At 35.2% G+C, this 72089-nt stretch overlaps 3 protein-coding genes across 3 annotated transcripts; 1 reads left to right on the plus strand and 2 right to left on the minus strand.

The window, feature by feature from the left end:
* Window positions 1-21996: 21996 nt before the first annotated feature.
* On the minus strand, window positions 21997-30206 carry LOC114188378 (G-type lectin S-receptor-like serine/threonine-protein kinase SD1-1). Its single transcript, XM_028076967.1, has 6 exons — window positions 30110-30206; window positions 29760-29997; window positions 23823-23847; window positions 22616-22744; window positions 22157-22324; window positions 21997-22059 (listed from the first exon to the last, which is right to left on the minus strand). The coding sequence occupies exons 1-6, from the start codon at window positions 30204-30206 to the stop codon at window positions 21997-21999; spliced, it is 720 nt and encodes a 239-aa protein (XP_027932768.1).
* An 857-nt stretch (window positions 30207-31063) lies between these two features.
* On the minus strand, window positions 31064-32407 carry LOC114188379 (G-type lectin S-receptor-like serine/threonine-protein kinase At4g27290). Its single transcript, XM_028076968.1, has one exon. The coding sequence runs from the start codon at window positions 32405-32407 to the stop codon at window positions 31064-31066; it is 1344 nt and encodes a 447-aa protein (XP_027932769.1).
* A 9465-nt stretch (window positions 32408-41872) lies between these two features.
* On the plus strand, window positions 41873-47184 carry LOC114188380. Its single transcript, XM_028076970.1, is given in 8 exon segments — window positions 41873-42290; window positions 42549-42990; window positions 43065-43975; window positions 44044-44646; window positions 44649-45263; window positions 45356-45574; window positions 45658-46522; window positions 46614-47184. Coding segments are annotated over 8 exon segments (4644 nt in total).
* The last annotated feature ends 24905 nt before the right edge of the window (window positions 47185-72089 follow it).

The following is a 72089-nucleotide window of genomic DNA, read 5'->3' on the forward strand; positions in this document are numbered from 1 at the left end:
TACAAGAAGAACTTGAAGATGGACATTTACAATTCAAAGGACCTATGACAAGAGCAAGGCGCAAGATATTGGAAAATCAAATCTATTCAAGGCTCTTGATACTACAAGCAATTGCATGTGGGAATTCAAAGAATATTGGAGCACTTTTGAAGGATAGTTATTAGGAAATTAGTTTATATTTTTGGACTTTGGGTTTTCTTTTAGAAATTAGTTATGTTTCTATGTTTTTAGGCTTTGGGCTTTCTTTTATAAATTAGTTTATGTTTTTATGATTTGGGCTTGGGCCTTCTTGTAGGGTTCTCATGTTTTCTTAAACTTATGTGCCTATATATAGAGGTACCAAAAACTAATGTAGACACTTTTAGTCATATATTGAATTTGATTTCATTAAAGAGAAGATTCTCTTTGTTCTTGGCTTAGGCCTCTGATTCTTATCAAAGATTAACATCTTTGTGGCGAATCTTCACTTGACTTATCAATCTGCTAGATTGTGGCGTCCTCCATCTATGTCTTATTCCACGTTCTTCTCTGATTTATTTGTGTCGTGCTTCTTAAGGATTCAAATTCAGAAACGATCGTATACTTTCCTGGATAGGATCATATCATTTGGTATCAGAGCAAGGTTCTGGTTTGAATTTCCTCTTCTATCTTATTTTTCCATCATATAAAAACAAACTAAAATTTTTAAGTGTCTTTGTGTTCTATGCCTTTTTTGAAATTTTGTTTGTTTCATTATTCTTATAATGTTGTAAGGAGTAAAACCCTTAAGGGTTTTTTTTCCCAACTTGGTTGAATTTTTAATTTGTCGTATTTTTTTTTCTTTTTTGTTCTCCGTTTAAATTGTGTATTTCTACATTTGATTCGTGGAAATTATTTATTTTTTGGTTTAATCGCACGATAGGTCCCCGTTTTCGTTACAAAATCTCAATTGGGTTCTGAACTTCTAAGTTGTCTCAATTGGGTTCTATCTTTTGTAAATTTGTTCCAATTTGGTTCATTCCGTTAGGGTATCATTGACGACGTTAACTCTGTGCCACATGTTAGCTCGTGGGTTTTTTAATTTTTTTAATTTTTTTCTTACTTTTTTTCTTGAAAAACTAGCTAACACGTGTCAAATTAGGATTTTGCCACGTGTCAGCTTGTGATTTTTTAAATTTTTTTAATGTTTTGATTTTTTTTTTAAAAAAGAACTACCGTGCATATGGTGTTGCCACAAAAAATCTTGATTTGGTCCCTAGGGCTGACTTGATCAACTTGACCCCAAACTGACTTAGCCCATCCTAGGCTTGAACCAATTTGTCTCAACCTTTGGTTAGATCATCTCAACTCAACCTTCAGCATAACTCGTCTCAATTTGACCTTAGGTTTAAGTTGATTCGACTCAACCTTCAACCAGAGCAGACCTAGTTCAACTTAGTCCTAGTCCGACTCAGTTCAATCTAGATCAACTCGTCCGACACGAGCCCGAGTCGACACGGCTCAACTTGGACTTAGTCTGACACAACTTACTCTTTTACTTTGGTGGCCTCGTGTCAACTCAGACTCCGACTAACTTAATTCGACTTGATTTTGAATTTTCAAAATAAAAAAAAAATATTTATCTAAATTCAATCCAAACTCAATGAAATGGATTAAACTAACTTAGTCAGGACTATAGCAGTGTCTTCGGACCACCAAAAGCACATAATGATATGGTTTTGATGAGTATTTCAAATAGTTGAATCTGACTATCAAATGGTGAACTTCTTATTCGTAAGACAGGCCATAGAAAACAAAGAAAGCATCATGAATTTGTTTTACTAGTAGCATTCAAAAACTATGACGAATGAAAAGTAAGCGGAAGAAGCATTCGATCAGGATAAAATTATATATCTTCTAAATCATCGATTTAGTCTGGATATTCTCTTTCATATTTAGTTTTAAAAATATTAAACATTATTAAGACATTTTAGTGTTGTGACATTTGTTTTCAAAATTTTAAATCTGTCTCACGTTAATCGTACCGTCCAAAAGTAGGATAAATGAATGTTCATAACAAATGTTAATAACTTCTGAATCCTAAAATAAGATAAATATATATATATATATATATATATATATATATATATATATATACATTTTTTTATTTTAATACGTCTTTTAAAAGTAAAATCATAATAAAATTTTGAATTATAAAAGGAATAATATTTCGAATAAGTTAATTGATCTAATAATATTATATCAATGAAGACAAAACACTTGCTAATTTCTATAAAATAAAGAGTAATATTAATTATAAAAACTTTTATGTAAATAAAATTAAAATTAATTAATATTATCAAATCATTTTTGTTATTACAGTTAAAAACATTGAAGTTATATTTATTGTAATTATATATATATACTAGCCAAAAACACAGTTCTTATAGTGTTTGTGTGTTCGTATTTTTTAATTTTCATAGAAATTTTATTTAAGATCAATAAAAAATATATAAACAATTTTTAAAATAGTTTTTATATGTAAAATTAGAAAAATAAAACAGGTACACAAAGTATCTAAAATAACCGGACAAAAGAGGTTTTTAAAATAACATTTAAATAAATTATTTTAAATAAATAATTTTTAAAATATTAATTAAGGATAAAACTGAAATAATGAAACGTGGACACAAAAGAAAGTATCTTTTTAAATAATTATAGTTAAGATTTAAATAAAAATATATAGATATAAATTATTTTGTATTTTATTTTTACTTTTAATTAAATAATATAAAATTATGAAATAAATAAAACAAGTTCAAATCAATATACCAAATTGTCAAAAAATAATATTAAAAAATGGAACAATAAGAATAATTTCAACAGCTTAATTAAATATTAAATACAATTAAAGTATTATCATATGAAAATTACGAGAATTATATATTTGTATACATGAATAATTTGTTTAACGTACTCTCCAAAGCTTCTATACTTCAAACATCTATTTTATATGCACTTTATTGTTGGAGGGAGATCTCACATTTGAATTCATAATATTTAATTAAGTGTAAGGTTAAGTTAAATTTAAAGTTTTTAAGATAGCATTTATCGTCAAAAACCTTTTTTAATGAGATTTGTTGTTTATTAGACATATAATCACACTTGCTATGTATATATCTCAGTATGGAGAGATTGTGTTAAAGATCTCATACGAATTATAATTAGAGAGGACGAATAAACCGTATATAAGAATTACAAACCGAGTTGGTGAGACCGAAATAAACTTAAATATTAATTAAACGTGTTGTAAAATAAAATAAAATAAAATAAAACAAGGAGATAGAGAAAAAAATAAGGATATGAGACAATGAGTGATGCATGTGTTATTAATAAAAAGAAGAAAGAAAAAGAGATGTTCTACTCTTTGCAACAACAATTGTTATTAATACAAGAGCCACCACCGGGAAAGGGAACACTCAAACAGAATTTGTTGCATGCATTGTTATCTGGGCAATGCCCCTCGGTGTTGGAGCAAATCAACCGCGATTCTCCATCGCTTTTTTCATTCTTTTCAATTGATGAACACACAACCAAACCAATACATATCAATCCCAGTAAAACTATGTTAATCTTTACATCCATCATCTTCAAACCCATTCTGCTATTGTCTTCTCTCTTTTTTTCTTCTCTACTTCTCAAAACAAAGAACAATCATGGATTTCTTACCACCGCTTTTCCACCCTATTTAAACACCACATAGCCTATTCATCCAAATTTTACTTTTCACTTTCCCATTCTGCTCTTTTAATTATTCTACTTAATGCTAATATTATGAGAATCAATTCTACTTAATGCTAGTTTATGAGAATCAATTCTACTTATTGTTAATTTATGATAATTAAATCTTTTACGTTAAAAAAAGTTTAATATTGTTATTTATTTAAAGAAAAAATCAATAAAAATTTTAATTATTTATTCCTCGTATAAAGTAAATGATCCCTTCCTATATTACTTTATTTTTGTAGTATATATATTTTAATTTAATTAAATATAAAATTTTTGACTAAGTGTATAATAAAAGAATAATGAGGTTGACGTACTCTCAAAATTATGTACCTTTATAAAGGGAAGGGACTCCCTCTCTTACAAAAATTGATGGTAGTGTTATTTTATCCAATATATATTTAATAAAAATAAGAAAAGTTATTTATCCTCTTCCATTAATCGCATTATTATTTTATATTAATAACGCAACTTCACATTTTTAACATTATTATTTTATATTAATAACACAACTTCACATTTTTAACATTCAAAGACAAATAAGCAATAGTAAAATGAGAGAACACATCACACTTTTAATGGAAAAATTAAACGACAAATACTCCATTCAAATTTATGATGAAGTTAAAATGTAGTTAAACCTACTTTTGGCCAATGCTATTTCATTGGATTCTTTTAGTGAATTACCAATTTTGAATTAGGGTGACAATGTGGGTTTAGCCTAGTGGGTTGGCCCATGAACCCGATAAAAAACGCGGGGTGTGTCGAGATATTGAGTCTGCTAGCCCACAAAAGTCTAGCATGCATAACCTGTAGTCCACGCAGGCTGGCCCACAGCCTGTGGGGGTTGGCCTGCGACCTGCATAAAAAAAAAACATTGTGTATACAGGTTATTTTCTTTCTGAACTTCTACATGAATGTTCCTAAGTCTTGTATAAGTGGAAAAGATAATTTTTATGTATTTTTGAATGTGTTAAAATTTGAAAAATACATCGTGTATGTCAAAGTACGAATATGAATATCATGATAATGTTGAATTATCAATTTATTATTCAACTCTCCAAAGTTTTTGCTTAATTGGATTCTTTTTAGTGAATTAGCAATTTTGAATTGGGGTGACAATGTGGGTTTAGCCTAGTAGGCTGGCCCATGGACCCGATAAAAAACGCGGGGAGTGCCAAGATATTGAGTCCGCTAGCCCACAAAAGTCTAGCATGCATAACCTGTAGTCCACGTAGGCTGGCCCATGGCCTGTGGGGGTTGGCCTGCAATCTGCATAAAAAAAAAAACCTTGTGTATATGGGTTATTTTCTTTCTGAACTTCTACATGAATGTTACTAAGTCTTATATAAGTGGAAAATATAATTTTTATGTATTTTTGAATGTGTTAAAATTTGAAAATACATCGTGTATGTCAAAGTACGAATATGAATATCATGATAATGTTGAATTATCAATTTATTATTCAACTCTCCAAAGTTTTTGCTTAATTTTGTGAACTTGTTAAAGTTTCCCAATTTGTTAGTTATTAAAAGTTTTTTATCATAAGATTTTAAAAAAAAAAACAAATGGGCAAAAACTTATATGGGGTGGGCCAGAATTTTCAGCCCGCATTTTCAACGTGGGACGAACTAGCCCGGCCTGCATTTTGCGAGCCAAGTGCAGGGCGAGCCTAAACGAGCCGAATCAGCCTACATTGCGACCCCTAATTTTGAATTTGGATAACAATTAGCATTATTACAAAATCAGATATGAGTTTTCATATATTAGGTCTTTGGTGTGACACGTAGCATTATCACACTTTCTTTAATTTTTTCATATAATGTATAAAAGTATAAATAAATAAAATTATAAAAAGGTTAGTACAAAAAATATTAAAGAAATATCTAAAGAAAAATTAAAAATTAAATTAATATATATTTTATTCTTTTGTTTAATTTTCTTAATTTAGTTTTTGTAAATATATTAAGGAGAAAAAACACCAACATTCAAAAATTTTAAAAAACCATACAAAAAAACTTAAAAACAAAATAAAAAAAATGTATGCATATATATTTTAATGCTTTTTCTTTGTTTTTTTTTAAATTTTTTTATGTTATTTTTTTTAAATTTATTTACTTTAAAATTTTATTTATTTATTTTTTTCTTAATACATTATATATATATATATATATATATATATATATATATATATATATATATATATATATATATATAAATCGATAGCTATATAAACTAGATTTCAGAATTTGATAATTTTTTTAATCAGATTTCGAAATCCAATAATTTCCTTAACTGAATTTTAAAATTCGGTACTTACCTAAACCAGACTTCGAAATTTTGTACTTTCCTAAACAAGTTTTCTTCTCTAAATTGTGAGGAAAGTTTGATGGGGTAAGTGCTAGTGGACGGGTAAATATAAGGAGAGGAAAAAATTATTTTTTACCACCCTGAAAAAAGTCAAGATTCATTTAAGAGATTTTGGAAAAATTGGGGTGCAAAAGAAAAGTTGGAGGTGCAGGAAGAAACCTCAATAGGAGATGCAAGAAGAAAACCGAAATGGCGAAACCCAGTTCAACACCTTCTCTATCTTCACTCGTGACTCACCATCCTCTCTTCTTCAAACCATCACATTGTGCATATTTTTTTGTAGAAGAAATGATAGTGGATGATGAAAATCATGCATGGAAGGAGAAAGGATCGAAGAAAAGGAGAGGAATTCTTAGATGAGGAGGTTCAGAGAAAATTGATGGTTCATGGTCTCTTTCTCGTTTTCTTTTTCTCTGTGTTATGATGCAATAGTGAGTGTTTTGGTGGTGACAATGAACATATGTTTCAATGAAGAGAAGTATATGTTAGGTAAACTTAAATTTTGGCAGGTGCCTTTAATAGTGTTGGTATAATTAAGTGTCTAATGACAATAAAAATTATAAATAATCATTTCAACCAAAATGTATTGAGAAAAAAAAATAAACTAATATTAATTGGAATTTAGATATAAATATTGCATATTTTGAACATTAATACATGAGATTGTTGATAAACAAGAGTTATAACATTAAATTATTATACTATAGTAAAATTAAAAGCATGTGAATGAAATCAAAAATTAAAATATTTATATCAAAATTTATTGAAACAATATTTTACACAATGAAAATAAGCAATAAATAAAAATATTAAATATATATCTTAAAAACAATTTGATACATCATTGAACCAAATCATGGAAAGGAAAAATTTTGTAATCATTATTGTGATAAGAGAGAAAGTATCTTAGGAATCTGAGTGAACTTTATGGATATAAAATATGCCAAACTATTAAGAGAGATGACGAAAAAATGCGCAGCAAAAAGAAACAAAAAGAAATATATGAAACTAAAGAATAATACAAAGAGAAATTGAGTATTTTAATAATTTAAATGAGGACAAGGTGAATATATACATACCACTCTCGGTCATACCAAATTTAAAAAATTGGGTATTATCCATGTCTATACCTGTTTCAGTACAACCAATAGTCTCACATTTTTTTGGAGTCGAAGCCAAGGGAAGTTTAAATACTCATTCTTTCTTCAATCATTTGAGGTACATTTTAAGAACAAAACCGTGACATAACTCCAGACTTCAAAATGGATAATACCTCAAATTATAGTGATTGACCCTGACGTTGTTATCTTAGCGGACTTTAGATCGGAACATTGGTCTCGTCTATGGAGAATAAAAATGATTTCCCTTAGCCTTCCATTAAGGGAGGAATTGTCTGTGGGGAATGAAAATGATTTCCCTTAGCACTCCATTAAGGGATGAACCTTCGTTCCCGTTAGACCCCGATTTAGAGCTTATGTTTTGTTACACTCAATAGTCTCACATCACTTAGGAGTCGAGGCTAAGGAAAGTTTAAATATTTGCTTCCTCCTGTAACCATTCGAGGTGAATTTTAAAGATAAAATCGTGACAGAACTCTAAGATGAATTTAGACAATATATGCAAGGTCAAGTTCGTTTGTCATCTTTAATCTCTAATTATACAATGAGATACGGTATTTTGGTGTTGTCTTTTAATTATACAACTTTATGCCTTAAATTTTAAGGCCAACTTATTTTCTGCCCTAAAAGTTTAAGGACCTAGCCTCATTTGTTGGGTCTAAGGGCCAGCCTATAGGGTGCCCCAAAGACTCCCTTTTAGTTTCTTAGTTTTTCTTCCTGTCCACTTTGCAAAAACAACCCCTTTTCTCATTTCTCTTTTCCCCCAACAGAGCTCTACTAGGGTTTGGATCTCATTCATCGTCAAGCTAGAAAAAATCCATTTCCATCCCACGTAAGTTGGTCCTCGACTCACACTTTCTCTTCTCTAGCCTGATTTTCGTGGTTCTAGCTAGGGTTCCTCGGGGTAACCTAGTTTTTGTTCTGGTGTTACTATTTTCAGCTCGCTAAACTGTTCCTGGAGCTGTGGTGCTCCCTTGTAGGGTGCTTGTGTTGTTAGCTATCATTTATCCAAGTAAGGGAAGTTAGGGTTTGTCGTATTTTTTGTATATCTACCTATTTTTAGCTTTGCTTCGTGTTTATATGGCTTGTGTGCTACTGTGGTTGCATGGAACATCTTGATATGTTGTTTGGTATTGAGTGTCTTGCTGATGCAAGAATGATGGACGTATGTAATGGACATAATTCCATGAACCTCTTAGTAAGGTTTCGTGGTGGTGCCTCACTGTATATAATTAGGTAAGGATTCAAGTAAGGATTGCATCCTAAAACTCTAAAGAGTCAGTTAGTCTCACGTAGAGCGAACTAACTCAAATGGTGAGAGTAGTAAGAGGCCTTAGTCTTTGGCAGGATAATGGTCTTAGATGTTTGAAGGCTAACCTTGTGCGTGGTAGGGTGAAACCCATTGGCAATGGCTTTGCATAGCAGTAGAGGCCACCACAAGTGCAAGCATCCAGTGAATCCGACCGATTATATGTATCCAGATAATTGAGTCTTAGAGTCTTGTTGTTTGCTATCACATGTTTGGTTGATTGATGTGTTCCTTGTAAGACCCGAGAAAAATTAAATAGTTATTTAAATAATTATTTAATTATGGCGGGTAATAGAAACATTTAAAGTAATTAATGTGTGGAACTATGATGTGGAAAAGTACTAGCTCAATTGGTTGAGGGTACTTTATTGTGTGTGAGGACTTGGGTTCGAGTCCTATGTGTGCCACTTGAATGTTATTTAAATTATGCATTTTTGTTTAGTTATATATTGAAGGCTTGACGTGATGATAAATTTCTAAAGATGTAGGAGTTATCACAAAAGATGATTTGGTTGAATTGGTTATGCTCTTAACTTGGTGTTTGATTGGTGGTGGGTTCAAGTCTTGCTAAGAACCAAATTAAACTCTCTTTTTGGCCTAATTTTATTTTTGCATGGGATTGAAGAGGCATGAAAACCCTATCTGCCAAGAGGGGCAGTTTAAGGGGCTGGAAACATTGAATTGGGACCATGATTAACCATTAAACAGGAAACTTAAATAGCACTTTTCGTTTTGGGTGTTAAGTGCACATAATTAGGGTAGTAAGTGAGAGAGAAGGTCATAAGAGGAGAAAAAGAGTACTGTGAATTCGTGCTCATCATAGGCAAGGGTTTTCCAAAGTATTGGGGCTGATTGAGAGGAGTGGTGAGAGTGAAATCACGTAGGTTGGAGTGGAAAGCAAAGGAGAGGAAGTTTTTGTGAAGGGATACACATACCAATTGGAGTTTAGCAAGGAATCCAGGTAAGGGAAGTTGTTCTTACGTGTTTTTGATCGAAATCGTTATTACTGTGCCTGGTATGATCATGATTGCATGAGCCTTTCGTCTGTTGCATTGTTTCTGTGAAATTCTAGATTCTGCCCAGAAATCGCCTGGCGGGCATGCATGTGCCGCCAAGCGGCACATTAGTGTTGGCCCAGTTCTGGGTGTTTTTGTTTGAGTTGCTTGGCGGTGGGTGGTATTTCGCCAGGCGGTTCTAATGGCTGTTGCTGTTTTACGTGTTTTCTTGAATTTCTTCGTGTGTTGGGGGTTCCAATAGGAAAATTATTATATGGGAATGTTATATATGTGTGATTGCTTCACTTGACATGGTTATATTTCGGGGTGGGATTTTAACCTATAAAGGTTCAATTACGTGATGGTAGGGCTTCAAATTCTTGAAATTTGACGTTAGTGATGTTTTACCTAAATTGATATCATGTTCTGGTGTGGGTTGGTATCACGAAATTATGTTAATTCTGTAGTATGACAGTGTGATGAGCGACTGGAAAGAAGAAGGGTAGAATTGGATTCATGGAGAATGCAGGAATGAGGGCAGTTTGGCCAGGTTCTGGTGTGCCGCCTGGCGGCTCCTTGCTAGCCGCTAGGCGATGGCGTGACCCAATTGGGGGCTGTGTTGCAGTTGGTTTCGTGGAAGGGAGAAAGAGAGTTTTGGTAAATTAAAAGGGAACGGTGCAATTGTTGATTTAAGGGGGGAAGACAGGGGTACATGTGTGTTAAAGTATGATTTTAGATGAAGTGTGGATGATGGATGGATGATGGACGTACATAAATAGCTTATCGCTGTGAGGGATAGTTGTAGGGAGAGATGTGTTAGGTTGGAGTATTTTCAATGAAGTATAATGTAGATGCAATGTTGGCTAAGTAAGGGTCTTGTTAAGTGGAAGCTTAGACGTAGACTCAATTGGAAAGGATTTGAAGTGAGATTATGGTAAAGTTGCAATAAAAAAATAACAGTCACATATTTAGAGGTATCTGGACTGTGTGATATTGTCATTCACTAGAAACTGATACGGGGATAATACGAGAGTGGGTTCTGCTATAACTTAATAAGTTATATTGTTCTTCTTGATGGTGGGTAATTCATCTAGTTTGATAGGGTAGAAATATGAGTATGTGTGGTAAGGAATAGATTTGGGTGATGTGATGATTAGGCTTGAGGTCCATTAAGTGAAGGTGCTATAATGATCTAGAACACTTTGGAGTCTAAGCTGGATAGTATGGAGTGCATATAACATCAGGTTTTCGCTATTGTCATGGCGCCTGATGGCTCGAGTAAGTGCGTCAGGCGGTAGGAACTGCAGGAAAGGTCCCTACACCGCGTGGTGCCTGACGGCAAGGTACGCTTCGCTAGGTGACCCTGTGAAACAGTGAGTCTGGAGACGCTGGCGCCTGGCGGGGGGAAGGTACCGCCAGGCGGTCTGGACCTTTATCGCCTAGCGATGCTGGGTATTGCGCCAAGCGATTGTGCTGCAGGATATGACTTGTGTGTGTTGCTTTTAATTGACAATGATGTTATGCTTGGATCGAGTGATGCTGTGCCATGAGCGGGTATGTTCATGGATGGTGGTTAACATGTGAGGATATGAGCGGGGAGGTTCACATCCAGATACTTTCATGTGGGGATACGAGCGAGGTAGGTTCGTATGTTCCGTGCTCACGTTTGAGAGATGCCACGTGCGGGGAGGTACGGGGCTGGTGGATCACATGTGTTGGACTACGGGCAGTCAGGTCCGTAAAGCAGGACTACGAGCGGGGAGGTTCGTAGAACAGGACTACGAGCGGGGAGGTTCGTAGAACATGACTACGAGCGGGGAGGTTCATAGAACAAGACTACGAGCGGGGAGGTTCGTAGAGGCAGGACCACGAGCGGGCAAGTTCGTGTGAGCATCATATTCCCGAGTCCAAGGCTAACCAGTTGTGTGATTTGAAGGCTGTAAAGCCTTGGGGTTAAGGTCTTGGCCAAGAACTATGTAGAATGAATAAGATGGGTGTATGGTTTATCTTTCGTATTGTATATCTGTTATTTTATTTTTCTTAGCTCACCTTTTCTGTTTGTGTATGGCGATAATTGTGTGATTCGTTACACGGGAGCAGATGTTAATACAAGTGGTGCTGAGGATGTCCAGGCGACGGAGTGAGGGATAGCTTGGGATTAAAGCTAGGATTTTTCTCACGTGTATTTTATTATGTTTTCATTTATGAACACGAATATTGGGAACTTGTAACACTTAATTATTTATGTTATAAGTTTTGGCGCGTGTTTTTCATAAGTTTAAATTTTCTCGCGTTGGGAGTATTATGAAAGCGACTTTTGATACAATTTATTTCTTTTATTATTTATTTTAAGTAATATATTCCTTAGGGATGTTACATTCCTGACTTTTAAATTGCATGATTAATTGTATGATAAAAACTTTTTTACTCTAGCTTACCCTTTCTGTTTGCTTGTGTGTTTTGGGTGTGGTTTTTCCTTTTGCAATGATCATCAATTTATTGATGTAAGCAGATGTGGAAACCCTTAGTGGTCACCAGGGTGATGGAAACTCTGCAATGTAGCCAGGCTTGGGTCGGATCTCACTCCTTCGAGTACTCCCTGTAGGCACTATGGCCTATTACTATCTTGCTCTATGAGCAAGTGTTTTTGATAACTGTCAAACTTTTATTCTTGTTCTGTTCATGGCATCATGGTATGCCTTAGTTCCTCTTTGAGTATATTTTGGATGACTGTAATGGTTGACACAGATATACTACACTGTGTGGCTCTTTATATTATATAGTATGTGATATTTCCTTTAATTAAGTTTATTTATTAAATGAGATGTTACATAAATAATGAAAACTAGTTTATTTATTAAATAATATACATCCTTTTTCAGTAAGCTTAATTACATTTTTGTCCTATAATTTGTTTGAAAAATTGAAAACACTTGTACTTTCTATTTGGTGCAATAAAAAGTTTGAAAAATTATTTTATACATTTTTAATTCAAATAAAAAAATCTCTATTTTAAACTAATAATTTTCTTAAAATGTTAAAAATGTAAATATAAAATGACACTTGTAATTTTTAAATTTTAATTTTTGAAATAATATAAAAAATAATAATTTTCCTTTATTAACTTATTTATAAATTTAATGAGAGATATATTTACATGTTTTAACTTAATACATAATAAGTTTAAAATAGGTTTTTTTTGAGTGAAATTAAAAATGTATAAAATATCATTAATTTTAATATTCAGGAGAACTGATTTGATGTATAAATTTTAAAAAAATAACATCTATATATAAGTTGTAATTAAGCTTAATTACTAATTTAGTCTTATTTTAGAGAGACACAACATTGTTCATTATTTAAAAAAAGTTGGGAATAAATTGAGTCAAAATTTAAAGTATAGAGACTAGATTAAATACAAACACTAACTAACACTAACATGTGACATTGTAAAAACACATGACACTATCAGTGCCATGTTGCATCAAGTGACAAATAAAATAAAAAACTGAAAAAAATAATAAAAATAAAATTGAAAATTCTACTAGGTAACACATAACATGTACTCACAATGTTAACATACATCTAAAGGAAAAGATATAATTAGAAAACTTAATTACACCAAATAAAAATTACGAATCTTTTTAAATTTATAACATAATCTTTTAATTGGATAATTTTACCGTTCAAAAAAAAGCAATTTATTCATTTATTTAATAAAATAAATAAGTGAATAATTTTTCTTTATTTCAAAATAACTTAATAACTACTTTTTAAAAAATAATAATAACTATATAATACTTTAATATTATTTGTACAAAATTATATATATATATATATATATATATATATATATTAATGTAACAAAAATTTAAATATATGAGTGAAGTATCGATTAATAATAATAATAATAATTATTATTATTATTATTATTATTATTAATATAATAATAATAATAATTATTATTATAATAATGATAAGTTATTATTGTAATAATATTGTTATTTTGTTAGTCATAATTGCAGATTTCGAAAACAAAAGTAGAAGAATACATTATACAATGTTGTAGTAAAAAGACGTTATTTACATTAAATTTATAAAACATAATGGAACATCCCATTTAATTAATAGGCGAAATTAAAGGAAACGTTACACAATATTAGTGCAGTAGTGTAGTCCTGGGGTCCTTAATACAACCCCAACAAAACCCTGGCACACCACGATGCCAAAGGAAAACTGAATACGAAAACCACATAGAGTGTAGAGTAGAATTACATAAAGAGATACATGGGCCATAGCCCTAAAGAAAACATGAAGATAACTCCAGCCCAGATGGCTAAGCAACGGAATCACCATTCCCTTGTTGACCACGAGAACTTCGCCCATCTGCTCCCATCAACCAAGTCGATGATCATCGCAAGAAAGAACAGCCACATACATCACAACCATGCAACGAAACGGGTAAGCTAGAGCCAATCAACATATTCAACATGCAATCAAATATATTTTCATCATCTCATCCACATAGCAACCAAACATGTTATGACTCTTCATTCAATACACTACGACTCGACTCGACTCATCCGGATACGTATATCTCGGTCGGATTCAGCGGATGCTTGCACTTGTGGTGGATACCCCTGCTCGACCCTGAGCTGCTCGATCTTGAGCTATGTGATACCAGTGTTACAATGAATCAAAATCTCTCCCACCACAAGGTTAGCCCTTAGTGAGTTTCAGGCCTCCTGCTACTCCCACCACAAGAGTCAGTCCGCTCTAAGTGAGACTAACTGGCCCTTCGGAGCGTCAGGATGCAACCTTACCTTGAATCCTTACCTAGTTATACAGATGGGGCACCACCATGAACACCCACTAGCAGGGGCCATGGAATTACGTCCCGACCACTGAAGCGCGACTCCGGAGGTCTCACCTAGAGACCCCAAGGAATTACACGCTGACACGGACCAACGTTCATAAATCAGCAATAAGAGAATATTGAATTATATTCTTCAATTCCATATCAACCCTTGAAGTTTAATCCTCATATAAATCACATCTCAAATCCATACCTCTGATCATCACCACCCCAATGAGTCTGGGGCCTAGTCTCATGTCAATATCATGTTCCTTTAATTTCAAACCACACATTCATTTCTCATGCTAAGCCTCATACCAACCCATTCATCCACAATTCATGAATCATGCCAAAAATATACTTCATGCTCCATTACATACATGTTCATCATCATACAATCATACTCAACCAACATGGATCACTCGGGAAACATCAAACATCCAAATCACAGCACTGTCTCGCCCAGCATCTCGCTCAGGCTGAGGGGTCTCGCTCAGGCGAGACGTGCTCGCTCAGGCGAGCCTCCCCCTCGCCTAGGCGAGAGCGCCAAAAACAAGAGCATGGGCAACACGGGATCTCGCTTAAGCGAGATCCCTCTCGCTTGGGCGAGTTGCCTGCTCGCTCAAAAGTTGAGCGAGCCGCCTGGGCGACTTTTCGCGCAATAAACCTAGACGAGCTCCCTGTTTCATCTCGCCTAGGCGAGATGGACTCGCTTGGGCGAGATTAACAGGTCTCGCCACTGTTCTTCACTGTCACAGCCATGTAAATCGACCCAGACCAACATGCAAAGCATTCTCATACCCAGATCGAAGGATTTAAAGCATACAAACAGAAACCAACGCAGTCACAGACCAAACTACTGGAAAACAAGAGCTCTAACTTCCCGTACCTGGAAAAGGGCTAAGAGCGGGTGCGTCTCCAATAGCGGAACGCGAAGCTCCAGCGGCAGATTAAAGTGATGAGGCTAGGAACGCAACTGGGCTCACTGGTTCGGGGTCAGGGGTAAACCCTAGCGGAGCTCTAGTGCGGAAGGTCGAAGTGACGGCTGCGGAGGTTCTGCAAGAGTGAGAGTGAGTGTGGAATTAGGGCAACCTAATGGCTTTTATACTATGGGCCGGCCTTTAGGCCCAATACTGTAGGGCAACCCACTAACTTTTAGGGCAGGAAAAATGGGGCCTTACATTCTCCCCAACAAGAAAATTTTCGTCCTCGAAAATTCGTCGATGAGATAGGAAGGAGCTATGTTCTCCTTATCTCCTCTGGGAACCACTACTCAAACACGACACATACAACGACTCCCACACCTATAGTCATTGGAAACTTTGCCTCTGTGCTAAGCGATATGTGTCCAACTATGTAGATTAAATTAGTCATTACTCTCGAAGCACTCCAAATCCTCCAACCTTGAAATCCGAATGCTCCTCCATGCATGCCCCACTAACTTGCATCTAACATACTGACTCACTTTCTATGGGTTCTCCGCTACCTCTTGTAGGTTTTTATCAACTTCTTAGAAGACCTTAAGTCCCCAACCAAGGCACGCTCGTTGTCACTTCACATCACCTTGTTCACTCCTTTATGCATCACTCCGCTGACTTGATCACTCTTGAGTGTTGGCCTACTGCCACACCATCAACACTTTTGATCACTTTTATGTATATTGAGACTCCTGCATCTTCTTCTCATTTAAACCTTCAACTGCTTTCTTCACCATGTCGCATCAGCATCCTATCTTCATCTTTAATCCCCCTCTAACTTATAGGCAACATTCCACAAAACCTCAGAACCATAGCTTCCATTGACTTCAAATCTCTAGTCTGGTTCGTACCACGCAACTCCACGATACACCTCAAACTAAGATATTCTGATTTGGTGTTTCTCAACCTTGTTGAGAGGTTCACTAGTGCTAATAAGATGACGAGACGAATGAAATCCCTCACACATTCTCTTCCCAACCCAAACACTTATGGTTCTCAACCAACTCTCACTCTCACTTCATCAAATCAAGGATCTTCAATTCCCTTCTATGGCTAAACATCTACTCTCACTTCCTCACTTCCAAGTTGGCATCCTAACTTGAAATCATAACTCAAACCATCCCCTACTTCTCTTGCACAACTTTCTTTGAGCAACTTCATAATTCCAACTTTAACTGGTAACTGGACATCTTTAACTGATACTCATAAGAACGACACATTTGTTGTTCATAAGTAAGATAGTTCTTTCCATACACCTTTTACCCCTCATAAGTATCACTTGCCATCATCTCGCTGCGCTACTCTGATCACCACAAAAAGCCATTCATTTGTTTACTCGAAATGATGCCCCTTTCATGTCTGCCGTGACAAGGAATCAATCATCACCGAGAAACCTTCTTTCAAAACTTCTATGCAACTTGTAAAATCCTTTGGACTCACCTTTTTATGGTCTTGGCGTCTCATTTTCGCAACATTGCATCCACCCTTCCTAACTATGCGTTCTGTTAGGCACTTCATCCTTTGTCAATACCCTTTCTTGCACATTTTAAGGACTCTGTTTGCACTTGGATACTCGCCGTTAAACCTTGATGACACAGCTAACATGTTTGAGATTGCCTTACCTTCATCATGTTTTCCACTCTATACAGCCATAGGTCCGAAAAGTCAATCCGCCCTTATCTAACGTTTTCCCTTGAACAATCTATTCCACCACTACCTTTCCTCTGGTGTTCACCGACTTTGTTGTCATCCTTGTGGTCATACTCAGCATAAGCCACTACTCCTCCGACATCTCCTCCACCTCCGTATTTATTTTAGACTCACTGTAGAAACCATTCCATTAGGGACTATTGTCTCAAGTTTCCTCTTCAGGCACCAATGCTAAGGGAAATTTTATTACACCAAGGTCAAAACTATGGTACTTGTCCCACAGTACGTCTATAACTCCTTTTTCCACTGAGATCCTCTTCGTCTATCATCCACTTTCCCTCGTTAGATGTCTTTGATTCACGTGAAGCTTTGTCCCCACTATCTAGCTTGGTCCATACCTCACACGCCACCATTGAATCATCTCTTTTTAATCCAAGAACACCACCTTGTGGGTTGTCCAGCTCATCAGGATGAGATTGAGAAAACAACTGATTCACCCTTGAGACTACGTCCCAACATCGCATAATCCAGATCGGATTTAAATTTAAATACTTTGATCACCCCGAAGGCACCATACCCTCGAGCGGGTCTCCACTTGGTCGCAATTTTGGCGAAACCATCGTCTCAACTTCAGTCCTTTCTGAAAGACAACCATCACTCATCTACCATACCGACGACATCAAGGAGTACACGATTCCAAGAAAATCGGCCCTTAGTCCAAGCATCTCTTCGTAAGACACATCTCTGTATGAGATTTATTCGTGCTAACCACTTTAGCATCAACCATCGTAGACACCATGCCAACCACTCAGAACTTCCCTCCCTATTTCCCCCATCATTGTGTGATGACATCAGTTGGGTTGTCCTTCCATACGAGAATAACCCTTTAAAGGCTTGCCCCTTCTTCTAGTACGTGAAACCTTTCACTTTATACCCAGGGTCAGATGTCCTACTCATGGGAATTATTTTCCCCTTGAAGCATCCCACTCACAAATTTGAAAATACCCATCATTACCTGCTGACTATTAATCCTGGTATGAATCCCTTATGCCATTTCTTCCCTATCCATCAATTGTTCCTTTCCCTACTTAGGAACGTCATCTTTCCTGACTGATCGGTAACCCTTATCCATCTCAGCCTCTCACTAGAGGTTTGCCATCTTTTTGCACTTCCCAGTCTCCTCCCCTCTTACCTTTCTTGTCGCTAAGAAATTCCTCCACTGTTAGCAACCTTAGATTTGCCAATTGTTCCTCTTACACCACTCCAAGAAGCACTAGATGTGACCATATGACCATATTCAATGACACTCCATCTAACATCGTATGCATTTTCATAACTCGGAACCTCACCACCGTCGGGGTGTAGAATCAGCTTGATTTTCCTCAAACGATATGGCACTTGCATGCACTGATACCCCTTAGTGTTATTACCCTTTTGATTCACTCCCTTTAGAAAACTTGTAGTATCTTTATTTTGGGAACTCTAGCCTATTCTCCAGTTTATTAGTCCAAGACGTTAAATCTCAATTCCCTTATCTCCGTAAACACTAGACACAAAGCACAGAGGCGCAGCAAGACAAACTAGATCATACCAAGCAACAATCTATCACTTACAGACAACGAACCCCTTTTTGTCTATCGCCCCTATTTCCCCAAACCATCAGAATTAAGAAAGGAAAACAACCTTTAATCTAGTCATGAGTGTGCACCCTCATTACTCTATCAAGGCGTTTTCTGTTCCTAAACTTTTGGTTTTACTGACAAACTCGACTAGACATGACTACTTACGCCTACGAGGAACGACAAACCCACAACCTCAGGTCATCCTAAGGACGAACTGCTCTGATACCATAAATGTAACATCCCATTTAATTAATAGGCGAAATTAAAGGAAACGTTACACAATATTAGTGCAGTAGCGTAGTCCTGGGGTCCTTAATACAACCCCAACAAAACCCGGGCACACCACGATGCCAAAGAAAAACTGAATACGAAAACCACATAGAGTGTAGAGTAGAATTACATAAAGAGATACATGGGCCATAGCCCTAAAGAAAACATGAAGATAACTCCAGCCCAGATGGCTAAGCAACGGAATCACCATTCCCTTGTTGACCACGAGAACTTCGCCCATCTGCTCCCATCAACCAAGTCGATGATCATCGCAAGAAAGAACAGCCAGATACATCACAACCATGCAACGAAATGGGTAAGCTAGAGCCAATCAACATATTCAACATGCAATCAAATATATTTTCATCATCTCATCCACATAGCAACCAAACATGTTATGACTCTTAATTCAATACACTACGACTCGACTCGACTCATCCGGATACGTATATCTCGGTCGGATTCAGCGGATGCTTGCACTTGTGGTGGATACCCCTGCTCGACCCTGAGCTGCTCGATCTTGAGCTATGTGATACCAGTGTTACAATGAATCAAAATCTCTCCCACCACAAGGTTAGCCCTTAGTGAGTTTCAGGCCTCCTGCTACTCCCACCACAAGAGTCAGTCCGCTCTAAGTGAGACTAACTGGCCCTTCGGAGCGTCAGGATGCAACCTTACCTTGAATCCTTACCTAGTTATACAGATGGGGCACCACCATGAACACCCACTAGCAGGGGCCATGGAATTACGTCCCGACCACTGAAGCGCGACTCCGGAGGTCTCACCTAGAGACCCCAAGGAATTGCACGCTGACACGGACCAACGTTCATAAATCAGCAATAAGAGAATATTGAATTATATTCTTCAATTCCATATCAACCCTTGAAGTTTAATCCTCATATAAATCACATCTCAAATCCATACCTCTGATCATTACCACCCCAATGAGTCTGGGGCCTAGTCTCATGTCAATATCATGTTCCTTTAATTTCAAACCACACATTCATTTCTCATGCTAAGCCTCATACCAACCCATTCATCCACAATTCATGAATCATGCCAAAAATATACTTCATGCTCCATTACATACATGTTCATCATCATACAATCATACTCAACCAACATGGATCACTCGAGAAACATCAAACATCCAAATCACAGCACTGTCTCGCCCAGCATCTCGCTCAGGCTGAGGGGTCTCGCTCAGGCGAGACGTGCTCGCTCAGGCGAGCCTCCCCCTCGCCTAGGCGAGAGCGCCAAAAACAAGAGCATGGGCAACACGGGATCTCGCTTAAGCGAGATCCCTCTCGCTTGGGCGAGTTGCCTGCTCGCTCAAAAGTTGAGCGAGCCGCCTGGGCGACTTTTCGCGCAATAAACCTAGACGAGCTCCCTGTTTCATCTCGCCTAGGCGAGATGGACTCGCTTGGGCGAGATTAACAGGTCTCGCCACTGTTCTTCACTGCCACAGCCATGTAAATCGACCCAGACCAACATGCAAAGCATTCTCATACCCAGATCGAAGGATTTAAAGCATACAAACAGAAACCAACGCAGTCACAGACCAAACTACTGGAAAACAAGAGCTCTAACTTCCCGTACCTGGAAAAGGGCTAAGAGCGGGTGTGTCTCCAATAGCGGAACGCGAAGCTCCAGCGGCAGATTAAAGTGATGAGGCTAGGAACGCAACTGGGCTCACTGGTTCGGGGTCAGGGGTAAACCCTAGCGGAGCTCTAGTGCGGAAGGTCGAAGTGACGGCTGCGGAGGTTCTGCAAGAGTGAGAGTGAGTGTGGAATTAGGGCAACCTAATGGCTTTTATACTATGGGCCGGCCTTTAGGCCCAATACTGTAGGGCAACCCACTAACTGTTAGGGCAGGAAAAATGGGGCCTTACACATAATTAATATTTTTCGCTAATCATTTTTCATTAATTATTATTCTTAGTTGTTATTAAAATAAATTAATATTTTTCAATAATTGTTTTAGGTTACTTACGTAGTATGACTATTCCATTGTTCACATGTTAATAAATGTGAATTTATGGTTGATACAAAATGATATTATAATTAATGTAAGAGGACAAATATTCTTATTAATGGTGGTGATTAAATAGTCTCATGATGAGTACATGACAATTATATTTAGTCATAATTTTCGTATCTAATTAAATTAGAAGAATATATCACAAAAATAATGTAATATATAGGAACAGATTATTAGTATTTTTTATTAATTAAATTTTTTCTTTAAATAAATAATAACATTAAACATTTAATGTAAAGGAATTAACTTCTAAAAAGTGAGAATGAGTATGAAGTATGACTATTAATGTGGGCGATGTTTAAAAAGGGTGGAGGAGTGGTGGTAATTGATCGAAGATTGTTTAGTTTTGAGAGAAGGTAGAGAAGATATTAGTAGGAGAATAAGTTTAACGATGATGAGTTTAAAGATTAAGATAGTTTTGTTGGGAATGATGTGCATTGGTTTGGTTATGTGTTCAAGTAGTAGAGATATTGAGCAGAATGTGAAAAGCGATGAAGACGGGTGGGTATTTTGCTACATCGATGTGGGGCATTGTCAAGATAACGATGTTTGTAACAAAGAGTGTGTGAGTGCTTCCTTTGCTCGGGGTGGTTACTGCAAGGATAACAAATGTTGCTGCAAAATATAAAACATCTCTCTTTTTCTTCTCCATCAATAAAATAACCATCTCATTGTGTCTTTCTTTTCTCTCTCCCTCTATTTTATATATAAAAAAAAAAAAAACTAAATAGAAAGTTTAATGTGCGTTTTAACAAATCCCTTATATGCTTTAATATCAGATAAATTCAAACAGTCATAAGTATGCCACATCTCAGATAAAAAACAGTTTGGTGATTTCATTTGCCAGACAAACAAATCTTTTGTGATTTGTATTAATGTTTTAAGAACTTGGATTTGGCAAGATTATACCAAAATCAATTTGTCCTTCCAGACAGATTATAAACCTTTGATGACATCATGGGATGGATTTTGCAAGCAGAAAGTGTACTTTCCACAAGGTCACAGTGAACGGGGAAAAGTAATATATAATGCACCTTGTTGTAGTGTTACCACAGAAACTTGTGGACATTGTAACCAGACTTGTTGATGACAGAGTAATAAGTTTTGCACTACAAAATTTAACCAAAAAAAAATTAAAAACACATAACAAATACACAAGTTTCAGCACATTTGAACAATATTTCATTTTTATATCTATATCATTACATGAAAAATAACAACAGATGACATATTAGGCCTATTTTCTGGATTCTGTTGTACACACAGTAGACCCACATGAATACACCGTAATATTTCTAAAGATAAGTCTGCACCATCATCTAATATCTCATCCATTAATTCCAATGGCCTTTCTTCATTCCATAATCTCCACGCCTAAAATGACGAAAAGGCATAACAAGAGTGAGTTCATTCCCTACTCAAAATTTCAATTCAAACATATGGAAGTTTCAATAGATGATAAAACTTAAATCAAAGTTTCACTTTCCTATGCTGTTTTACTTGACTTTTGGATGTGGATGTGGATTTTACTTTCAACTATAGTTCAATTACATTGAGTATGCATGAATTAGTTTTCATTTTAAGTTTCATAATTCTTCAGGTTTGACTTGGACAAACAAATAATGTATCAAAAGATATATTATATAAAATCCACTTCAAGCTTACATGGCCAAGAAGGTTGAGAAGATGATGGTGAGGGTCACGAAATCCACGATTCTTCCTTCCACTAATTATCTCAATAACAATTACTCCAAAACTGAAAACATGAGATTTGGTTGAGAAACAACCATGCACCGGACACTGGCGGATTTTGACCAAAAGTTTTGGAGGAGTCAGAATAATATAATTTTTTGATCATTTGATTGGACCATTAGTATAACACTTTAAAAAATGATTCTTCAATAAAACAATTGAATCGTTAAATTGGATTATTAGTATAATATTTTAAATACTTTAAAATATGTGAAGAAATATAATTTAACTTGTTTTAATCTTCACGTGCAGATTTCCTTTTACTACTTCTACAAAATAAATTCATTATTTTATTCTTCATCGATATGCTTTTTTTTTTAAATATATTAAAAAGTAATTTATCATAATCTAATAAAATATTGAGAGATATAAGTATTAGAAGAAAAATATATTATAATCAAGTCACAATTAAAAATCGATTATAAAAAAACACATAATACATGATTTTTTTTCTTCTATAATCATAAAAAGTAAGTATACAAAAGGCTCATGAGATAAAAAATAATTTTAATAACTATTAAAGTAATACTTCATCATCAAGTAAGACAAGAGAGAGTTACATTTTTTTTTTCTTCGAGAAATGAAGGAAACAAATGAGAAATGAGAGTAAACATAATGAGTATGTGTTTAACTTCATTTTTCTTCAAAAAAAAAACATATGATAGTGAAAGATGAGTACAATTTTGTCAAAATTTTAAAAGGCAATGACAGAAGAAAATAAAAAATATTTTAATAAATGTTTGATTTAATTACTCTTTTGGTTATTATTTCCAAAAATGTAAGTTAATCTTCCCGTTCTTTTAGTTTCAATTTAGTGGCAATTTGATATTTTTAGACGAAATCAGATACTAGAAGACTGATTAAACCTAAATATTTTTTTATTTTTTATTATATTGGATTTTATGTTTTATTATTTATTAACATTAAATATTGTATTTTATAAAAGAAATAAAAAGACACAATTTAATTATCATCAATTTTTAAAATATACTATTTATAATTTTAAAATTTTCAAAATTTTAAAAATTAAAAAAAATGAATATATAATTTTAAAAAAACTCAAAAATATTAGGGGGGGCCTAGGCCCCTCCCTGCTCCTATTATACTCCGTCTATGGCACTGCATATTCTGGAGGCATATAGCCACTGCAAAACAGTATCAAAGTAAGGAGAAGCAGTACAGGCATATAGCTTTGTTATGTTAGAATTAATTGACGCATTAATTCTATTAGTGACTCATTTGAAATATTATGATAGACCCAATTGTGATTTAATAAAAAAATATAAAGACTTATTGGTTATTATTATGGGAAGTTATAATAAAATAAAATAAAGATAAAGATAAAATAAAAACCAATTTGATGGACGTTGGTTTATAAAAGGAATTGGGGTTCAGTCTCTGGCCATAAGGTTCTTTTCACAGTAACCCATCAAGAACGTGAGAGAAGAGAAAGAAAGGCAAAAAGATAGATTGGGAAACGGTGATTGAAGAGCACACAAGATTACAAATTTGAAGAACGCATATTCATAGGATCTCCCATGGATCAAGGTTAGTGCTCTATTATGTTTTATTGAGTGAGAATCATAACTCTTAAAGATCCTTAATTAGTTTTACATGTGGTATCAGAGCAAGATTGTAGGATTTATGATTCTTCTATTATGTGATGTTTCTCCCTTATGATGTTTTCCCCTAATGTTATAAACCCTAATTTAATTTTATGAATGATGATGCTGCCATTAAAATATTGCATCCGCTGCTGCTTGGAATTTTATGCGTGCTTTTAAAAGAATCATGTCTTCCGCTGTCACGTTTGTATTATGAAAATTGTTTTTTTTTTAATTTGGTATAAAGTAATTAATGCAACACTGTATGAATGGCATAATGAAGTGTGAACGTGTGCCATTAATGTATGAACGTGCATCAGGAAAATGAATGAAAGTTGTAGAACTGTTACCTGTGCACATGTATTTGGAATGAATACATAGTGAATGGCATAAAACCACTACCGTGAACGTGTGCAAATTGGAACATAATGTGAGAACCGTGTGATTATTAAAATTAAAGTTTAAATGTTTTATTGGTTTACGTTACCAATAAAATTAATATTAATTATTTTATTTATATAAATAATTAATAATTTTATTTTAATTTGCAATAATATTTATGTTTATTATTGTTAAATTAAAATTAATGATGATGCTATATAAAGTTTATAGCAATTAAATGTATGTGTATTTATTTATTTGAAATTAAGTATGATAAATTTTGTTAGTCACCAAAGTGGCCAAAATTTTAAAGTTTATATGATTTCAAATTATTAATGTTTTTTATTTTAATTACCCATAGTATGGATGCTAAATTATGAATAATTAAATTTATGGGTTAATTAAAATTCATTAATTATAAGGCATTTAAGGATCGCCCAAAGGTTGATTAATTGTTCTCATAATTAATGAACATGATTATAGATAATTTTGTATGCGTCACTAGTTTTATTTATATACCCAAAGGTAGTAGGTGATTCTAGTTGATGCATATTTTAATTATCAATAATGTTATAATATGATTAGCATCATTATGCTTATGTTTGTATATTATTGGATCTCCCAAAGGAGAACCTTAGTATGCATAAAATGATTGTTTATATCTGAATCTGTTTTTACGTTTAGTTTTATGACTCAAAGCATTAATGTTAGGCATATGTTAATTGCAGTCTCTGTTTCGGTATCTTTACACTCGCATGCTTCGTCTGTTCCAGTCTTTAATGGGTTGAATTTCCCTGACTAGAGTGAGCAAGTCCAATTTCACTTAGGTGTGTTGGATCTTGATCTAGCTCTTCAAGTTGAAAAGCCGGCTGCTATCACGGATGTTAGTAGCAATGAAGAGAAAGCCCATTACAAAGCTTGGGAAAAATCAATCAGACTTAGCTTAATGTTTATGAGAATGAGCATAGCAAGCAATATAAAGTCAGCTCTTCCCAAAACCGATGATGTAAAAGAATTTATGAAATTTGTGGAAAAGCGCTCCCAAACTGTTGATAAGTCTCTCGCTGGGACACTGATGAGTACGTTGACCACTATGAAGTTTGACGGTTCGCGTACTATGCATGAGCATGTGATCGAGATGACAAATATCGCAGCAAGACTTAAGTCTTTAGGAATGGCAGTGGATGAAACTTTTCTCATGAAGTTCATTCTGAACTCATTACCGTTTGAGTATGATCCGTTCCAGATGAACTACAACACCGTGAAAGACAAGTGGAATGTGCATGAATTGCACAGTATGCTAGTTCAGGAGGAGACCCGACTGAAGAACTTAGGAAGCCACTCTATTCAATATGTGAAGAATCAAGGAGCTATTGGAAAGAAAGTTGATAAGAAACATGGAAAGGGTAAAGTACCACTGAAGATTGACGAGTCCTCAACCAAAATCCAGAAGAAAAATGACAAATGTCATTTCTGCAGGAAGTTTGGACATTTCCAGAAGGACCTGCATAAAGCGTAGAGCTTGGTTCGAAAAGAAAGGTGGGCATAATGCTTACGTATGTTTTGAATCAAACTTAACTGAAGTTCCCTATAATACGTGGTGGATTGATTCTGGATGTACGACTCATGTTTCTAATGTGATGCAGGGATTTCTTACAACCCGAACCATAAACCCAAATGAGAAGTTTGTCTTCATAGGCAATAAAGAGAAAGTTCCAGTGGAAGCGGTCAGGACTTATCGTCTAATCCTCAACACTGGATATCACTTAGACCTTATGGATACTTTTTATGTACCTAGTATCACTAGGAATTTAATTTATTTGTCTAAGCTTGATATTGCTGGATATTCTTTTAAGTTTGAGAATGGTTGTTTCAATTTGTTTAAGCGTACTTTTATGATTGGATCTGGTACACTTTATGATGGTTTATATAAATTGAATTTGGATAATTTATATGTTGAAACTCTTATGACTTTGCATCATAATGTTGGCACTAAACGTAGTTTAGTGGATGAACGATCTGCTTACTTGTGGCATAAACGTTTGGGACATATTTCCAAATAAAGAATGCAAAGATTAGTAAAGTATGAAATCCTTCCAGATTTAGATTTTACTGATTTGAATGTGTGTGTGGATTGTATTAAAGGCAAACAAACTAAACACACAAAGAAAGGAGCCACAAAAAGCACTCAACTTCTTGAAATCATACACATCGATATATGTGGTCTGTTTGATATAAATTCTTTCAATAAAGAGAAGTACTTCATCACCTTTATTGATGATTTTTCGCGTTATGGACATGTCTATCTACTGCATGAGAAATCTCAGTCAGTAAATGCCTTGGAAGTTTATATAAATGAAGTGGAAAGACAATTAAACAGAAAGGTAAAAATCGTAAGGTCTGATAGAGGTGGTGAGTATTATGGAAGATATGATGAAAGTGGACAACACCCTGGTCCGTTCGCTAAGTTCCTTGAGAAACGTGGTATTTGTGCTCAATACACAATGCCAGGCACACCACAACAAAATGGTGTATCAGAAAGGCGTAATCGAACCTTAATGGATATGGTTAGGAGTATGTTAAGTAATTCATGTTTACTTGTATCATTTTGGATGTATGTTTTAAAGACTGCCATGTATTTGTTGAACAAGGTTCCTAGTAAAGTTGTTCAAAAGTGGTTAGATGTTTACCTGTATCATCTGATAAGTGGTTAGATGCCATGAAAGATGAGCTTAAATCAATGGCATATAATGACGTATGGGACCTTGTGGAATTGCCAGAAGGATGCAAGAGAGTTGGGTGTAAATGGGTCTTTAAGACTAAGTGTGACTCTTAAGGCAATATTGAACGTTACAAGGCCCGTCTTATTGCCAAATGTTTTACTCAGAAGGATGACATTGACTATAAGGAAACATTTTTGCCTGTTTCTAAGAAAGATTCTTTAAGAATTATCATGACATTAGTAGCTCATTATGATCTTGAGTTACATCAAATGGATGTTAAAACTGCTTTTCTGAATGGGGATTTAGAAGAGGATATCTATATGGACCAACCGGTGGGGTTCGCTGAAGAAGGAAAGGAGCACATGGTGTGTAAACTTAAGAGATTGATATATGGACTTAAACAAGGTTCTCAGCAATGGTATCTTAAGTTCAATGATACTATTGTGTCCTTTGGATTTAAGGAAAACACCGTTGATCGGTGTACATATCTGAAGGTCAGTGAGAGTAAGTTTATATTTATGATTCTGTATGTTGATGATATCTTGCTTGCGACTAATGATCTTGGTCTATTAATTGAGACTAAGAGGTTTCTCTCTAATAACTTTGAAATGAAAGATATAGGTGAGGCATACTATGTGACAGGAATAGAAATATTCTGTGACAGATCACAAGGACTGTTAGGTTTGTCTCAGAATGCATATATTAATAAAGTTTTAGAGAAATTCAGAATGGATAAATGTTCAGCATCTCCTGTTCCAATACAGAAAGGAGACAAGTTTAGTCTCATGCAATGTCCAAAGAATGATTTGGAACGGAAACAGATGGAAAATATCCCTTATGCATCTGTTGTTGGGAGTTTGATGTATGCTCAAACATGTACGAGGCCAAATATTAGCTTTGCAGTTGGTATGCTTGGTAGATACCAAAGTAATCCAGGTCTGGAGCATTGGAAAGCTGCAAAGAAAGTTTTAAGATACCTACAAGGAACAAAGAATCACATGCTTACTTATAGAAAATCTGATCACCTTGAGGTGATAGGTTATACAGATTCAGACTTTGCCGGCTGTGTGGATACAAGAAAGTCTACATTTGGTTATGTGTATCTTTTAGTCAGAGGAGCAATTTCATGGAAAAGTGTGAAATAGTCTGTCATTGTTGCATCCATGGAAGCTGAATTTGTGGCATGCTTTGAGGCCACAGTTCAGGCTAATTGGTTGCGGAACTTTATTTCAGGACTTGGAGTAGTCGACAGTATTTCCAAGCCGCTGACAATTTATTGTGATAATTCTGCAACAGTCTTCTTTTCTAAAAATGACAAGTATTCTAAAGGTGTTAAACATATGGAGTTGAAATACTTTGCCATTAAAGAAGAAGTTCAGAAATGTAAAGTGTCAATAGAACATATTAGCACAAATCTTATGATTGCTGACCCTTTAACAAAAGGGTTACCGCCCAAATTGTATGTTGGTCATGTAAAGAATATGGGCATTATGTCTACTAGTGAATAGTGAATGTTGAATGTTAATGTTTTGAATGTTTATGTGATACTCTGAGCTCCCTAATGTATAAATTTCTGAAATCTGTGTTTTCTTCTTTATGTTTATGCATGCAAATTATGATGAAGAAAACAAATTATGTTATGTTATTGCTTTGTAAAATGACATTATGTTTGAACCCATTATGGACTTCTCATTTTTAAAGTCATATTGAGGAAAAAGGAATGATATAGTAGTACATGGAAGAGATCATGTCGATCAAATGATGTCTGACCACCATGACTCTTATTATTTCTGTATCTTTAATTATGAATAATGATGGAACTAATTTATGCAATGTCTTTTATTGCGCATTATGTTTATGTATTAAATCACATAATGTTATGACATCATGAGTCAAGTGGGAGAATGTTAGAATTAATTGACGAATTAATTCTATTAGTGACTCATTTGAAATATTATGATAGACCCAATTGTGATTTAATAAAAAAATATAAAGACTTATTGATTATTATTATGGGAAGTGATAATAAAATAAAATAAAGATAAAGATAAAATAAAAACCAATTTAATGGACGTTGGTTTATAAAAGGAATTGGGGTTCTGTCTCTGGCCATAAGGTTCTTTTCATAGTAACCCCATTAAGAACGTGTGAGAAGAGAAAGAAAGGCAAAGAGATAGATTGGGAAACGGTGATCGAAGAGCACACAAGATTACAAATTTGAAGAACGCATATTCATAGGATCTCCCATGAATCAAGGTTAGTGCTCTATTATGTTTTATCGAGTGAGAATCATAACTCTTAAAGATCCTTAATTAGTTTTACATGTTAAACAAAAAATATGTTTCTTACTGTGTTCCCATCACTCTGTTTGTGTTTCCTTCGGCTTGATCTACTCCAAATATTCTTGCTAATCCAAAATCTGATATCTTTGGAATCATATTGTCATCAAGAAGAATGTTACTTGTTTTGATGTCTCTATGTATTATTCTTAGTCTAGAATCTCGATGAAGATACATAAGACCCCGAGCAATTCCGTCGATAATTTTCAACCATTTAGTCCAATCTAGGGATTTGCCTTGCAATGTATCTGGCAATATTCATTTTGTAAGTTAGCATGGAAATAACACGAAGGTAAGATAAAAATTAAAGCAAAAAATTTGATGGGTGAAAGACCAAACCAAAAATAAAGTAATCCAAACTTCTGTTGGGCGTGAATTCATAGATCAACAACTTCTCATCTTGTTGAATAGAACCACCAAGAAGTTTTACAAGATTACGGTGTTGAAGTGTTGCCATCAACTTTACTTCATTTTTGAACTCCTCAGTTCCCTGTCTCGAAGTTTTGAAAGTCTCTTAACCGCAATCTCTTGTCCATCTATCAGCGTTCCCTAGCAATGATTTTGGAACACTTGGTACTTGACATCAATATGAATAACTAGGTAACCAAGAACAAATTTGACCACCTACCTTGTGTACTGTTCCGAAACCACCTTCTCCTAACTTGTTTCTGTTAGTAAAATGATTTGTGGCAATATCAATGGTTGAAAAATTAAATATTGTTGGTAAGTTGTTGCCTTCCTTGTCCATCATGTGCTTCCAAGGAATAACTTTTTTCACTGCTCAAAATGTAGTAGGAGACATGAATTGCTTATAAATAACATTATTATATTTGTGCTTATAATGTAACCCAGATAAATAGAGACATTAGGTGAACCAGAAAACAAACTTGAGAATTGAAAAATAATCTTTCATTTCAATGTTATTCTTTTTTTTCATTGTAATGTAAAATACTTCAAAAGTTATAAATTGTTCACCTGGCTTGGGTAGCTTCATCCCTTTTATACGTTTTGAAGTTGCCCACACAAGAAGTGTTAGTCCAACTATGAATGTAACAACTCCTACTATAATCCCTGCAAGTCTCTTTGGACTTAGGTCCCTCTTATTCCTTCTTTGATCTGAGGAATGAAATTAGTGTTAATCACAAGTAGCTCTAACCTTACAATTCAGGGAAAAACAAGAAAATGAAAGGCATGTTATACAGAACAATTTCAACTTGGAAGCTGATTTGTAATCGCTTGTTCCAACTTCTGACACATGACTATTGGCCATAGTATACTTGTTGATGGTAAGCAGAATCTAGTATTGTTGTAATTTCATCCTGTTAGTTGTCTAATAGAATTTACACCAAATCTGACAAAAGGGCATAAGATGGAAATGGAAATGAAAATACCACGTTCAGAGAATGGCATTCGTATATGAATTTCTTGTCCTCGATCAGTGTGATTTCTGAGGTCCACAATGTCACGGAACCAAAGCAAGCAACCACTCCCACCATCTCTAATATTTGAATTTGCATATGCAGTACAAGAGCAGTTTCTGAAACACAATGTCTCACATTCCTCAAGGCTCAAGCTCCTGTCAAACCAGGAAGAAGACGTTTCTGGCAACTTTATTCCTCTGTACTCCTTAAACCAATCTCCATTATCACAACTTAACTTTGTTCTTCTCACACAACCACCAGACCAATCGTGAGAGTCCCACTTTGTTTGAAACTTTGGTGTAAAACCTTGCAAACATTCACATATTGGAAGATTATTAATATTGCAGATAGAGTTGACACCACAAGTGCCAAAATATTCACACTGATCTATTGGATGACTGTTTACAATATCCCAACTTTGTCTTTGGTTTGACCATAGAAAACGCTCTGTGCCCCCTCTTGGATTTAGCTTGAGCATTGTTCTACTAAGCACTGAACTGTTTAACGTTTCATATCCATAAGAAACCCCTTTGTTAGTAAACTCAAAAGAGAAATTCAAGAATCTGTGCATTCTGTCCCAAGAAACACCACTGAAAAGATAGCCATTCCAAGGCCCTGTGCTATACAAAATTGTAGTTCCGTTTGTAGTAACTTGTTGAGGAAAGCCCCTTGTATCGATCTTATAATAAAACTCACCTTCAGCTGGATCTTCATTGTCCCTCCAAGATGTGAGATACTGATATGGACCAGTAACAAAATCGCTTTTCAGTTTCATCCCTGCAAGGAAAGTGTCTCCAGGATAATCAAAGCTTTCCCACAAGAAGTTCTCTGAGCTCTCTCCATCTTTCACAACAAGGTTTCCTGAATCTAAAAGCTGCATAACTGGTTTCACTGCAATTTTTGATGAGTTGGAGAACCACACTCTTCCTCCAGAGCCATCAAGAATGACAATAATTCCTTGATGAGTAAGTTTCAGAACTGCTGTTGAGTTTTGTGCTGGGACATTCCTGTTGGCAACCCACACAATAGTCCTAGGTAATATGCTCTTGTACCATATACCAAAATATTGTCTTCTTGAGTTTCCAAAGTCAAAAAACCCTGCTTCAAAGGTTCCTGCAGAAGAAACAAGGGTTTCATGGTATTGTAAGGACTGATTTGGGGTGATAGTAGAGGAAATGGGCATGAAACAAAAGAAAGTAGTGTAAATGATTAGCATGAGAATTTGTTGGCTCTCCATTGTGATTTTGTAGGTTTTGTTATGATTACTGCTACCATCATCCTCTTAATCTAATAATCTATATTACATTCAAACTGGTTAGTCAACTCTGCCATTTTGTCCTTTTCAAACTTTCGTTTTGAAATTGATTCTAAATACATTGCCAGGTTAACATTTTCCACTCAGTATTTGGTGTACTTCCTGAGGGACCACACATTAACTCACTAAAGTTTTCATATCTATGCAAGTTAACTACGAACGATTGACTTACCCATTCCTCACTATTTTCTCCGAACTTTCGTCAGCCAATTTCTTTGACATCAGGATTCAAATCCTTAGAAGGTTGGGCAAAACTGCCAAGTCTTTGTATTCTACTATTGTCCTTTTATTTTTCTTATTATACTAAAAATGATATATATCAATATTTATTATATCCAACTAACTATTTATTTCAGCATATTTAAGATTAGGAATCGTAATCAGTCAAAACAAGCACAAATGGTATGTATCACTATCCGCTCCATCGAAAAAAAAAATTGTTTATTTTTTCTTTCACTAAAGTAGTGATCAAAGAAATAGAAGTTTTGGCACGGACATAAAAGGTTATATAACTCTTATTTCATATCTAAGTTCACCTGCCCATTTTCCCTGCAACTTCCCCACCTTAGTATCTTCTTCAAACTTTCGCCAGCCAATTTCTTTGACATCACAATAGGACTGTGTTCCTTAGTAGAAGGTTGGACAAAACCTCAAGTCTTGTTCGTTTATCTTTAGCCCGTTTAATCACAAACTTTTAATCTTTCTTTTAGGGTTAGGCGTGATCATGGTTTTGGATTTTTCTAAATCCTATCTAGATCCCGTAAATTAAATCTATAATCTGTATCTATTTTAACTAAATCAATTATATTTGGATTTTTTGTATCTAATTTAAATTTTATTAAATTTAGATTGAATTGACTTTGTCAATTAGATTCAATTTAGTGACATTAACCTTATAGAACTGACAATTAGTTCTACAATGCTCGGATCAATTCAGTTCGACTTCGACTTAAATTGACTCAGCTTGACTACTCGTGTGAACTAGGGTTTGGGTTACTTCACCTTAACCTTGACCAGAGCTCATTTGAGTCAAACTGAGCCTAAACCGACTTGACTATTCCTGAGCCTTAAGCAATTAATTTCAACTAAACTGTCAACCTGATCGACTTGACCTTAAGTTTTAACCTATTGGACTCTGTTGGGTAAACTTAAATGAAGGTAGTTAGAAAAAGGCAAAAGATAAGAGTGCTTCTTGGTAATAATTATGGAATTCATTTAACTATGTTTAGATAGAGTTGGGTAGTTGTGCTTAAGAATAGAAGTTCATAATAGTATTTTGGTAGTAGTTGGGTAACTCTATTAATTGTGGTTTGGTAGTAGTTATATTTAATGTACGTGGTTGAAGAGTCAAGTTAAAGGACCTATAAATAGTGCATGTACTACTCAATGTAAGATACAACAAGTCTTAATATATAGAGTGTTTATTTTGTCAACAAATTAGCATCACAACTTGAGAGCCTGAGTGGTGTTTGAGAGTTAGAGAGTGATTAAGAGAGTGTTTAAGAGTTAGAGAGTTTGAGTGGCCTAGCTAATAGCATGCCCCTGCCTAAAATATGAGAGTTAGAGAGTTTGAGTATCACTTAAGATTAAGCGTCAGCTATGAGAGTCTACAGATGAAGGTTCTCCTTAGTTTCTGGGAAGTATGGAATGTGGTCGAAAATAGGCACCAAGAACCAGAGGATAGAAGAACATACAATTGCCCAACTTGTGTTGAGAGCAATGCGAGTGAAGGACAAAGTATATGCGCTGTACCAAGTTGTAGATGAGTTTGACTTTGAAAAGATAGCAAATGATAAATCTTCAAAAAAAGCGTCAGACATATTGGAGAAGGATTATAAAGGGGATAATCGTGTGAAGCAAGTTAGGTTTTAAACTCTTAGAAGCGAACTTGAAAGCATGGGGATGAAAGAGGTCGAAGGAGTTGTCGAGTACGTCTCTCGTGTTGAGAATGTGGTGAACCAGCTTAGAAGGAGTAATGGAGAGACGCTATCCACTTACCGAAAGGTGGAGAAAATCTTAAGGTCATTAACCATGACTTTGAAAATATTGTTTGCACAACCAAGATGTCCAAATACTTGTCAACGCTTTTCGTGGAAGAGCTTATCGAATCGCTTGAGAAGCGCATAAGCAGTGAAGAACAAAGAAGAAGGAGGAGTCTATCAATCAAACACTTCAAATAAAGGAATAATATTCTAATGTTAATAACTCATTAAATCTAAGATAATTTAAATATATTATCTTTTTTAAATTTTTTATAACGTTTTTCAAAAGTAAAATCATTACAAAATTTTGAATTTTAAAAGGAATAATATTTCCAATACGTGATATTATATAAATCAAGACAAAAGACTTGTTAATTTCTATAAAATAAAGAGTAATATTATAAAAAATATATGCAAATAAAATTACAATTAATTACATAATATGAAATCCCTTTTGTCATCATACTTAAAAAAATTTGAAATTGGACTTTTTTATTTTTATTATATATATATATATATATATATATATATATATGAGTTTTTTCCATATTTATTTTTTAATTTTCTTTTTGTAAATAATTTTTTTAATAAAATAGTTATTTTACCAATTTTTTCTATGTCTTCTTTTTTTAATTTATTCGTTGTTTTTCGACTTGACCTCTTTCTAGACATAACCTTTTGAAATTATAAAATCTAAAATATATGAAAACAATGCCCTCTGGAAAAGACCCCAATACCCCCACTTACCTTCTTGACAGCTGTCCCATTTTAAGGTTTTTTCGTAACTTTGCTTCTTCCGTCATCTGCCCATTGTCAATTTCGTTTCTGACCAATGTACCCCTACGATGAAGCTTGGATTTCGTTCGATTGTGTGGCCAAAGAAGTAATTTTGGTTTTCCCGCCTTAGATGGAGGAGTACTGCATGATTTGATTGATTTGCATGGATTAATTAATGCTCTCAGCTGCTTTGCTCAATTCCTTTGCGTACAAAGTTCATTGTTGTGTATTTGAAAAATTGTTTGAGCTGGGTTCTGCAGTTTCTTCTTCCACAGTTTCTTCTTCCTCAGTTTTCCATCTCCGTTCTATAGTATCTTAACCCATCTTCTTAAGGTCTTCCATTTCTTTGGTTTTTGTGGTTGAGTCTTTATTTTATTTTATTTTCTGAGTTCGTCGTGGGTTTTCGTTTTTTTCTTGGTTTTTCTGTAGTTTTCTTCGTTTTTTTGTTGTTGTTTCAGTTTGTATGGTTTACCAGGTATGTATTATGTGATTTTGTAGTTTTCTTCGTTTTTTTGTTGTTGTTTCAGTTTGTATGGTTTACCAGGTATGTATTATGTGATTTTGTGGTTTTCTTCGTTTTTTTTTTGTTGTTTCATTTTTGTATGGTTTACCAGGTATGTATTCTGTGATTTTGTAGTTTTCTTCGTTTTTTTTGTTGTTTCAGTTTTGTATGGTTTGTCAGGTATGTATTCTGTGATTTTGTAGTTTTCTTCATTTTTTTTGTTGTTTCAGTTTTGTATGGTTTGCCAGGTATGTATTTTGTGTTTTTGAGTTTATGAGTTATGATTTCCGTTTGTTCTTTCCGTTAAGGGTGGCTGTTATTTTTTTGTCCGATTCTGTAGTTGGTGTTATTACGTTCTTTGTGTTTTAACTTGGTGTAGGTTTTGTTTGTATGTTCTGATGGCGAGAAAACTTGATCTCATCAAAGATATTGATGACAAGAAAGAAACATTGAAACTTGCTGTTAGAGTCAAAGACTTGTGGTTTGTTCAAAACCGGGATAATAGTCGTCATATGGAGTTGATTCTTTTGGATCACAAGGTAATGCAATTGTGATGCTGTTTTATGTGTTGCTATTTTTATGCTTTTTTTTTCAGGGTGATATGATTCCTGCCATGGTAAGAAAGGAGGATTTATGTTTGTGGGAAGAAAAAGTGGTAGAGGGTCAAACCTATATAATGCATAACTTTAAGATATTGAAAAATCAAGGACAATTTCGGGTATGTGAACATCCTTACAAATTGTTGTTCATTGGGGCCACAACTATAAAACAACAATCAATTTCGAGTATTCCACTGAACGTTTACAACTTCAAAAGTATTGAAGATATAGTGGATGGAAATTACTCTGCTGATTTGGTGTATGGTATGTACATATGATGTTGTTCTTTGGAATTTAGTGTATCAATATTATGAGTTGATTAGGTTGTTGTTCTTTGTTTTAGATATTATTGGAGTGGTTGATAATGTGAGGTGTAATCCTCAGTCGAAGAATGTGGTCTTTCATATAAGGGATATGAGGTTAGTTATTATTTTGCTATGTTTTTTAATATTGTTGTATTGTCATTTAACAGTTGATATTGTCGCATTTTTTACAGTTCTGCAGTCATTGGTTGTACGTTGTGGGATTCATATTACTTCAAGTTTATGAGTAATTGGAGGGGTGAACCAGATTCCTATCTTCTTGTCGTTCTGTTGACACAGGCTAAGATTAAGCCGTGTTCAGGTTTGTCCATTTTATTTGTGTGGTTTGTGGTTTTTTTTGTGCTGATCTTCCTGTTAATTTAGGTCAGTGGCCAGTCTCAATATCCAATTCCTGGAATGGTTCAAAGCTCTTTATGGGTGAAGAATGTGCTGAGTTAGTTCGATTCAGGGAGCAATGGATAGAGTATGTTTTGTTATATTTTAGACATTGTGTTTAACTTATATTGTATTATAATCATTTAAATTTTCTACTTATAGACGTTTTGGCAATGAAGTTAATCCGAGTCAAGAGTGTAGCCAATTGAGTTCACCGTCGCAGTATAGTGAACATGAGAAATTTATGTATAAAGCTGTTGTGCGTACGATATCTGAAATTACATGTATGAAAGAGGTAATCCGTAAGTTATTTTGGTTTTTTGTAATTGTTTTGTTGAATTTATGATTTATTTGTTGATATAAGTTTGTTGTTTTTAATAGGAACAATATTGTGTTACCGTTGCAAAAACTGTAAAGTTTAATTTGGGTAATGATGGATGGTGTTATCCAGTATGCAATAGTTGCAGGAAGAAGACTGATGAAGTAGGTCCTTTTAAGTGTATTCTTTGTGGGTTTGATAATGAAAAACATGGAATTAGGTTTGTATTTATATTTTTGATATTTTTCATGTTTACACCGATATTATGTTATTAAATAACTAAATCTTTTTGGTTCAGATATAAGTTAGAATTACAGGTTACAGATGGGAACAGTTACACAAATTTTGTAATGTGGGATCAAGACTGTACTAACTTGATTGGTGTATCAGCTCTTGAATTGATGAATAAGATGATTGAGGTGATATTACTTTGTTTGTCAATTGTTTCACTAAATGGATGTGTAAGATTGCATTTTATTTTTTTTAGGATGGTGAAGATGATCCGAAATGTTTTCCAGAGGATTTAGATGCTTTGCTAGGATGTACTCTTGCTTTTAAGGTTAGAGTTCAACCAAGTAACAGATCTTCCTCTGTAATGAAAGCTTCTAGCAATCCTGAAACTATTGCTTCAATTAGAAGTAAACTTGATCCTAAGATGGTAGGTTGGTATATTGTACAAAGAGAATTTATGTGTTTGATTTATCCTTTATAGGATGATTTTTTTACTATTATTATATGTAGATTAAGGACAACAGTGGTGAAGGTACATCTGATTCGAGTCCCGAAGCAAACTCCAAGGACGAACCCGAAATAGAGGAGGTCATTCTCTTGATTATGATTTAGTTGTTTTTACTTTTTATTGATTTCGTGATGCAATAAGTTAGTTTGAGATTATGTCTTTACTACTTTGATTTTCAATGACAGGATAAAGCAAGTAAGGCAACAGATATATGGGTTCGGAATAACCAACCAAAAACAGTTGGCTCTTTTAAAAGTGCACCTCATGGGTTAAAGGTATATGTAATGTCCAATTTTTTTACTTTGTTAATTGTAGAGTTTTACAGTTTACATTTCGGTGAATCACAGCCCAAAGAGTCGAGGCCTAAGGCTATATGTGGTCCCAATACGCAATCTCCAGCAAGTGCTCTGAATATAAGTGGTCGTCATACAAAAAACATACGTCTAATTTGTAAAATTTTGTACTTCTTTCATAATTATAAATTTATTCAAAGTTCTTGAATGAATTTGACAGATTGAAGAGTCAAGTCCCACACCTGTACTTGTATCCACAAAGCAACCCAAATCATCTGATGGATCCACAAACAAATCAAAGTCTGGTGGTTCCACTAAAAGTGCATCCCATACAGGAAAGGTATCTAGAGTTTAAAGTCACTGTATACTTAATTTTTATAGTAGTATTGATTTGATGTAAGGATTTTATGTTTAAAATCGCAGAACAAAGAAATCGTTGAACAGGCAGGTTTTGAACGAAATACAGAAGCTGATATGTGCACAGTAATTTATAATCTATTCTTATGTTAGTTTTACATGTTTTTTTAATCCACAAAATAAATATAATCAAAAATTGTTTGGAATATGCAGTTGACTTTGAGTGGATCCGCAGATCATGACCCTTATATTGACTTCTGTGTTACCCCTACCAAGGAACTGCTGTTCGACTTTGAGGTTGATTGCGACCATCTGGATGATATTCCAAGTGCAGAATTTTCTAGGTCCAAAACTAAAAAGCGGATGATCTGTAAGGTTGACCAGTGAAGTTTGTAAATACATATGGATTTTGATGTCGTGGTGATGGTGTCCTGTATTTTGGAAATCATAATCTAGATTTTGATTTCGGGACAGTTATTTCTTTTTAGTATACCATCATTTAATATGTTATCCACGAACTATGTTTACCAAATAGTATGTTTACCTACTATATTATTATGTAAATGATATTATTGACTATTGCACATCAAAATTCTAAGTCCCGTTCAAAATTTACCTATTTCTTCGTATATTGAAATTGATAGTCAATCAACTTAATCGCTTAAGCCTGTGTGAATTTATTGTTGTAATTTCCCAGTACATATATTTTAGATATATTATACTATTTGTTGTGTACAAGGTCGAACTATGGTGGTAACATTATTGTATGCATGAAGAGATTCAAAGTATAAGAATAAGCAAGGTAATTTCAGATAGAATTAGTAATAAATAAAAATTCTATAGACCGACAAATTAGATGTTTATATATATAAATAAATAACGATAAGCAACATTTGTTAACAGATATATATCAAAAACATTGTCGTTCTTCTGATGGACCTATGAATACTATTGTGGTTAATTGTTGGACAAAACAAAGTACCGAATACAAAGGCTATACTTTTATCTCCATTACATAGATAAAATTCGATTGTTGCCTATCTACACCAAGTCTTATTATGGTTCCTTCCTTTAATTTGTTCTGCTTGCAGAATTCTTTCCACCCACAACTTAAGTAGCATTCTTTGTTCGTTCTTCCCGATCTTCGAATTGTACAAGGCCAACAATCACCTTCTGAATTGACCAATATGTATCGTGTCCTGTTCTTAACAAGAGCTTTTGCTGCAAATTCGGATTCCAAGTACTGAAAGAAAATCAAGTGGGTAGTTATAATTAGAACAGATGAAAATACATTGCACTACAACATCTAAGGTCAAAAATCATATACCAGTGATGATGATTTGGTATCATTTTCAGATAAGCATTTGGCCATTGAGTAGTAAAAATCTGCAGGGTCATAGTCTCCGAGATGTGTATCATGGTTACTAATGCTGACGACTTCAGGAGCATAATTAATTTCAATTCCCTCAGATGAAAAAAGCCTAAATAAAAACGTATTTCTGTCAACATAACTCATATGTACGATTTTGTTTTCCTTGACGTTGAAATATTGAACCATCTCTAACACCCCTTTCTTTACAATCAAGTCTCCATTTACCGACTTGTGTATAGCAACATCATGTTTCTTCTGACGTGGATCAATTAGTTGAATGTTGTCATAGTCCAATTCATGTGCCCAAAAGATAACAAAGGCATATTCCAACTTAATGCATGTCTGCACCAGTTTAAAAGTATAATTAATGACTAGCAATAAGAAAAAAAGATCAACTTATCAACGTTAAAATAGTACCTAAGGGAGCAATAGTTCGGATTTAAAGCAAGTGAAAAACCTCGAAGAAGACAAAGGTTGTTGGGGATTAGGAACCAGTCTCGGAGCAGGATACTCTATTTCCTTCATAGCCAAACTGAAAATACGAATCTGAAAGTAACGTTGTCCACAGTATAGTATCCCAAGCCAGTATAGATCATCCAACTTATAAAAATTTGAAATTTCCCGTGCTATACGAAAGCTTCTTCTATTTTGCATGAAAGACTCTTCAAATTCAAGCATAAGATGGTTTCCTACCGGATCACGAAAGTAGTTTGTGCCCATCTCCATATGTTGTCCCCAGTAGTCAAAGAAAGTTTCATCAAAATGAAGGAACTCCTACCCAACAGTTTCGAAACCAGAACAAGTCATCTTTTTTATTCATCTTTATAAAGAACCGAAGAATTGCATATCGCAAGCAAGGATTTTTTTAGAAAAAATGTATGTATTTACACTGTATAAGATGATAACTTGATGAAAGTTTCAATCTTTACCCGAAATCTAAAAATAATCATGAAGAAAAGTTAAACCACAACTTCAATACTTACCCATGTTGGAAATACCAAGTGGAGTGAACTCTGGAACCAATTCTTGAAGGAATAACGTCTTGCAGGATTGGTTTGGTTTCCCTGAGAAGTCGACATTTCAGAATATTTGGTTGGTGAAGTTCGAAAGTTTTTTGGAGAACTTGAAAATTTGGTTGGTGCAGAAATGAATAGTAACCGACTTTATATAAGTCTGAAACAACTTCAAACTCGTCGGATGGAAGGTTCTACGCCAAGCATGATTACTTTTGAACTTATTTATAAAAAATTGCTTAAATAAAGAAAACGTTCATTAATAGATGTAGACATTTAGATGAATGAAGTACATGCAGAATACCTTTTTGGGATTCAACTGCCCCATCCTATACAATCAATCATTTCGATAATAAAGGATTAAATGCAATAAACTAAACAAATAATATTAATTTGGCGCACATTTTTTATTTTCCCTCATCTAAGATATTTTGACACAAAGGTTCAGCTATATCAAAGACTTAAACTAAGAGGAGTTATAGGAAAAACAAAATCCAGAAATCAACTACATTAAGTTTCAGGTACAATGTGTTGTTGTATTATTATTATTTTTTATTTCTATATCATTGTTACATGCTTTGTGTTCTTCTAATGAAGTGGAAGAAGTTTTTAATTCGTCAATGTTAAAACAAATATTGTGTTTGTCTTGAAATTCGTTATGCAATACAAATCTGTAGAATGATTTTGGTTGAACAACAATATTATTTGTGATAATTGTTTCAGTAACAGTTTGATGATGGAGTCCAATGCATCTTGTGCGAATGCAAGACTGAAAAGAAAGATGATGCTCAAAGAAAAGAAAATGAAAAGGAATCATAGAGATGTACATGATGACGATCATCGAAGGAAAAGGAACTGTACACCACTGTCTGATATTACAATGATGGATTTCTTCAATCGGCAGATTAAACCAAATAACTATATTCAAGGAAATTATAATGAAGAACCACTTCAAAGGAAAAGTAATGCTATGAGCTTTAGATTTCATAATGACACTTCTCATCGCCAAAATCTGCTTCAGAAGTTTCAAGTTGCAAACGAGTTTTCATCAGAGTTTCGTCAAAGTTCAACATATGAGACATCAGCCCATGCTATAGTAGAAGATGTTGGACTACATCAGAGTACAAGTTCTCGGATTGAGGATATCGTTAGGGGTAATACTTTATAAATTGGTAGTATATTATTTATAGACTGTTGAAATTTTGAATGTTGAATATATGTTTGACATATACGAATGACCTTTTTCAGATTCATCACCTGAGCGGAACCAAGACATGGAACATGACTCTATAGCACAAGATTGGGAAATGGAACAGCCCATGAATCCCAGATAAGATTTTATATAGTACCTATAATTTTTATTATTCGTATATTTTAGTTCATTTACTAGAAGTATATTTGAATATACACAGTTTACGCAGACATTGGAGATCCGACATTCATATGCAGGGAATGCAAGGCGTACATGTGGTACGAGGAAAGGATTAAAAAGACCAGGAGATGTGTAAGTCCGACTTTCCATTTGTGTTGCGGTAATGGTAAAGTTCAACTACCAATTCTAAAAGAACCACCAATTGTTTTGAAACGTCTGTTATTTGACAATGAATCCAAAGAAAGCAAGAATTATCAAAGTCATATTAGGACATACAATATGATGTTTGCCTTTACATCTCCTGGAGCTAAAGTTGACAGAACTTTTAATAATGGAAAAGGACCGCCCAATTTAAGAATCCAAGGACAATCTTGTCATAGAATTGGCAGTCTTTTGCCGGTACCCGGTGGGCTTCCAAAGTTTGCGCAACTATATATTTACGACACCGAAAATGAAGTTCAAAATAGAATGGAATCATTAAGGTACATGAAAAGTTTCTTCTATACAACTTAAACGAACCTCAACAAGTACTTATATTACCTCTTACTCTTTGCAGGAATCAAGATGATATCGATTTGGAAATTGTCAGCAAATTAAAAAAGATGCTCGATGAGTTCAATGTTCATGCTAAATCATTTAGAATGGCAAGGGATAGATATAGGAACCAACCATTTGATGATTTGAAATTGAGACTTATTGCAGATAGGACAAAAGATGGAAGGATATATAATGTTCCTAATGTTTCAGAAGTTGCAGCCCTTATTGTTGGAGATGTTGATACTGCTTCAGGTAGAGACATCATAATGGAAAAGCAATCCGGCAAATTACAAAGAATAAATGAATTGCACACAAGCTACCTAGGGTTTCAATATCCTTTACTATTCCCATATGGGGAAGATGGATATAGACATGATGTCAATCGTCGTGATAGAGCAGGAATCATCCAGAAAAGAAATAGATTGACAATTAGGGAGTGGTTTTGTTTCAGGTTGCAAACAAGACACTCAGAAGCATTAACTTTGCTTACATCTAGACGAATTTTTCAACAATTCATTGTTGATGGATATACAATGATGGAATCCGAAAGATTGTCATTCATTAAATATAATCAATCTAAGTTAAGGGTTGATAAATATAATAACATCTGTCAAGCCTCAGATAATTCACAAAGTAAGGGATGGCAACAAGGAAAGAGGGTTGTTCTTCCTTCATCTTTTATTGGTAGCAGAAGATTTATGGACCAACTGTATTTTGATGGAATGGCAATTTGTAGTTATCTGGGATTTCCAGACCTCTTCATAACTTTCACGTGCAATCCTAAATGGCCAGAAATTACTAGAGCATTGAAAAAGTTAAAGTTGTCCTCAACCGATCGTCCTGATATAGTTTCAAGTGTGTTCAAGATTAAATTCGAACAACTTCTCATAGATCTAACCAAGAATCATTTATTAGGCCGAACTATTGCATGTAAGTTATCCCTTCTATGAATAATGATATAATTGTATTATACTAATTGTTCTGTGATTGTTTTGTAGTCATGTATACTATAGAATTTCAAAAGCGCGGCCTACCACATGCACACTTGCTCATCTTTTTGCATCCGAGCAGTAAATACCCAACTCCTGATGATATTGACAAAGTCATCTCTGCTGAAATCCCGTCTCCAATTACATGTCCTGAACTGCATCAATGTGTTCTAGATCACATGATACACGGTCCTTGTGGTACTATAAACAGATCTTTGCCTTGCATGAAAAATGGTAAATGCTCGCGCCTATATCCAAAAAACTTTCAGAACACCACCAGTGTATCAGAAGATGGATATCCACATTATCGAAGAAGGAACGATTCATTAACTGTGACAAAGAATGGTGTTTGCCTTGATAACCGTTCTGTGGTTCCTTATAACCCTGAACTACTTCTTAAGTACCAAGCACATATAAATGTGGAATGGTGTAATCGCAGTACTTCGATCAAGTACTTATTTAAGTATATCAACAAAGGTTACGACAGAATAACAGCTGCCATAGTTCCACAGCAGAACGAAGGAAATGTGAATACACAAGCAATAGATGAAATCAAACAATATCTGGACTGCAGATACGTATCTCCATGAGAGGCATGTTGGAGAATATTTTCGTCCCCATTCATGGACGAAATCCAGCAGTAGAAAGATTGTTTTTTCATCTACCGGGAGAACAGGCAGTGTACTTTAAGGATGATGACCAAATGGATGATATTGTGGGAAAAGCAACAGTTTCAGAATCAATGTTTACAGGCTGGATGGAATGTAATAAGAAATATGCAGAAGCCAGAAAGTTAACATATGCTGAATTCGTTTCCAAATTTGTTTATGTAAAGAAAGATAGATGTTGGAAACCAAGGAAAACAGGAAATACTATTGGAAGGCTAATTTGGGTACCTCCAAGTACTGGTGAAGTGTTTTATCTTAGGAGAATGCTAACCCATGTAAAAGGTCCAACATCGTACATAGATATAAGAACAGTTAACAATGTAACATATTCTACATTTAGAGAAGCTTGCTTAGCTCTAGGAATTTTAACAGATGATACAGAATATGTTGAAGCTATGAGAGAAGCAAAAGATTGGGGTTCCGGATATTATCTTAGGAAACTATTCGTTACTATATTGTTGTCGAATAGCGTTAATCATCCAGAAGATCTATGGAACAAAACATGGGAGTGGCTTGCAGATGGAATTTTGTATCGCGAGAGAAATATTTCCGGAATTGCAGGTTATATCTATTTTGTGTATTTGCACATGAATTGGGTAACGACATTGTCTATTCCAATGTAACAATATATTCTAAAAATTATTTGTACGCAGATTTAACCATTGCAACAGAAATGCTCCAAAACCTGACTTTGATCGAGATAGAGAAATTGCTTGAAGAGAATAGAAGCAGTTTAAAATTCTTCCCAACCATGCCATACCCAAATGATTTTGTTCTTCAAAATTGTGGTAATAGGCTTATTTATGCAGAACTGAATTACAACATTGCTGAGCAACGACAATTGTTCCAATCCAACTTAAGATCAATGACAGGTTTAGAAGCTATGTTCTTTCTTATTGTATTACTTTAAACGAAAATGACATTATTTAACAACTGTCATAACAATTCCTTTCAGCTGAACAAAAGCAAATTTTTGAAAAGGTTAGTAAGGCCGTTCTAAATAAACAAGGAGGAGTATTCTTTCTATATGGATACGGTGGAACTGGAAAAACTTTCATGTGGAGAACGTTGTCAGCTGCATTTCGTTCTGAAGGAAAAATTGTACTCACAGTTGCTTCAAGTGGAATAGCTTCTCTATTACTACCAGGAGGACGAACAGCACATTCTAAATTTAAGATACCAATACCAACATTAGATAATTCAGTTTGCAATATCGAACAAGGATTTGAAGCTTCAGAGTTGTTAAAGAAAGCTGAACTTATTATTTGGGACGAAGCTCCAATGGCGCACAAATATTGTTTTGAAGCATTAGATAGAACTTTGAATGACATAATGGGTGGTATGACGAAAGAGAATGGTGTTTTTGGTGGAAAAGTGATACTATTCGGAGGTGACTTTAGGCAAATCCTTCCTGTTATCCCTGGAGGTAGCAGGTCTGATATTGTAAATTCTACAATCAATGCGTCCTATCTTTGGGATCACTGTGAAGTTCTAACATTGACCAAAAATATGCGTCTGCAACAACCAGGTTTACAAGGTAGTACTGCTTCCGAGATTCAGGAATTCTCGGATTGGATTGTTAAAATTGGTGATGGTAAGTTAGAAGAACCAAATGACGGTTTAGTAGAAGTTGAAATACCCATAGAATTTCTGATTTCAGAGTTCAATGATCCCATACAAGCAATTGTGAATACAACATATCCAGATTTAATTCACAAGTACACAGAAGAATCATTTCTGCAACCCAGAGCAATACTAGCAAGTAGAATTGAGATTGTCAATCAAATCAATGAATACATGCTATCACTAATTCCAGGTATGCGAATGGAGATCATGAATTTATAATGGTACATGTTGGAAAGATCTGTATTAATAATAGTCTTATTATTATATCTAACAATTGTTCACAAGAGAAGAAAAAGAATATCTTAGCTCTGATTCAGTGGATGAATCCGCTTCAAGTGATGCTTATAGCAATATAACCTCTGAGTTCCTAAATTCACTCAGTATGTCTGGACTTCCTAACCATAAGATCAAACTAAAGATTGGAGTACCTATAATGCTGTTGAGAAACTTGGACCAAGCTACAGGATTATGCAATGGAAGCAGATTGATTGTCACGAGGCTTGCAAACCATGTCATAGGTGCTAAATTGATAACAGGTAACAAGGATGAAGAAGAAATTTATATTCCTCGAATGTCAATGTCTCCGTCCCAGTCCCCATGGCCATTTAAGCTAATTAGAAAGCAATTTCCCATTATGCTTTCATATGCAATGACAATAAACAAATCTCAAGGACAGTCACTAGGTTTTGTCGGATTGTATTTGCCGACACCCGTATTTAGCCACGGTCAGCTCTACGTTGCAGTTTCTAGAGTTCAAAGTAAATCTGGATTAAAGATCTTAATCCATGACAATGACAACAAAAGATGCAGCAAAACAACAAATGTTGTTTACAAAGAAGTGTTCCAAAATGTATAGCTTGGCAATCTTTTGTTATTAATTTCAAATTATTTTGCCCAGCACTATGATATAGTATCATATATTGTTAACCATTATAGTAGAAACTTACTTTTTTTGGAGATACATCCAAGCAGGCCAATGATGCGTGAAACGTCTACCCGTGGTCGATGCTGGAAATTAGAAATCGCGTTGTTAGACACCAAATTAAGAAACAAATTTCGTATACACTTGATGTGTTAAATCCAATAACGATCGACAGAGTGGGTAATTATATTATTCATGAAACTTTAAAGACAAATTTACAAATTTTTCATTATGCCCAATTTCATAGCCAGATCACAGTGATGGAGGAGTAATTCTTACCCAGATGGATGCATATTTTGTTCTCTGGTCCCATTTCTGCTTTCTTCATACAAGCTGAATTTGATGAACGATTGTACGAAGCAATATCGAAACCGCGAAGCTCTACCATTGCTTTCTACCATTACTCCACATATGCAAAGCTGTATTTAAGACAAAACCAACTCATCCACCAACTCATCGTTAACTTAACTTACAACACCATGTTAATTGATTTATGCACCTCCATTACATAACAACGTCACGGTAAAATATTTATATTAATTCAAATTACATAACAGAATATCTTCAACCTAACGGCGTTATGATACGAAGATGAGTGGTGAATATAAATGTATATGTCCCAGTATAATTGTACAAGAGCCTATTACACGGTTCCAAATAACATGTTTTAGATCAATTTATGGACCAATAACAATAAAAACCATTACCAATATGTACAAAGCAGTGGTCAATAATTCTTTGTTAAAATTTATGGATCAACATCTATTGTAATGATAATCATATGTTTGTATATTTTTAATTCAAATTATACAAAACTTGAGTAATTGAAATTTTTTTAAAAAAGTTGATAATAGTTTTGTACGTCATTGTTGAAAACAAAATAACAATTAAACTTGGATGTCATTGCTCAAAACAAAATAACAATTAATAGCTTATTAAAGACCAATTCATCATCCACTAAGAAAATTCAATAACGGATATAAAAACAAAAATATAAGTACGGATAAACATATTAACAATATTGAGCACACAATACTAACACAAGAAATAAAATAGTAGAATACTTAATAAAATATATAGATGTACGGTTAAAACATGCTAAAGTATTCCAGATGTTCAAACTACTACATTAAAACTACTACAAAACGTTTTACAGTCTAAACCTTAACTACATGGATTACATTTTTAACAATATTGAGCACACAATACTAACACAAGAAATAAAATAGTAGAATACTTAATAAAATATATAGATGTACGGTTAAAACATGCTAAAGTATTCCAGATGTTCAAACTACTACATTAAAACTACTACAAAACGTTTTACAGTCTAAACCTTAACTACATGGATTACATTTTTCTTCTCAGTGTCCATTGCAAATTGAATGATATCACCAGCAACCAACAGATTGTCTTTGCAGAATCTTTTCCACCCACATGTGATATAGCATTCATAACAAGTTCTTCCAGTCCATCGAATTCTGCAAGGCCAGCGTCTGTAGGTCTCATTGGTAATGAAGTACCTCTTCCTATCCTTATCCAAGAACTGTTTAGCAAAATTTGAGTGCAGATACTGTAACACAATGAAATTAATTTAGACAAACCAGCAAAACGAAAATTCAAAGATTAAATTAAAACAATAAAGAAGTTGCATACCAGACATCAAGATTCAACATCATATTGACTTAGCTTCTTTGTCAAGTTGTGATTTCCATTACCAGTCGAAGTATTACCATCATTGTTCAGCAGTTCAGATGAAACCCTCTCATACAATATTTGTGTTCCTTCAGCCAAGTAAATCTTATAAACAAAAACATTGTTTCCTACATAACTAAAATGTACGTAAAAATTGCTATTCAATCCATAATACTTATAGAACTCCAAGAAACTAAACAAAACAAAACAGCCATCTATATTGATGTCCACAAAGAACTCGAGCTTTTTGTATAGGGGATCATACAGTTGCACCTTGGAGTCCAGTTTGAGATCATCTTGACAAAACATTCGAAACTCCTCTGGCAAAACTATGAATAGCTGTTGACAAACATCAAATAAAAAACTAACATTACCTACAATACAACGAAATAATATTTAACAAGTATAAAAATTGTTACCTTTGATGTATCCACCATCAGTCGAAAACATTGGAAGAACCTAGGTGAGCATGAAAGTTTACATAGTTTTCGCGATCCTCCTGAATTCCCTACAGCAGGATAACGTACTTCCTTCCAGTGTACGTCAAATACTCTTAACCTAAAATATCGATCATCGCAATACAAGGTGCATATATATGCAGCATCATCTATACCATAAAAATCTAAAATTTGTCTTCCACCGACAAACTTCCTGTCGGCCAAAAGCCTTTCCTCAAACTCAATGTTAAAAACGTTTCCCCTCGGATCTGAGAAAAAATTTGTTCCTATAACCAACGTATCAGCCCATTCCAAAAAGAACCCTTCGTCAAAATCTAAAAACTCCTGAAAAACATATTACCCAGACTTTAAGGCTGATTCAAAAACCCAAAAAGATGCGATCTTTATAACAGAAACGGCTACAGGGACGAATGGATGATGATATTAAGGTGGCCAAGAAATTATACAGCAAAACGAAATTCAAATACCGAAACTATAAACACAAACCTGTCTACGATCCATAAACATTATGGAGTTCTGGAAAAAGTTGTTAAAGCTAAAGCGTTTTGCACCTTTGTCCTCCATGCAAGCAGATGAAAATGGAAGTCTGTAGGGCACCCGATCTTCTGATTCAGAAACGTGAAAATGAAAAACCAAAGCACTGAGAGTAAACACTACACAAAACTGAATAGGCAAATCAAATCTGCAATGCAGTCTTTGCAGAGATACGAAAAGACCCTCTGAATTTTTCGGAAACTGAAAAGGCAAATTGAACCTGCAATGCAGTTTTGGAGAGATACGAAAAGACCCTCTGAATTTTTCAGAACATGCGTTGCCGCCAAAAACCCACATATTTTTTCAACAAATTAATTATTAATATATCTCACATATTTTCCCTTTCAGTTTTTTATTATTTTGGAAACACACAGCGCTTTTTTAAGTAGGTTTTTCAAAAGAGTATTTTCTTATATTAGATTCCCCTGTAACTGTTTCAAATATAAATTAAAATTATATCGATCAATAGAATAACAATAATATAAATACAAAACACACAAGACAGCAATAACAAAAAAACAAAAAAAGGTCCGTGCGTACGCACGGGTCTCATACTAGTTTATTATAAAATAAATAAAAACTAATTATAATAAAGATATAAAGATTAATTATATTTACTTTTATAATTATATATATATATATATATATATATATATATATATATAAAAAGTGATTCATTTTTTAATGTTTTTTCTAATTTTATTCTTTAAATATTTTTTAATAAAATAATTATTTTATCAATTTTACTTCTTAAGTGATTTTTTTTTAAATTAAACTGTTTTTTTTTCAACATATCAGTTTTTTAAGTTTAACCACTTTTTTATTTTAAAAAAATTAACTATAAAATAAATGAAAACTATTTATAATAAAATTATAAACAAAAATATTTAAATTTAATTTTATAATTATAATTATAATAATAATTTTATTTTTTTATCATTATAAAAAAAGTGAACACATATGACATGTGTTTTTACTAGCATCAAATTTATTTATATTTAATTTTATAATTATAACATTACCAATAATAATAATTTTATTATTTTTTATTACATTATCTATACCTATATAAGGGATTTTTTTGTCAACATTTGTTTTTTTATTTTACCCTTTAAATAATTTTTTTTAATTAAAATAATTATTTTACCATTTTACAAAAAATATATTTTACAAAAAAGTTATACAAATTAATTATACTTATTTTATAATTATAATAATAACAATAAAAAAATTGTTAATTTTATTATCATAACAAAAGTGAAAAGTGTGTGTTTTATTAGTATATATAAAGAAGATTTTTTAGTGTTCATATTTATGTTACAAATTTTCACTTTGAATAATTTTTTTAAATTAAAATAATTATTTTATTAAAATTATTTAGATCTAATTTTTTGATTATAATAATAATAGTTTCCTTAATTTTTTTATTATAAAAAAAATTTAACACTTGAATTTTCACTAGTATATAAATAATTATTATAACACATCTATGATAGTATTTAAGATTTAAATAAAATGTATAGATATAAATAATATAATTATTTTACACTTTTTTAAATAATATATAATGACAATTTTACACTTTGAATAATTTTTTAAATTAAATTAATTATCTTATCAAAATTATTTAGATTTAATATTGTAATTATAATAATAATAATAGTTTTATTAATTTTTATTATTATAAAAAATTTCTATTGTAACCTCTTAGATATTATTTAATAGTATATATATAATTATTGTAACATCTATGATATTATTTATGATTTAAATAAAATATATAGATATAAATAATATAATAATTTAGGATTTTATTTTCATTTTTAATTATTAAATAATATAAAATTATGCAAAAAAAAGAAGAAGTTCAAATCAATATACCAAATTGTAAAACAGTAATATTAAAAAACTAAAACAATAAAATTAATTTCAATAGCTTTATTTATTAAATACAATTGAAGTATTATCAAATCAAAATTAGGAGAACTGTAATACATTGTTTCCAAAACCCATTTGCTTTTAATAACTATATTATATGAACTTAATTTTTGAAGGGAGATCTCACATGAGAATTTACTATATTTAAATAGGTGTAAATATTATTTTGTAGGTAATTTTTATAAGGTTGAATTAGGGTTATTCAAATTATTTTAGTGAGATTTTTTTGTTTGGTAGACCTATCGTGTTATCTCTATCTATCATAGATTTATTGTTTATAAGATATATAATCTCATACTCAAGATATATATGTCTTGTCACGGGAATATGATAGAGATTTCACATTATTATAATTATTATTATTAACCAATACACTAGTCATATATATATATATATATATATATATATATATATATATATATATATATATATATATATATATATATATATAATATTAAAAAATTATGCATTCATTATTTTTAAAAGTTGTTAAAAATGAATAGTCAAATAATACTACTAATAATAAAAATATGAATAATCTAATAATAATTATTAGAGAATAATCGTACTAAGAAATGTATATGAATAAAAGAATATTAATCAGACTCAACAATTCTTATAGCAATAAAAGATAAAAAGTAAATCAGGAAAGGAAATAGAAATTTCCTAAGTTGAGGCATGTAGAGCCTTGTCCTTAGAGAGAAAGTGTCCTTGCTACATATCAATGCTTCTCTCCCAAGATACAACACCTCATCAAATCAATTGAGTGTTAGTGAATTACCTCTAAACCTTATGAACACGAATGTTTTAAAATATAGTATAGAGAAGATGATAAAACATTTAAAATATGAGCTTTAGGCTCTAGTGTTTGTTATGTTTATTCTCATACAAATAAGGGGTGTTTATGGGTACTATAGAGAGACTTAAGAGTCATCCGATTAAATAAAATTATAACCGTTAACCATAAATAACATTCATCCATAAAATTAAAAGTCCATAAAAATATTAGTAACCCTGGGATAATATTTAATTATATAGTTTTAAATTATGTTAAATATTTTCAACAATCCCCACATAATTTTAAAAATATAAAATAAAACAAAATATACCATCTTTTAAAACAAAATATTTTAGTTCAACGTAAGGAACCTTTCGTGTTTGAGCAGTACACCTATGGATGTTATAAAAATCCGTACCTGCGGGTATCCATTGATAAAATCGGCAACGGGTAGGAGGTCGATATTGTAAATAGATATCTGTATATAACAAATATGAGTATTTTTCATACCCGCATGTTAACGGGGTGAATACTACTACAAGAAAATAATATATTTACGAGGGAAGAATCTCTAGCCAATCCCTCGCTAATCCCTCAAAGTACCACAATAAGATACATACAAGGTATTGGAACAAAAGTTGCCCACCCACCCATGCTAAATGAATGAATATGAAATCCATATTGCAAGCCCTAAGAAAAAGAATATGGCTATTGAAGCCAACGTGTGAATGCAACGTAATCAAAACCACAAATGAAGAAACAAAAAACACTACAAAGGCTAAACGAAAGGGAACACAAGTATAAAAAGCCAAAAATAGAAAACAAGGTCACCTGGTCAGTTCTCTGCAAACATTTTCCTCTAGGCCTCCACCTACACTCTTCATGGCTCCTCCTTCCATTCTCTCTTGGCCATTTCTCCATGTAAAACCCTATCCCTAGTTGTTATAAAATGCTTATAATCTAAGTGATACTCTTCCTCTAATGCATGTTGCAGCATGCCTCCTAAAACCCTTGCCTAGGTAGTTCACGGTGTAAAACCCTATCCTTAGTTGTTACAAAAAGCTTATAATCTAAGTGATACTCTTCCTCTAATGCATGTTGCAGCATGCCTCCTAAAACCCTTGCCTAGGTAGTTCACGATTTTAGGTTTTGTAGATTTAAAACCAATGTTGTTGAACCCATGTCCACTCACACGCCAAACACATACTCTAACTACTAAGCCACATGTCCTCCTATATGATATAAAGAACATCACTAATTTATAAATGCATATATTCTTCATGCTATAATTAAATAAATAAATAAAATAAAATAATAAAACAACAAAAGTTCATATAAAGCATCAAACACTTTTACACTTCACCTAAATACTCTAAGTTTTTCCTAGGTTTTACATGATTCGTTGACATAGAATTTATAGTCACAAAAGCATATAATGTTAATTTAATATAATTGTCAGAAACCTCTTTTAAAATTATTAGAGTTGGTTTTAACTACTTCCAAATTAATTTGAAAAGAAAATCTCAATATTTAGTGACAATTATAACTACCAGGAAAATATAACTTTTTTCAAAAAGTTATTTATTCAATATTTAGTAGCGATTGTAATTGTCACCAAAGTAATTTTTTTTATAAAATAAAAATAAATACAACAAACTTAACCAAAATACAACTAGAAAGAAAATAAATAAACGTACATAGAAGAAAAGTTACATAAAATATATAACTTTTCTAAATGTAAAATAAAGGACCTATATTTGGACACTAAAAACATATGCAAAAGAAATTAAGGGCTCAAAAGAGTAGGGACACTTAATAGTCTTTGGAAACTTGGACCCTTCACTTATCTCTTAATGGTCTTTGTAATCATAATATTCATTTACTTTTGCAATCATTAGTGTATATCAACACCCCAGTCGGCCTTCGTCCAAGCGGTCCTAGGATAAGCGGCCGAACGTCGCCCGCTACTGGCGGACTATCCAACGGTTTGTTGATGTTGCAATCTCTCTGGAGCGATTTTAGGGAGTTCACAACTGAACGACCCCGAGGATAAGCAGTCGATCGGTTACACTTCATGTAACTGAAAATCACATTCAAATCCCTCTTAATGTAAACACTAACAACGCTAGCCATGATTGACCATTCTCATTAAACTATTTGAGTGCAACAACATGACCGATCGAGCTGCGGATATGAAGAAGCTTCAGTCGAGCGGATCAAAAGATAAACATCAATACATCTGAAGATTAAGGTAAAAAAGGTCAGTAATTAAGTTTAAAAAGCAATTGGATCGTAATTAATAATACCTTAATCACATGCCCATACCAAGAACTATAAATAGGGGCTCAAAGTAAGTTGGTGAGAACTTTTATCTCGCATTTGTTACAGCATTAGTTACATTCACCCGAACGGACTTGAACTGACTTAAGCATCAGAGCCTAATTGACAGGTACCCCCGTCTGGGCAACTGAACGGGAGGAAAGGAAAGAAGATCGAACGAAAGAAGTTGCAAGGAGAAAAAGGAAAGTTGAGTGAAAACAAATTGAGTGTTTTAGATAGGTGTTTAATCCTTATACCAGAAACAATCAACATACTTCAATCTTGAATTAAAATGGAAATTCATCTCTAACCGATTAATTGATTACTTCAAGTAACAGTTAATTATCTATACAAATCATATTTTGAACACTCACAAAACAATCATTAATATTTTAAGATGATCAATTATCTTGAGCGTCAGAGTCTTCTCCGCAGGTAAGCCCTCTCATGTCCAAACCGGTCCAAACCGAAATACCAACAAATAGCATATGCCGGCCGGGAGGAAGCGTACTGAGGAGATTGCGGATTGAGGTAAGGTAACGTTTGTGTCTGACATCTCTTATTTGTTCTCCGCAGGAAGAATTGGCACCCACCGTGGGACACGAAGTAATACTTTACGGACCAACCCGCATTCTTTCGAAGATGGTTTCTACCCGTAGCAGAGCATGAGTTAACAAGCAAGTTAAAGCAGGTCCTGTAGCACATGCTACTACCACTCCGGACTTGGCCGCTATCCTAGACGGCCAAGCCAAAATGCAACAAGAATTAGCTGATTTGAAAAGGTTCAATGCTGACGAAATGGAGGCTTTACGATAGGAAAACTCACGTCTAAGGAGAAAGATCGAGACTGGTCGCACTCAAAAGGGAAAGGCTAAGGAAGCATCCGACGCCGCAAAGTCCCCAACCTTCCAGCTTACTGAAGAAGAAAGCGAATACAATCCTACCCCGCACACCTTCACCACCACTCAACAAACTCCCATCCTCTCAACCCATCATACACACTTCCGTCCCACCCTCCTAGGAAACATTGCGGCTCCTACCCCCGCCACCACCCTCCCCACCACCCACATCCCACCTTACAACATCCCTTCCACCCTCCCTACCACCCATATCCTACCTCACAACTTTACATCAGCCTTTCCCACCCTCATCCACCATCCCATCCCCCCTCACCCGCTACCATCCACACAACCCAAACGTCGTCACCCTTTTACTGATTTCATCGCCAACACCCCTCTCCCTGCCTAGGGGGAACCTTTCACACTAGACCGTTATACAGGCGAGACTGATCCAGACGAGCACCTCAAAGTCTATATCACCCATGTTGCACTCTACACTTCTCACGATGCCATTTTCTACAAGGCCTTCCCTACCACCCTCAAAGGCCCCGCTCTTGAATGGTTTACTACCCTACCACCATACTTCATCGATTGCTTTGACACCCTTTTCCCACATGTTAGCCACTCACTTCGTCGGCAGTCGCCCACATCAAACCACAACCATCTCTCTTCTTGGCGTTCGACAGGAACAAGACGAGACGCTCCGGGCTTTCATCAACCGCTTCAGTAAGGCGGGCCTCCGCACACCACACTTTAACCAGGAAATTATACTTCAGTGCATGGCACTCACTCTTAAATTCGGCCCCTTCGCCAACAATGTCTACCAACACCCACTCGGCTTCATGCATGAATTAAAGCTCCGTGCCGCGGACTACATCCACATGGAAGAGATGCAAACTCTCCACACAAAATTTTGTAACGACTACACACCCTCTGCGACAACCACCCCTAAACAACCTTCACGACCTGATCCTAGACCCAGGGAACCCTGACAACCTCATTTCACCAGATATGCACCCCTCATTGTTCCTCGATCTCGTCTCCTTGATGAAGCTCTTCAGGCCGACCTCATCCCCCCACCACGCAAGACGTCAACTCCCCCCAACGCCGGCATGACTAAGTATTGCCGCTATCACCGAAACAATGGCCACACCACAGAAGAATGCAAAGCACTCCAAGACAAGATTGAAGAATTGGTTTGTGCTAGCCATTTCCGCCACTTCATCCGTAGTGACCACCCTCCACGATCTGACCACCGACTTCCTTCCCGCGACTCTCGCCACGACTGACATCCTAACCAACCCACCAGTCGTGACCCCCAACCTGCTCGCACTGATATTGTCCCAACCGACCCCCCACTACGTGGAACCATTAACACCATCTCTGGTGGCTTCGCTAGTGGAGGATCCACCTCGTCAGCCAGAAAGAAACATCTTCGCCACCTCAATACATCAACCACATAACCCATTCCCACCACCGACGCTGAATGCCTCCTATAACCTTCACAGACGATGACTTCCATGGCCTTGATCACCAGCAGGATGACCCCATGGTCATCACAATTGAATTAGAAAACTATGTTGTCAAGAAAGTCCTCATCAACCAAGGCAGTTCAGTCGACATCCTTTATTGGGCAACATATCAGAAACTCTAGGTCCCCACCACCACCATGGTTCCCTACGATGAACCCATATATGGCTTTTCAGGGGAGAAGGTCTGCACCCGCGGTTACATCGACCTCCATACTATCTTTCGCGATGGCGCTCAAACCAAGACAATCCCTATATGTTTCCTTGTCATAGACGCGCCTACATCATACAACGTCCTTCTTGGTCGACCATCCCTCAACACTCTCGGCGCAGTCGTATCCACACCCCATCTGGCCATGAAATTTCCATCCCCATTTGGAGACATCCTTACCATCCACGGCGACCAACGACTCGCACGAGAATGCTACATGGCCAGCCTACGCCCACAACTTCCCATCCTTCATACCAACCATATTGAATGTCCACCCGGCTCTGACATAGCCTTATCTGGAGACGATTTGGACCCTAAAGTAGGCCGAGATGCCCGCCTCGACCCGGTCGATGAAACTATACCATTGGAACTCCCTAATGGACGCACCATCAAACTAGGCACTGGTTTACAACACGAACAACGCGAGATCCTTATACCTACCCTCATCAGCAACACTGACCTATTTGCCTGGTCCGCCGCTGACTTACCCAGTGTTGACCCTCAAGTCGCATCCCACAAACTCTTTATTTACAAGGATGCCAGATACGTCTCCCAGAAGAAAAAAAAGCTTGGTGAAGAACGTCGACTAGCAGCCAAGACCAAAGCTGACAAGTTACTCAACACATGGTTCATCGAAGAAGCTCACTACATCACCTGACTTTCCAACGTAGTCTTGGTCAAGAAAGCTAACAACAAGTGGTTCATCGAAGAAGCTCACTACATCATCAGCACGCTGAAGACTTGTCCACCGTCTTCTCTACATTACGACAATACAACCTCTGCCTCAACCCCGAAAAGTGCGTCTTCGGCGTCGATCATAGTAAATTCCTCGGTTTCATGCTTACACAATGCGGCATAGAGGCTAACCCCGAGAAATGCAATGCAATCATTGAGATGTGGAATCCTAGTAGTGTTAAAGAAGTGCAATGCCTCATTGGCCGTCTAACCACCATTTCTCGCTTCCTTCCCAAATTTGCCGAGTAAACCCAACCCATAATTCAACTACTCAAGAATGTGAACAAGTTTTTCAAAAACTCAAAAACACCTTAACTAGCCCTATCCCTAGTACACATAGCGCGACGCCTACATCCCTATTTCCAAAACCATAACATCATCGTCAAAACCGATTACCCCATCCAGAAGATACATCAAAAGCCAGACCTTGCCGACCGCATGTCTTCCTGGGTCATAGAATTATCCGAGTTTAACATCCATTATGAACTCCACGGCCCCATCAAAGCTCAATGCCTCCTAGACTTCGTCAACGATCTACAACGAACCCCCGAAGAGGACCAGTGGACACTTTATGTTGATGGTTCTTTAAACCCAAAAGGGGCAGGCGCCGACATCGTCTTAGAAGGCCCCAACGACATCCTCATCGAAAAATCCCTCCACTTTGCCTTTAGAACATCCAACAACTAAGCCGAATACGAAGCCATCCTCGCCAGCCTATCACTCGCCCGCGAAGTCATCGTCAAAATGCTTACGTGCAAAACCGATTCCAAACTCACAATGGGCCATCTAAATGACGAATTCCAGATCAAAGACCCTACCCTCCTACAATACTATCACCTGGTCCGAAACGTCATCCAATCTACTTTTGAACGAGTGTGCATCCAACACATCCCTAGATCTGAAAATGTTAGAGCCGACATATTATCTAAACTGGCTAGCACTAAGCTAAAAAGACGACACCGATCACTCTTACAACAAACACTATCCGCACCTTCCACAACAAACATTGGCCATAACCTAACCCAACACCAAGCCGACAATTAGACAGCTGCCTACATCCAGTACCTCCGAACCAGTAATCCCCCACCTGATGCCAACAAGAGTTGGTTAGCTAAAGCCGCCAAGTATACATTGAAAGGTGATGACTTGTACAAGCGGGGATATGGCCAGCCGCTCCTCAAATGTGTCATTGCCGAACAAGCCCAGTATATCATTAAAGAATTACATGAAGGCATATGTGACTATCACTCCGACTCACGAACCATGACCACCAAAATCCTCCGCGCCGGCTACTTTTGGCCAACCATGGAGGCCGATTGCCACACTTTTGTCAAAAAATGCATACCCTGCCAGAAGCATGGTAACCTCATTCATCAAAAGCAAGAACAACTTCACTCTATACTATCCTCGTGGCCCTTCGCAAAGTGGGGAATGGACATTCTCGGCCCCTTTTCCACAGGAAAAGGCCAAGTAAAATTCCTTACAGTAGTCATCGACTACTTCACTAAATGGATAGAGGTCAAACCATTAGCCACCATTACAGCCCAACAAGTCCAACAAATCATTTGGAAAGATATTATATGTCGATATGGCGTCCCACATACGATCATCACCGACAATGACCGACAATTCATAGACAAAGAACTCGCTAAGTTCTATATCGACCTAAGCATCAAACATGTAACTAGCTCTGTTGAACACTTACAGACCAATGGGCAGGCCAAAGCAACTAACAAAGTCATATTAGTAGAATTGCGCAAACGATTGGATAATGCTAAAGGCCGATGGCCAGAAGAATTAGTGGAAGTGTTGTGGGCCTAGAGGTACCCTCAATCAACAACGAACGAATCTCATTTCAGCTTAGTATACGGCGCAAACGCCATGATACCGGTCGAAATTGGCGAACCGTCTCTGTGCCGAGAACTGTACGACCCAATTCAAAATCACCAAAACATGAGCACCCACCTCGACCTCTTATCTGAATTAAGAGACAAGGCCCAAACACGCAACTTAGCAGCCAAACAGAGAGTGGCCAGAAAGTATAATGTGAACTTATGCCCAAGATCATTCGCTAGAGGAGACTTAGTTTGGAGAATGGCAAGCAGCACAAGAAAGAAGGATGACAAGTTCTCCGCCAATTAGGACGGCCCGTACCGAATACGCGAAGATGCCGAAGGAGGAGCGTATAAGCTTAAACAGTTATCAGGCGAAGAGATACCCAATACATGGAACGTGTCCCATCTCAAATTTTACTTCAGTTAAGATACCTATTGTACCGAATACTTGTAACCCTAGGTGTACTCTATATCCTCACCTGGTCTTATTTCCCTAAGAAGGGTTTTGGCCAGGGAGTTTTTAACGAGGCACCCCAAATTTCATGAATAAAACAAAGGGTTATTAATCTCATGTCTACTCCTTGTCTGCTCCTTGGCACGCTTCTACTCGTTTAAGTTCCCCACCCTTACCACAAGTAAGCGACCTGGGTCGAACACTTTTATTTAATTTTAATCGTTTAAGTTCCCCACCCTTACCACAAGTAAGCGGCCTGGGTCGAACACTTTTACTTAATTTTAATCGCTTAAGTTCCCCACCCTTACCACATGTAAGCGGCCTGGGTCGAACACTTTTACTTAATTTTAATTGCTTAAGTTCCCCACCTTTACCACAAGTAAGTGGCCTGGGTCGAACACTGTTACTTAATTTTAATCACTTAAGTTCCCCACCCTAACCACAAGTAAGCGGCCTGGGTCAAACACTTGTTACTTAATTTTAATCGCTTAAGTCCCCCACCCTTACCACAAGTAAGCAGCCTAGGTCGAACACTTTTACTTAATTTTAATCGTTTAAGTTCCCCACCCTAACCACAAATAAGCGGCCTGGGTCGAACACTTGTTACTTAATTTTAATCGCTTAAGTTCCCCACCCTTACATAAGTAAGCGGCTTGGGTCGAACACTTTTACTTAATTTTAATTGCTTAAGTTCCCCACCCTAACCACAAGTAAGAAGCATGGGTCAAACACTTGTTACTTAATTTTAATCGCTTAAGTCCCCCACCCTAACCACAAGTAAGCAGCCTAGGTCGAACACTTGTTACTTAATTTTAATCGCTTAAATTCCCCACCCTTACCACCAGTAAGTGGCCTGGATCGGACACCTTTTTTCTACTTTTAATCGTTTAAGTTCCCCATCCTTACCACACGTAAGCGGCCCAAGTCGAGTATTATAACTCACATAGCATACACAAGCGTACTCTCACTACCCTACAAACATCAATAATACTCATCCAAGTGAAGTGACATATGGAGTAACATACCGAATACATAACAACATCATTCAACAAGTGCGTTCCTATCACATATACTATCGTCAACAACCACACAACAAATATATCCAGAATATGCATCGCATTAAAAGCAAGGAAAAATATTGTACGAGTTATTACAAACTTAGGATTAATCGCGAATAGAAAATAATAAAAAACTATATCCTAAGTTGCTTGGTCATCACTACCCCCACGACCTCTCTCACATTCATATCCTCATCAATTGTTGTCTTCTCTGCCTCCTCTTCATGACTGCTTTCGACTTCATTGATAAGTTGGTCATCCACCACATCCTTATTCACATTGAACCTCGAATCCGCCACATCCACGTCTTTACAGAAAAAGGCCCCCTGCCTCAAGCCTTTCTAGAACCCATTAATATGCTCTTGGATGATGCAACCTTTAAGGTCCTCGAGCTCAACTTCTAGGCCTTCATGCTTTTCCTTCAACTCGTCGTAATCAGCCTCAAGGTCAACAATCTTCACTTTAAATTTTTTCACTGAATCCAAGCAGCGTACTTTCCAGGTCCCAAGCCTCTTATTCTCTTCTTTCCACTCTTCCCTTTCCTTCTCCCACGTTTCCTTCTCCTCTGCAAACTTGTCAACTTTACCTTGCAATTCCACCAGCTTATCCCGGTTTCCCTCCTTTAACTCTCGTTGATATAACGACCCAACCCGACGCCCCAATATCAGCGCCTTGCTACTAAATTCCACCATAGTCCTCACCAGATGGTTAGGCTCCATGCTATCAATTGAATTGATCAACGTCTCCGGCATATTGATCTCAATATCCTTCCGAACAGTCGTCTCTGGCAGCTCAATCAAGCCAGCCTCCGGTCCTTTTGTGCCACTAGACGACCCTGGCCCTAACAAAGCGACATGCACTTTCTTCACATCTTTGCCTCTGTCAAGCCTAGCTGGCAACTCAGCTTTTCTCTTCGTCCTACCATGCACGTGCACATCCACCTGCGACTCCTGCAAATTAGGAACTTCAATGTTCCCAGCGGCTTTGGCTCTAGCCGATTTCTTCTTTCGTAGTGTCTGGAAAAGTGTTAGATTCTTTTTTTCCCATCTACGCCATGTGACCTGTAAACAACAACACACATCCATCAGACCACTCAAACACAATATAACACTCAAAAATACAAAAAGATACCTTCAATATCAATAATCAGATGAACCGAATTATAAACCCTAACTAAGCCCTTAGTAGGCATCTCATCGCTAAAAAGCATCACTGCATCCACCACCTCTCGGTCAGCCACCGACAACTCCTCCCTAGCCATCCCCTTATATCTCTAAAGGTTATCGGTCCAGAAAAATGGAAATTTAGTACTCCCATCGTTGGTGTAAAAATTTGAACGTCCAACTTCCTTTACCACCACTTTAAAGAACCCATCTTTTAAATGTTTGAAAGATTGGGTAAAAGCATCCAATCAGTTAATTCCAGGTCAGCTTACAAGCAATAACCACGTAGTAGGACTTTTCGGCCTCGTATCAAAGAAATAGAGGAACACCCGCGGAGATGGTTGCAAGTATAAGGCCATACACAACAACCAGAATGCTTGCAAGTATACCCAGCTGTTCAGATGCAGTTGAGTGGGAGCAACATTCAACGACAACAATACTCTCATGGTGAACTCGTCAAACGACAACCATATGTGCAGTTGTGAAAAATGACACATGTACATATAAAAGAACTCCTCAGCAGCTCCATCTCACCCGTGGCAGACACATTCAACGGCACTTACCCTATCTGGCACCATAGTATCCCTTCGAGCGCCCTTCTCAAAGATAGGAGTACAATTCAGCCACGACTTCAGCAATCGCGACCACCGAAATATTGAGTATTGCGTTTGCACGTCCGCTACAACCCACTCGTATCCCACCTTGGCCGGCCAACTGCTCTCCGTCAACTCCTCTGGCAGATCCTCCCTAACTTCAATTGTTCTCTCCATAGGGATCCTCCCCACATTTCCCGGTTGCTCCCTATCACTACTACCCGACTGACTACTCCCACTTCCCCCTGACCGCTCACTACTCGAACTCGACAAGGAAACCCTATCACTACTACTAGACATACCTGTTCGTTTTTAGAATGACGGTGGAAATAAGGAAGATATCGGACAGCTCTAACGCACACAAGTAACTGATCTCAGATTTCTTACAAATGAAGCAACGTGAGCACACTTTCAACAGCACCCTCATTTATAAACATGATTCCCAAACGCTACAACTTCTTCCCGCCGAAAGTCATAAGCCATATGAAGCGTCACAACGAACACCAAGGGTCATCAACCTTAAAATGACGGCGTAAAACACCTTTGACTAGAACTCTGACATCTGCCACCCTCCACCTACCACAAACCTATTCAGATTCCAAGCCTTAACACTGTTCATCACACTTAAATGCTGGGGGACTGGTGTACTACACCTAGCTGGCCTAACAAAAAACACATCAACACTTCCCATCCTTTGCCGATATAGATACACTGACAAAGGCTAGGGGACTGGTGTACTACACTTAGGCGGCTTAGCCTGGCTATAGCCATAAAATATGTCTACATAACTCCCAAGGACGCAAATAATCACCATATATATGCTGAGCGAATAAGAGTAACCGGCTTAAGCCGCTAAAGAGCAACCGGCCTAAGCCGCTAACTTAAGAAAATTAAGCGAGAACTTGACAAATTCAGAGCATTACCAGCAAAACCCCCAGGGCCCACGATAATCGAACTAAGGGGCATGGGCTAAGGCCTAGGCCCACCTACAGCCCAAATAGGGGCCCAGCCCATGACGTAGCCTGACATAATTAATAATCTATAAATACGCATGGACCCCACGAATTAAAGGTACGTATTCATTAATCCCTTAATGATGAGATTTGACTTTTTGAGAGTTCTTTGTTGACTTGAGCGTCAGAGTCTTCTCCGCAGGTAACCCCTCTCGTGTCCAAACCGATCCAAACCAAGATACCAACAGATAGCATATGTCAGCCGGGAGGAAGCCTACTGAGGAGATTGTGGATTGAGGTAAGGTAACGTTTGTGTTTGACATCTCTTATTTGTTCTCCGCAAGAACACTTTTACAAATCAAACATTAAATTCGAATTCTAAACTTGTAAGACTTTATTTCACATAAAAAATTATTACAGAATAACCGAGAGGTTTGTCAGAATGAATATGAATCAGATTAATCAGCGTTTAGCTTTTGATAAAATAAAATAAAATAGAGGGAGAGGGGGAGAGAAAAGAAAAGACACAATGAGATAATAATATATGCTTATGTTATTATTAGGGAAGAAAAAGAGATTTGTTGTATATTTTGCAACAACAAGTCTTTTCCTGGCAGTAGCCACCACAAGGATAGGAAGTATTCACGCACTCTTTGTTACAAACATTGTTATCATGACAACTCCCAAAGTCGATGAAGCAAATAACCAACTCTCCTCTATCACTTCTCACATTTTTCTCAATATCCCTACCTGAACACACAACCAAACCAATGCACATCATTCCCAACAAAACTATGTTAATATTTACATTCATCATCTTCAAACCCATTCTCCTGCTATCTTCTCTACTTCCCAAAACTAAACAATATTGGATTGATTACCACCACTCTTCCATCCTATTTAAACACCACAAACATTAATAATGCTACTTAATGGTCACTTTCACCTTTTGGAAGTCAACTCTTTTAATGTTCATATTATCTTGTCATTATCATTAATAAGATTATTTTTCTTATCCAACACGTCTTTAATGAAAATAATCAAAGTGACTTGTCCTCTTACATTAATTACAATATCATTTTATATTAACCATCAGATCACATTTATTAACACGTGAAGAAAAGTAATCAAGATGATAGAGCAATTGAATAGTCATGCTACATAGGTAACAAAAAATAATTAGCAAAAAACAATTAATGAAAAATATTAACTATTTCTAATTAATTTAACATAAATAGTTTCTTTTATTTTACATTATTGTATAGTGTATTCTTCCTCTCTTTTTCTAAATATGCAATTATGGCTAAAAATATAACAATATTGATATAATAATAATTTTTTATTATTACTATTATTATTATTATTAATCGATGCTCCACTCATAGATATTTACTTTTTATTAATGTACATATCCAGTCCATAAATTTACTAAAGAGTTTTGCCCAACAATGTTCGATCAACATTATTGGCCTAAAATGGTTAAATAATACTAACTAAGATATTTGATTACATCATAAATATCCTTTTATAACATATATCAATAAAATATATGGTTAATCTGGTCAAATAATATATTATTGTTATTATCATGTTGATTTTAATTAAATGTGGTAAGTTTTTAATATCTTTATTACATAACATATTTCATAAGGTCGAGAAACCCTATAAGTACACATAGTATTTTTCCATGGAGTACAATTATAATGCATATTATCTATTCTACTGATATACATTCTAAAACTCTTTTACTAACTTGAGTGTTAGATAGTCTTTTATAGGTGTATCTTCTCCTTTGAAACAACGAGGGATTCAATTCTAGTCATCAGAAACATTCCAGAAACCACTAAGATCTTGTCACCTGTCCAAAGATCCATGCCTCGAATCCTGGTAAGAACATTTGGTACCAACTAAGGGGTCCAATTAAAACTTTATCTTGTCTTGACATTTGATACGTATTCACTTTACTAACTTTTCGTCTCTTGATGTTAAACATGTTAGATGGTGATTCGCGAAAGCAAGCAAGGCTCACAAGAATGGAACTCACCAACATGAGAAGCGTTCAAATGTTCCTAACGTTATCCTTCACCTCAATGTTTTCAACATCATCGTTGACTCGTAGGTAAAATGTGCATGTGTTCTTTTGAAATCTCCAAGGGTGATTCACCTTAAACAGGTTAACATGCCAACCTAATTAACATGTGGGACAAACACTTTCGAACATGTAATAAAGTGCTACCCTCTATAAATCTAAATGACTAGCGTGATCTTTATAATCTTTAACTATATATGCATTTATTAATGTCATTATTCCTACACTTCCAACACCATTCTCCTGGGAGGAACTCAAAGAAAATTAGTAAACCTGGATGCAGTGAAACGCAAACCTAAGTGAAAGGAACATATGAAAGCTTATTAGCTGCAAGATTGGCACACTAGTTTTACCAAATTATTAAAGCTATAGATGCTAACTCGGCCAATGCCAAAATAGAAGATGTGACGTTGTTAGAGAATGGGCTTGGATCCCAACAAGATGAAGAAAAAGATTGAACAAAAACACATGTACATTTTGTTGGCAAAGAGGAGGATGATTGAGATCATTCTTCAAGAGTAAAAGTTTGATGATAATAAAAGCAAGTCCAAAGAGATGGCAAAAGATATTGGAAAGACTATTCTATTAATGTATTTGATTAAATCTTTGAAATAAGTCATATATTAGTGAACAATTTGTATGTAGGACTTAGCTCAGAGAGTCATAATAGTAACTTCTGATATAATCGATTATCTTAAGTGATAATCGATTATCACAGACAGTTGTAACTTGAATTTTTAGATTTGTGACCTAATTTTCAAAAGTTTATATATGTTTGTGCTAAACATATTTCAAAAAACAACCTTTTCGTCAATAAGAAATTTAGTGTTGTGCTTGCAAAGAAACTTTATGTATGTTTGAAAAATCTAGTGTGGGTATTGTAAGACTTGGAAAAAACTTAGAGCAAATAGGTGAAGATATAAAGAAAAATTGTTGATTTTTTAAGGAAAACTTTTGTTGGGGTAGTGATCACTTGGGCAAAAAAAGAGAAACACATGGAAAAAAATTGATTGATTTAAGTTGTTGTTATAATTATATCATTTGGAATATATGTGTTTATAAATTTGTGGTGTGCACATTATTATCATGAGAAAATGTGTAACTTAGTGGTTGGTGTATGCATTTGGCTTAATTAGATGCATGGGTTTGAACCTTGGTGGCATGGGAAAGAGGTAGTTTTGATTTTCCCTTGGAAAACGATCTTTTGACAAAGAAATAATTGATAAAACATGAAAAAGTGACTTGTCTGATTTTTATTTAATGTTTTATTTAAAAAATAAAATCCATGTGTGATTGTAAAGGAAACTCTATCTTTATTGAACCCGAACAAAAAAGCCTTCCACTATGCTTAACGAAAAATCCTTCCTCGCAGCAAAACCAAAACCCCTTCCTCACGCCTAAACCAAAACCCTTTCTCGCACGTCGTGACCTCTCAAGGTATGTTGCTCGAAATCTAAATACTGGAGCGTTCTTTCGTTCGTTTTTTCCCGCCTCCCCGAGCTTTGTTGCTGGTGTCAAGGGTGGTCGTCCATAGTTGTGCAAAACAAAACAATATTTAGGGTTAGTATCTCTCTTTCAATTTAAACTATATTCCTCCACGATTTCTCCCCCAAATTTACAAACCCCATTTTTTCCACTGTTTTGTTCGCTGAAATGGTGATTATGGTTCATTTCTCCACGATTTCTCCCACAAATTTACAAACCACATCCCTAAATTTACGAACCCCATATTTGATCAATTTTTTGTTCGCTGAAATGTTGATTATGGTTCATTTGTGATAATTATTTTTTTCCATTTTGGACTCTTTGCTTCCAAGTTGTGACTTGCGTGTCGTGGACGACGAATGTGTTTGCTTCATTGGGTGGGTTTTGTTCTTGGAGGGTTGGTTCCATTTGACCATGGAGGTTGAGTGTTGTAGTTTCGCAAAAAATGATTTTGAGTTATTTTTATTTTCATTTGTCTTTAGGATTTTATTTAGGAATTCCCTATTTTTTTTAAATGCATTGTTATGTCGTAGTTACACATTTTTGCAACGGTTAAATATGTTAAATGTATGTAGATGTATGTACACATACTTGTTGGATAAATGTTGTTCAATGAATTGTATTAGTAAGAAGCAAAATATTATTTGGATAAAAGTGGGGGATTTTGTCATAAGTCAAAGTTTCAATAAGAATTTGGTATTTTTTAATTAAGTTCCTCTATTTTTGTAGTTGTTAGATGGTTGTTTCATTACATGCACTAATGTTGTTGTCTTACTTTGAAAATGTATGCAGGTTGTTTTTTATATGTAGTTGTCTCACCAAAAGAGCTTGGTTATGTACTTGCGAGAGAACTTTTCAAGCCTTCGGTGGTGGCTATGTTGAGAAGGGAGACGTGGGAGACAAGGATGACTTAAAGTTTGCAACAAGAACAGAACATTGATGAACTTGAAGCACAATTGAAAGAATTGAAAAGACTTATTCATGAAACATAGGGTGAATGAAATGAGGGATCTGGAGGGCCTTCCCATGAAATTTGTGACTATGTTGATGACATAATTGGTGATGATGCTGCAGATGATAATGCCTGTTGCGATGCTCAGTCCATTTTTCCCATTTTTGGTAAAATATGGATGATGCCTAAGAAGGTCAAAAAGCAGTGAAGCTTGATAATGAAGACACAAATGATAGTGAAGAAAACAATATGTAAGTTTGAATGAAGCATAAACCATAATTACGTTTGAAGAGTGCGGCAATTCGAACTTCATTTGCTTTATATTAGAGAAGGAAGTTCCGTAAATAGATGTTTATACTTGTTTATTTGAAATTTCTTGAGATAAAATAGTTGAACTTTTTTATTAGTAAGAGATCAAAATGTTTGTTATGAAAAAATCAGTTAAATTGTTTGCTACATTATTATGTTGAAGAAGTTACTATGTATAAGAAAGTTACTTTTGTGTTCATCAAATTAGTCTAATTTATCAGGTTTGATGTGTCCCAAATTTGTACAATAGTGTGTTCGAAAATACTTATTGTGTTTAACATTTAAGTAGTCAGTGTTTTCCACTTAAACCTGCAACATTTATTTGAACAATTTATTTTTTGCACTATATGCGCAGGACACACCCTTGTGACACACAATAACCAAAGATTTTTGGATAAGAAAGGTCGTCATGTATCCTTGGTGAAATGAAGTTCCAAATGAAATTGGCACCTATCTACATAATTACCTACTGCATTTGTCATTTAAGTAGTCAGTGTTTACCATTTAAACCTGGTACCTTTTTCTGAACAATTTATTTTGGAACATTATGTGCATGCCACAACTTGGTGAGACCAAATTCTTGTGTTTTTTTGATAAGAAAGGTTGCCATGTGGACCTTATTAAAATTAATTTCAAATCAAATGGCCACCGTTATATGGGAAACATGTTGTGCAAAATCTCCTATTGTGTTTGCCATTTAAGTAATCAGTCTTTGTCATTTAAACCTCCAACCTTTTTTTTTTGAACAGTTTATTTTGAAACATTATGTGCATGCAACAGGTTGGTGAGGCTAAATTCTAGTCATTTTTTTGATAAGAAAGGTCTACATGTGGCCTCGGTTAAATGGAGTTCCAAATCAAATGGCCACCTTTACGTGAGAAATATGTTGTGCACAATCACCTACCACGTTTGCCATTTAAGTACTCACTATTTGCCATTGAAATCTGCAACATGACTTTTATCAATTTTTCATTTCAACATTATGTGGAAGCTACAGCCTGATGGGACCCAATACCCAATGATTATTGGATAAGAAATTTCCCCATGTCGCCTTGTTTAAATGAAGTTCCAAATCAAAAGGGCACCTTTATATGACAAACATGTTGTGCAACATCACTTAACGTGTTTACCACTTAAGTGGTCAATGTTTGCCACTTAAACCTCCAACATCTTTTTATTATGCAATACTTTTTTCTTAACATTTTGTGCAGGCCACAACCTGCTGAGACCCAATTACACATTGATTAATTCAAAACAAAGGTTTAGTTGTTGCATTGGTGAAATAGATTTCCAAATGAAATGGCTAGCTTTAAGTGGGATACCTTTTGTCCAAAATTACTTAGTGCGTTTACCACTTAAGTAGTCAAGGTTTGCCATTTATACCTCTAACATGTTTTTGTTAAACAATACGTTTTTCTCACATTATGTGCAGGCCACACCCTACTAAGACCCAATTACACATTGATTTATTGAAGAGAAATGTGGAGTTATTGTGTTGGTGAAATGGATTTCCAAATCAAGTGGCCAGCTCTAAGTGGAATACCTTTTATCGAAAATTACTTAATTGTGTTTACCACTAAAGTAGTAATTGTTTTCCACTTAAACCTCATACATGTTTTTGTTTACCAATACTTATTTTTTCATATTATATGGAGGCCACAACTTGTTGAGACCTAATTACGCACTGATATATTGAAAAGAAACGTGTAGTTGTTGTATTGGTGAAATGGATTTCCAAATCAAATGGTTAGCTCTAAGTGGGATACCTTTTGTCTGATGTTACTTACTACATTTGTCATTTAAGTTGTCATTATTTTCCACTGAAACCTCAAACATGTTTTTCTACAATCTTATTTTTGCACATTATGTCCATGCGACAGCCTACTGAGCCCCAATACCCTGTCATGTTTGGATAAGGAAGGTGGCCATTAGGCCTTGCTCAAATGGCGTTCCAAATGAAATGGCCTCCTTTATGTGGCAAACATGTTGTTCAAAATCACTTATAGCGACCTCCTTTAATGTTCAACACCAAGGATGGCTAACAACACAGATAAAAATAAAGGCGACAAACTGCAATCTGCCAAAACCAAGTTGCAAAATGAAACACAACCAACAAAAATAAAGGTTGAAGCCACCACTTCCTTCAATGAAGGTTGTGGAAGACACATATGCCTTTGCAGAACTCAACGAAGAAGAAGGTAAAACCACTAAACTTAAATGAAGAACAAAAAACACCCAAAAGAATACTCAAGAGTGGTGGGACGAGGCTTTGACAATAATGAAGAAAAGGATGTTTGAATGGAATGAAAATGAAAAGTAACTGCGAACCTTTCAATTATTGGAGCCCTCTCCTCTCTCTCTATGTATTATAGGTCCATTAATTCAAACTTCAAAAATTAAAAAATAAATGGGTGCCACGTCAGTTTGTCAATTTGTTAAAGTATCGTTTTTGTTTTCCCTTTTATCTTTGTTTTTCTCTGTCTTATTAGTAAGTCACATGGATTTTATTTTTAGTTCGTTCTCTTTCCAATGCACCAAGGGCATGTGACAACATTCTTATGCTGTTATTTGTTTTCTGAAAGGAAAATGATATAGTAAAACACAACATTCTTATGCTCTCACAACCATGCGTGGCACTGCTTTGTTAATTTTTTTTCATTTTAAATGAAATTTCACATTTGCACTATTTGAAAGGCATAAAGGGTTTGAAAGGCAGAGAGGGTTTGGAGATCCATAAACAAAGCGTGAAGCTAAAACCCTTCTTCAACTGTGTTTGTTTCCTTGAACGGGTCTTCTTCTTCAACCTCACGTAAACTTCTTTAATCGCGAATGTTCCTCTTCAACTAGTGATCTTCTTCTTGAACCTGTGTTGTTCGTCTTCAAGCCCTATTATTCTAAAAACCCTTATTCTT

This window comes from Vigna unguiculata, chromosome 6 (assembly GCF_004118075.2).
Source record: "Vigna unguiculata cultivar IT97K-499-35 chromosome 6, ASM411807v1, whole genome shotgun sequence".
In the NCBI taxonomy this organism is placed as follows: Eukaryota; Viridiplantae; Streptophyta; class Magnoliopsida; order Fabales; family Fabaceae; genus Vigna; species Vigna unguiculata.

What these genes read in the sequence shown, in the direction of transcription:
- LOC114188378 (XM_028076967.1), bottom strand. Translation starts at nt 30,206, where the DNA reads ATGGCAACACTTCAACACCGTAATCTTGTAAAACTTCTTGGTGGTTCT. An exon ending in TGAATTCACGCCCAACAGAA is followed by an intron (nt 29,998 to 30,109) that starts GTTTGGATTACT and finishes GAATATTGCCAG; the next exon opens with ATACATTGCAAGGCAAATCC. An exon ending in ATATGCCTCCAGAATATGCA is followed by an intron (nt 22,745 to 23,822) that starts GTGCCATAGACG and finishes CGCCAGTGTCCG; the next exon opens with GTGCATGGTTGTTTCTCAAC.
- LOC114188379 (XM_028076968.1), bottom strand. Translation starts at nt 32,407, where the DNA reads ATGGAGAGCCAACAAATTCTCATGCTAATCATTTACACTACTTTCTTT.